General features: G+C 39.5%; 1 protein-coding gene and 1 pseudogene across 3 annotated transcripts; one reads left to right on the top strand and one right to left on the bottom strand.

The window, feature by feature from the left end:
• Positions 1-10,188: 10,188 nt before the first annotated feature.
• LOC141961837 (NADH-ubiquinone oxidoreductase chain 2-like) lies at positions 10,189-11,171 on the top strand (annotated as a pseudogene).
• A 31,080-nt stretch (positions 11,172-42,251) lies between these two features.
• On the bottom strand, positions 42,252-58,732 carry DIO2 (iodothyronine deiodinase 2). Of its 3 annotated transcripts, none has more exons than XM_074910051.1 (2): positions 58,034-58,732; positions 42,252-47,490 (listed from the first exon to the last, which is right to left on the bottom strand). In XM_074910051.1, the coding sequence occupies exons 1-2, from the start codon at positions 58,253-58,255 to the stop codon at positions 46,873-46,875; spliced, it is 840 nt and encodes a 279-aa protein (XP_074766152.1). In that variant the 5' UTR covers positions 58,256-58,732; the 3' UTR covers positions 42,252-46,872. The 3 variants fall into 3 exon arrangements, with proteins under 3 accessions (XP_074766152.1, XP_074766154.1, XP_074766155.1); XM_074910053.1 differs by having other exon boundaries at positions 46,918-47,490; XM_074910054.1 differs by having other exon boundaries at positions 47,312-47,490; positions 58,111-58,732.
• Positions 58,733-72,089: the final 13,357 nt, after the last annotated feature.

The raw sequence follows: 72,089 nt of genomic DNA on the forward strand, positions 1-72,089 counted from the left end.
AAATTAATCTCAGTCTCCCACCTCTGAAGTGAGATGACAGCTCTTATGACTAAGTCACTGGATATAAGGATGTAGGGTAAAACATCTGGCTTGGCACAGGGATCCATCTGATTGATGTATTCTAGGAATATGCCTCACATGAGAGAGCAGATAAGTGAAGGAACAGCTACACTTCAGATCCCAGCACTATTGACCCTCAGTTCAATGCACTGTTAGGCATGACCAACAGGAGACATTAGCTTCCCAGAAAACTTCATTAATGAAAAAATAAGCACCTAAAGTAAGTGAACAGGAGTTGTAAAGATATGGGTGGTTTTGGATATCAGTGAACACCAAGTGATCCTGTAAGCACCCAGGCACATTGGCCATTTTTCTGAATGTAAGACCTTACTCCATGCTCCTTACAATAGGCAGCAGGAGGCCATGTAACATCTGTTATATAACATAGAATATCTGTTATGTACCCAGGGCCAACTGTATGAGGTTCAACAAGGCTCAGTGCCAGGTCCTGCACTTGGGTCACAACAACCCCAATGCAACACTACAGGCTTGGGGAAGAGTTGCTGGAAAGCTGCCTGGAGGAAAATGACCTGGGGGTCTTGGTTGATAGCCACCTGATTATGAGCCAGCAGTGTGCCCAGGTGGCCAAGAAGGCCAACAGCATCCTGGCTTTATCAGAAATAGTGTGGCCAGCAGGACTGGGGAAATGATTGTCCCCCTGTACGCGGCACTGATGAGGCTGCACCTCAAATACTGTGTTCAGTTTTGGGCCCTACGCTACAGGAAAGATGTTCAGGTTCTGGAGTGTGTCCAAAGAAGAGCAACAAAGCTGGTGAGGGGTCTAGAGCACAAGTCTTAGGAGGAGCAGCTGAGGGAACAGAGGTTATTTAGCCTGGAGCAAAGGAGGCACAGGGAAGACTATATTGCTCTCTATAACCACCTGAAAGTAGGTTGTGTCAAGATGGGTATCAGTCTCTTCTCCCAAGTAACAAGCTATAGGACAAGAGCAAATGACCTCAAGTTGCACCAGGGGAGGTTTAGACTGAGCACTAGGAAAAATTTCTTTACTGAAAGAGTTATCAAGCATTGGAATAGGCTGCCCAGGGAAGTGGTGGAGTCACCATACCTGGAGGTATTTAAATGACATGTAAATATTGCACTTAGGGAAACAGTGGACTTGTCAGTGTTAGGTTAACAGCTGAACTTGATGATCTTAAAGGTCCTTTCCAACCTAAATGATTCTATGATTCTATGTTGTCTATATATCTCAAAGTGATGTACACATTTTTATCCCCTGTTATGTCTTCTGAAGTAACCCAAGCCATCTTTCAAGCTACATCTTCTAAGGTGAAAAAGAAATGAAATAACCCTTTACATCATAAAACCCCAATGGGTTCATCTCTGTGTGTGCAGATTCTCTGCTACTGTGGTTGATATAAGATTAGAAAAGACTCCACTGCAAAAAAACATGTCCTTTGATCCTGTAGGATAATAGGCTGCAATGTTCCCAGGTTACTGTCAGAAAGCAATCTCCAAGAGGCCAGCTAGCTGGAGTAAAAAATAGGTTTCTATAATACTAAAGTTAGGGAGAAAGTTGGAGTCTTTTGAATTCAATCACTTTTCAAGGCATTCATCTCAAAGGCATCCAAATACAAAGGTGAGATGTGTGAAATAAAAAATAGAATAGAGCAGAATAGTTAGGCATTAGAAGGTCACAAAGGGAGTCAGATTTTTCTGGAACACATTAGCTTCAGTGATAAGTAAACCTTAAAAGTTCAAAAATCAATGCCAGATGGACAATCCAAAGTTCAGTTATTTCTCTAAACTTTTGGACTATACTGTTCCATGGAGTAAGACAACAAAGCATGTTCCACTATCATTTACATGGTATAAATTAGAGTAAGAGCATTACACAGTTGATTTCTTTGTCTCATCAGGTAGCACATCTCCTGAGACTTTCAACCAAAATATCCCTTTGGTTTAAAAACATAATAGAAGTATCTGTCACTGGAAAATATTACTAATTTTATTTCCAGCTCCAATCAGAACCAGAAAATTCACAGAAGGCAGTGAAAATTGAATTTATCAGAGATACATTTATTTACCCAGCTTTTTTCAAAACCTCACAGCTTGGGAAATGACACATGAAGGACCATACTTTCTCTAAAACACTTTACTTTCTCATTCAGCTGTGGTTTCCCCCAAACTCATATAGATCCCATCTCCCTTTTTTATTACTGTAACAGGAATATCAGGTTAGAAATGCAACCAAGCTGGAAGGAAAGAATATTACTAACACCTGAAGCTGACTGAGGGTCGGCTGAATGGGCTCTGATTTGATAGCCTCTACCTTCAAGAAAGCACTGAATCTCATCTTTGCAGCATCCTTAGACTGTAACATCGGGGCCTGTAGTGTTCAGGAGTGACCTCAAGGCTGTGGCTTAGAACAAAATCACTGGCTAGTCACACTGCAACATCCCACCTACAAGTCTCTAGCAAAGCTCTAGTGCATCCGTGCACTGCAGGAGCATGCGTGGACACAGTTAAATGGGCACTAGCTCTTCCTGCTCAGCTCACTACCTTCCGCACATTTCAGTCTTTCTTGCAGCAACCTCATGCAATTTACAGGTGAGCAGGACAAGCTCTGGACTGTTCTCTCAGGGCTCCAATGCTCTGCTATAAAGGCACATAGGTTTTGTGGCAGCTGATTATCATAGGTGTAACATGTGATCAAAGTTAAGCATAGGCTTAATTGCTTTCTTGAATCAAGAATCAATCAGTCCTTCCAACACTGGTTACAGCCCCAATCTTGCAGCACACACTGATTCATGGCTTTGGAGCTTATTGAAGAATCAGTGCTAATTTCCCACATTTTAGAAATGTTTAGGTAGATGAGTGTGGGAATCAATCAATGCGCTCCTTTTGCCATTATAAATCTTAGCTGCTATCAACACTGAGTGGCAAAAGATGTGAAATAAAATTTTTCACTCCCAAAACGAAATACAAATTCCTTTGAGAGGAGAGGTCGTGTGGTGGGGTGTATATTGTATGTGTACATACATAAATCATTGATAGCCAGATTACTTCCCTATATCGATCACATCATACTTTCCTAGCAGGTAGATTATCTAAGAAAATAATCACTAAATTAACTTGAAGACACCAGCCTCCCAGCAAGATTAATGATACGCAATTTACTTCATGAAAGAAGCAAGCATCCAATAAATTAGGAAATGCACACCACCATCAAAGCAAATTGTTAAGTACCTCCAGCAGTCACCTGAGTAGTTGACAAATGGTTTTCACATTCTTTTGATCAAATCAGAAGTGTTTTCTTGTCACCCACCTCACTGCATAAGGGAACGTCTGCTGACTTCCCATAAGTGTGCTATTTACACCAAATTCATTTCAGGGACAGAATCTTTACATTCACACATGTACAGGTGCATATGCAGTGAGAGATTTTAGAAGAACTAAGATTCTTTTTGTGGAACCGTCAGTTAAGACTTATTTGCATGTGTTTAGATTTTTTTTACCAAACTGAAAAATAAATAATCATTCAAGGGCAAGATATATCTTGAAATTAAAAATATGGCATCAGACCTTGACTAACAGTGTGCTGTTTGCACCTCCAGAAGCAGCCCTGATTCTGGGAGTAACAGTGTCCATTTCAGCTCCTTCCTACATCATCATTCTTGCACTGTCATCTTGTTAGGACTACTGGAGATGGACATTTATGAACTTTTTTCCTGAATTATTTTTCCTAGGTCTATATTTACTATTTAAATTCATGTAGTATATGGGTTTTCTACTAACGTCATCCAAAAAAACCCACCAAAACTAGATCACTTCCACCTCTTCTTAATGTTTTTAGCCTCTAGCATCCATCATAGTTATATTTTACCTTCTAAGGCTTGTTTATCTAGTTCTAGGTGATTGGTTGTTACTGATTACACTCCATGGTGATGTCACAAGAGGGAAGGAGTGAACAGAGGTTATAATTAGCACGGTTTCTGAAAGCATTACTCAAATACTAACCAGCCTTCACTACCTTCTCAAAAAGGGAAGGTCTGTGTTTCACATTTTGTGTGGGAAACTGAGGCACAGAGAATGGATGTTATTTGCCTGCAGTCAAAGAGAGTAATTTACTGAAGTGCAGAGTATCATGGTGATAATCTCATGGTGTCAGGCAACACAACTGACACTGAGGTCTGCAGTCTCATGGTGAAGAGACAGGGCTGGGCAATCACAGCTTGGCAGGCAAGAGAGGTAACAGAAACAGCACCCTCAGGACAGAGTACATAGAGGCATAATTCATATAAACTACTTACAAAAGCTCAATTTGGATGGTATTTCCATTGTCTGGCATATTTTGCAAAATGTGGCACAGTTCAGGCTAATTAATTCTTTGATACAGTTAGTTACAAAGTTGAGCTTTCTGAGCAAAGAAGATTTGAACAATATAGCTGATGGTTTCTGTTGAAGGTTCTGTCTGACCAGAAAGCCATCTAAGCAACTAAGCCTTATTGTTACATCTATAAAATTAAGAGATAATGCAACTCAGTAAGGGAGCACTTAAAGGAACTTAAAACCGAGAAGCAGAGTGGAAGACAAACTCCTCCCCAACGACAGCAACACATATCCAGCTCTGGACACTTTTGTTTGACATAAATAGGAAGAAGAAGGATTTCCACAAAAAAATATCAAAAGATCACTGTGAAATATAGGGAATTTGATACACATCATTGCTTTGCCATTGTGGAGATAACATAGAAGTAGAGTTCCACATTTGAGGAGGCAAAGAGCTTCGACATATTACCCAGCCTTATACAGGATACACATTTTCAAAAAAAAAGGCTTACTTCTGCTATTACAGCCCTCAATGTTATTTCTGAGTGCAACCATTATAGGTGGCATTTTCATTTGGCAAAGACCAGTTTCAAAGTCGTCAAAGAAGAAGGTACAGAAAAAGTCACACTGCAAAGGGAGAGAGAAAGGGAGGGAGGAAGGAAAAAAAATGAACCAGTTTTCATCATTATGGAGGAATACACAATGGGTGCTATTGCACATATTCATGCAGATTCAATCAACATGCTGCATACTTCCACAACCACTGTTCTGCTGACTTTTGCAGGGGAATAATATATTTTATTGCCTTCTTGCTTGGCTCTGTGTGCTGTTTCTCAAGATGCTTACCATTTCTGTGGACAACAGCTGTATCCACCTGCTTCTGCTAAGTCAAAGTCCCAGGGCCTAAAATTACTCTTCTTGGATGGTGATCCCCATGGCACAGTGGATTTCACTGTTGACATACAACATGCCCAAAACATCAGAAAAAAATGACAATGGAAAGAAACTCTGAAGATATGAAAAAAGGATATTCTCTTCCATTTAGCATGTAAGCTAGTGTGACAGGCACAACACTCAGATGGATTCTGAACAAGAATATCACATTGCAAATAGAAAGTCTTCTTTCATTGCACATACTTTTTCCCCCAAACAACCAATGAATAGGAGACACCAGGCAGTACAAAAATGGAAACTGGAGGTGCAGTGACATGCTAGCCACATAGTCTCATGCCCTGTATACCTTCTGAAGTGCAATAGGCAACAACAGAATGAAGTAAGGGCAGTCAAATCCAATTCTCACACACACTACTAAAGCAGAGCCATCTTCTGATACAGAAATTGCAGAAGAGACCAGCAGACACTGGAGCACAGCTGCCACTTTATGAAAGGGCTGGCAATGTCATACTCCAGGAGTGCAAAGCTCAAGGGACATTTGACGACACCAGAGTCAGAAAGGGCCACTTTGAGATACAACTGCTGAAAATACAGCTATGAAATATGCATTCAAATGGCTGCATACTGGCAGCCCACCCCGAAGTTCAGAACCAGCAGCTGGGCAGAGAAATGAAAATAAAAGGCTCACTACTGAGCCTTCTGACACATGTGCTTCACCAGTCACTTTTTACATAAGACAAAATAGGTCTCTTCATGATCCTAAATTGCATAGATGGAGATAATGGATCAAATCAGAGGGCGACATGTAGCCTAGGATCAGCATCCCTCCAGCTTCCCAGCAATACCCTTATCCACCTGTTGTTGGGGTTGAGGGGGAAACATTAATTTCTCACAGTAGTGGAAGGGTCTGCATAAGAGACAAGAGAAATAAGCCAGAAAGGCACATGATGACCTAAATGTGTTTCTGCTGAAAGCCTGTACAATTCCATTGCCTTCTGTGGGTGCTTTTGCTGATACATTGTTTAACACTGCATCACTTCTTTGAGACTGTAGATACAGATATAGTGGCTAAATCAAACATCCTTCTATGAAAATGCTAGTTTAAGGGGTTATGTCCTTTGGAGTCTTGGCCCAAAGAGGCCCAAAGCATATTGTATATCCACTGACTTCATGGCACCATTTGGCACCCCCCAGAATAGCTTCCATCTGTAAGCACCCACAGAGCCATGAAAAGAGTTACATGCCCACGCTTCTCCAAATCCAGCAGATTCAGATTGGGGAACTGCCGAGACCAAGCTTACTGCTGTCTGCCAGCTTTGTCTCATTACCTATCATGTATAATCTCTGCTGTGAGCTAGCAATAAGCGGTCTTCCTTATTACCATTGTAATGTTCACATAATTAAGTTGTTCTCAAATTGCAGGCTATAACAGCTTACAGACTTAGATGAAATTGTTGTGACAATTCAGAAATGCTTATTCTCTCTAACCAGTTTATAGGAAGAGACACCTCCCAATTGTAGAAAAAAATGTTCTAATTCATTAGAAGTCATGTTATAACTGAGTATCTTGACTGAAATGCTCATCAAAGTTAGAAGTCTTAGGAAAACTTTGGAACCGTATGTATCACCACTGAAAAAGGGGTTACCCAAAGAAATGCAGAGCTCTAGACAGAACTTCAGTTTTGGAAAGAAATTGAGCCCCATTGTTACAAGTTGTGACAATTACCCTTTTTCATCTGCCAAATGAACTTAACAGAGAAGACCTAAAGTCTCAGGTAAGGATGAAATTCGTATCTTCTTTTCATGTTTCACATCCAGTTGCTAATTTATTTTCTTTACATTTCCTTAGAATAAACTGGGTTTTTTACTGTGCCATTGAATTGTATCCAGTATTAAAGAGAAATTCAGGTTAGTGGGATAAATATGAGTATTGCATTTTCCCAGGGGGGCAGAAAACATACCAGTGTGCAAAAATGTCTGTTACATACATTACTCATGGAGTAAAATATACTTTACTCAGCTAGGGACAGACTGGAAGAGGTTCCTTCAACAAGTGTATGAATTTCAAGGTAGGCCACTGGCCCACTGAAGCCGTAAAAATGTCTTCTGTGATAAGTGGTTTTTCATGAGCAGCAAGACAAGACTTGCTGCTAGACTCAAGACAAGATCTGAAATTCAGTGCTTTACAAACTTGTGACACAAAATGCTTCCTATTCCTTTTCTCACCTTTTTACTTCTTTTCTCTTTGTTGTTTATACAATGAAAGGTTGGAGAGGGCAGGAGTAACATTATACAACAGCATCAGAAATAAGAGACTTCGGAGAAAGAATTAGTAGAAGGATAAGCTATGCCTCTGGGTGTTACACATAAAAATACAACATTAAATACAGTAAGGAGGGAAAACAGAAAAATTTCTGCATCTTCCAATTTTTGCAGACAAAGAAGCTCTCTAACACTGGGTTTTTAATGATTAATGAAGAGGATAGGATTCCCTTTCCAAAGTTTCTCCAAGTACTAAATCACAAATGACCTTTAATGCTTCCATCTGAGGGTGATTTATCTCATTTCACCATTATTGTCTATCATTGCTTTTTATAAAAATCAGGTCTATCTACTTCTACTAATACATGTTGTTCCCCTAGGGATGGTTCAAGACTCCCCCCTCAAGATTTCCCTTCTAAAGCAACAACAATCCGGCTGAGAGCATCTGCTCTGTGCACTCCAACCCTTGCTGTCTTTGCTAACACCCAGGAGGGAAGGAAGAATGAGGTCAGGTTTGCTAACCTTCCCCCAGCTCTCAACAGGACCAGAGACATCTAACTCCTCCTTGGATCTATCCTCAGCTTTAAAGCTGCAGATTCTTGGGGGATACATGTTTGAGATTTTATGGTATATTAAAATGCTACTTTTTTTTTTTTTTTTTTAATACCAAAGATACAGAAGTATAACAGAAAAGAGTAAGAAACTAATTTAATGTATAATACAAAACTAAAAGGACCAGGCTTTTTAAAAGAAGCTTTCTCAATCAGCTTTCCCTCATATAAGACCCTTTCTGTGTAATCTTTCAAATGCAATTCCTTGCATGCAAATCAAAGTGCCTTTTGGGATGAGGAAGTCAGGCCAAGCCAATACAAGATCCTCCTCTAGCTTTAGTACAGGATTAATTAAAAAAAGTTGGGATATAATATAAAAGAAAAAGATAACAGGATTCCACCCTGAGTTCTCTTGCCATCCACTTTCACCAGGCAACTAACACTCCCACACTTTCTTTGAGAAGGGTAATCATACAACCAGACGTTAAACAACACTGGAAATATGTATATGCTAAATATAAAAAAGAAGAAAGCAAACTTTAAAGGAATAGAGTCACAAGTAGGATTTTTGTCATAGTGTCTAACTTTTTTAAGCACTCTTTCATTTTGTGTCTTGAAAACAAATATTCTTACATAATGTGAAGATGGGGATGGGCTTTCCGAGAGAAAGAATGAAGTTTGCAATTTGGACTTTTGTCAGCATAATGAAGCTCAGATCACTTTGTATACTCTGAAATCTCTGATACAAAACTGAAGGAAATGAAAGATATGAAATACTTCTGATGTATGCCAGCAGTTATTATATAATCCAAGCCCTCAGCTGGTACTTGAAACACTCCTACCAACTTCGAAAATGAGCTTGCTTTCAACCTCCCTGACTCATTTGGCTTTTGTACTGCACAAAGAGATCTAGCTAGCATGTTGGAAAGTCCCCTTTTAGACCCCCACATTCACCGATGGCCCAACCCTCCACTCTCATCTACCTCACTATGTCCCTATCCTACATCGCCCCGATCTTAATCACTGTAGCCTTCCTCACCCTAGTAGAATGAAAAATCCTGAGCTACATACAAGCTCAAAAAGGTCCAAACATCGTAGGCCCATTTGGACTACTACAGCCTGTAGCAGACGGTATAAAACTATTCATCAAAGAACCCATCCGACTATTCACATCCTCCCCACTCCTATTCACTAACCTCCCATACTAGCCCTCCTCCTAGCCCTGACAATCTGAATCCCCCCTCCCCCTGCCACTCCACTTTGCCAGCCTAAATCTAGGCCTCCTCTTCCTCTTAGCCATATCAAGCCTCGCAGTATATTCCACCCTATGATCAGGATGGGCCTCAAACTCAAAATATGCCCTAATTGGGGCGCTGTGAGCCATAGCACAAACCATCTCCTACGAGGTCACACTAGCCATCATCCTCCTATCTGTAATCACATTAATCAGAAATTACTCCCTAAAGACCTTTGCCACCACATAAGAACCACCATACCTCCTCTTCTCCTCCTGACCTCTCACAATAATATGGTATATCTCCACCCTCACTGAAACAAACCACACCTCATTCGACCTCACAGAGGGAGAATCCGAACTTGTATCAGGGTTCAATGTAGAATATGCCACAGGCCCATTCACCCTGTTCTTCCTAGCTAAGTACGCAAACATCATACTAATAAACACACTAACTACTATCCTATTTCTAAACACCTCACTAAACCTCAGCTCACTAAACCTAACCGCCAAACTATTCCCAGGAGCCCTAGCTACAAAAGTCCTACTCCTACTTTCAGGCTTCCTATGAATCTGCGCCTCCTACCCATGATTCCACTATGACCAACTCATGCACCTTCTATGCCTCTGGCACACTAGCATACCAGTCTGCCATGCAGGCCTACCCCCTTGCCTAGGGAAATGTGCCCAATCGCAAAGGGTCACTGTGATAAAGTGAACATAGAGATATACCAGCCCTCTCATTTCCTTAGAGAAACTTAGAAAAGTGGGAATCAGATCTATACAGAAGAGATCAAAGCTCTCCATACTTCCTTTATATTATTTCCTAGTAGGGTCCTCTAACAAAGCTATCAGGCCCATACTCTGAAAATTATGGTTTAACCCCACCCCCTACTAATGAGCCCACATGCAAAACTACTCCTTTAGATTGCTTCTAGGAACAACCATTACAATTTCAAGCAGCAACTGAATAATAGCCTGAACCGGACTAGAAATCAGCGCCCTTGCAACCATCCCCCTCATTTCAAAATCTCACCATCCTCAAGCCTTTGAAGCTGCAATCAAACACTTCCTAGTCCAGGCAACTGCCTCAGTGTTACTCCTCTTCTCAAGCATGACTAATTCATGATCCTCAGGACAATGAGACATCACCCAAATAACCCACCCAACATCATGCCTCCTCATAACAGCAGCAATTGCAATAAAACTAGGACTAGTACCATACCATTCCACTTTTGATTTCCAGAAGTACTCCAAGGCACGTCCCTCATCACGGCACTCCTGCTCTCAATAGTAAAAAAACTCCCCCCAGTCATCATCCTCCTAACATCTCACTCACTCAACCCAACCTTGTAAACTATCATAGCCATGACCTCAACAGCCCTAGGGGGCTGAATGAGACTAAACCAAACACAAACCAAAAAAAATCCTGGCTTTCTCATCCATTTCGTACCTGGGCTGAATAGCCACCACCACCTTCTACAGCCCCAACCTCACCCTACTAGCCTTCTACCTATATACCCTAATAACTGCCACTGTGTTCCTCATCCTAAAGACAACTAAAAAGCTGCCATACACACACAACCCTCATATTAACCTTACTCTCCCTAGCAGGACTTCCCCCACTAATAAGCTTCCTGCCAAAGTGACTCATCATCCAAAAACTCACTAAACATGAAATAACCGCAACAGCCACAATCATTGCCATACTCTCACTACTAGGATTATTCTTCTACTTCCACCTCACATACTACTCAACAATCACCCCCCTACTAAACTCCACAATTCATATAAAACAGTGGCATACTAACAACCCAACAAATATCCGCATTGCCACCCTTACCTTATCAATCTCACTCTTACTTAGAAACTTAGGATAACCTAAAACTGAAGGCCTTCAAAGCCTTAAACAAGAGTTAAACCCTCTTAATTTCTGCTAAGACCCATAGGATACTAACCTGCATCTTCTGAATGCAACCCAGATAACTTGAATTAAGCTAGGATCTTACCTAGACAGATGGGCCTTGATCCCATAAAAATCTAGTTAACAGCTAGATGTCCTAACCTCGCAGGCTTCTGTCTACTAGACTCTGACAAACTTTTAATGCACATCAGTGAGCTTGCAACTCAATATGAATTTCACCGCAGAGCCGATAAGAAGAGGAATCAAACCACTGTAAAAAGAACTACAGTCTAGCACTTCAACACTCAGCCATCTTACCTGTGACATTCATTAATCAATTACTATTCTCAACCAATCGTAAAGACATTAGCATCCTCTACCTAATCTTCCGTGCATGAGCTGGCTTAGTTGGCACCACCCTCAGCTTACTCATCCATGCCTGGAACCCTCTTAGGAGATAACCAAATCTATAATGTAATTGTTACTGCTTATGCCTTTGTAATAATCTTCTTTAATCGACTTTAGGGATGAGGATGTCATGAGAGCAGGTGGGTAGAAGCATTCTTTCCACAAAAACACAAAATAACAGAGAGACCTGGACAGGCTGGAGCCATGGGCTGAGGCCAACTGGAGGAGTTTCAATAAGGCCAAATGCCGGGGGTGGCCCTTGGGCCACAACAACCCCCAGCAGCGCTACAGGCTTGGGGAGGAGTGGCTGGAGAGCTGCCAGTCAGAGAGGGACCTGGGGTGTTGATTGACAGACGGCTGAACAGGAGCCAGCAGTGTGCCCAGGGGGCCAAGAAGGCCAATGGCATCCTGGCTTGTGTCAGCAATAGCGTGGCCAGCAGGGACAGGGAAGGGATCTGACCCCTGTACTCGGCACTGGTGAGGCCGCACCTCGATTCCTGTGTTCAGTTTTGGGCCCCTCACTACAAAAAGGACATTGAATGACTCGAGCGTGTCCAGAGAAGGGCAACGAAGCTGGTGCAGGGTCTGGAGCACAGGTCGTACGGGGAGCAGCTGAGGGAACTGGGGGTGTTTAGTCTGGAGAAGAGGAGGCTGAGGGGAGACCTCATCGCCCTCTACAGCTCCCTGAAAGGAGGCTGCAGAGAGCTGGGGATGAGCCTCTTTAACCAAGTAACAAGCGATAGGACAAGAGGGAATGGCCTCAAATTGTGCCCAGGAAGGTTTAGACTGGATATTAGGAAATATTTCTTTACAGAAACTTGTTAGGTGTTGTAATGGGCTGCCTGGGGCAGTGGTGGAGTCCCCATCCCTGGAGGTGTTTAAGAGTCAGGTTGACATAGCACTGAGGGATATGGTGTAGTTGGGAACTGTCAGTGTTAGGGTTTTTCCAACCTAGATGATTCTGTGATTCATTGCACATAACGAAAATTAAAATATCATCAGTGAAGAAGAATAACATGATTATCAGTATTTTTTAGTTGTTAAGCTGCATTAAACTGAAAAAGTTTTATTTTAGAGCTGAAACGAAACAAACCCAAGGCAAAAAGTATCAGTTTATAAAAGTTAATATTCCTGGGCTTTATCTGCAATTTTGACTTTTCCAGTAGGGCTGCTTCTTTGATGAAATTTGTATTCGTGCAAATCTCATCTTCCTACACTGTCCTGGTGTTTATTGTGTCTGGCACAGATGTTGCTTTGTCCAGTTTCATACTAAAGATATATTTTTATAGCTTCAGTTAACTGTAGATTATCAAATATGATTATTTTCAGAGAAGGGTTGACTTTTGCATACCGTTAACATCATTTTTTTATTGTATTACTAATCTTTTTGCTTGTTTAGTACCTTATATTAAGACATAAGCCACATGTTACAGTTATAAAATAAGGCATACAGGAGAAAAAGAACAAGGATTTAACCCAGAGTAGAGCCTCATTTTGTGCAAAGTACCTTAAGTACAGTACTATTCTGCAAGAGTAAATTCCAAATTATTCATAATAAAAAAAATGCTGTAGCAAAGCTAGGAATAAAACTCATATTTCTTACTTTTCATGCAGGCTATTAACGTTTGCAATAACTTACATTTAGTGTAATTAAATCTTGTTATCTCCTGCAATTTCAACTCAGCAAGGTATCCAGCTATTTACAGTTTATTTGCACCTTTTCAAGAAAGAAAATAGTATCTCATATATATAATTAGCCACAATGGCCTTCACAGATGTCATCTGCAAGGCTGTGACTGAATCCCAGTCTTGGAAGTGTTGGCATCCTATAGTGGGGATTGCCACTTCATAGAAACCCATGAATTTCACACATAACTGGCTTCCACTTTTGCTTAGCTGCCCCTTTATTGCTACTCCTTATGGCATGGAATTTCTGTGCATTAGAGTGAATAAAGTGGGTGTGAAGAGAGGTCTGGGCACCAACATACATCCTCTCTGATAGTCTGTTACCCTAAAACATTTCACTGAGGTGCCATCATTTGTACCATCTAGAGATTAATCATTCACCTGCTTAATGTACTATCTTTTCATTAGCAATACACACTAATAGAAAGGGATGCAGTAAGAAATCTTTCTTGTAAGAAAGTACTGCGATACTCTGAACATAGAGATCACGGCATTCTATAAAGAATGATGTCTCCATATGAAGAAGATGAAATGTAATACTTTATATTCATGAAGTGTAAAACTAAAAGAGACCATTAAGACAGACTTTTCAGACTTCCTTCCACAAAAAAGACAGAATCTTACCCACTAAGCCCTGCATAGAGCAACATATCTTGTGACTGACTTAGGATGTATCATTCAACAGCACATTTTATCTTGTGCAAACAACTTTAAGAGATGGAAAATACATTATTTTAGAAAGGTTTGGCTAACCTACATCCAACTTTGGGAGAGTCTCACTTGGCAAGTACAGAGAAAGAGGTTCTTACCTTGTGTTCAGTAATAGCCAGTTAATCTCAGTTGGTTTGTATACTCAGTGAGACTAAGTCTGGACACTTCCCAGACATTTGTTCTAAGACATAAAACCACAAACACTCTAGCAATTATTTGTCTCCAGCAAACAAACACTGGTATATGCAAGTTCATTGTTCTCCACACCCTCTCCAATTCCTAGTCCTGCTGGCAATCTTTTCTTCTCTCTTCATTGCTATTAGGACATGTCTTATGCCTCAAACATTAACTTTCATGTATTTCTTCCTCTAGTGTTTTCTCCCTTTTTCCCTTTCCAGGCTTTGTTCACTTAGATCTTTCGTGGTACTCACATCCTTTAAAACAGCTGCTTCCTTCACACTGCTTTACCAGCCTATTCCTGAGGCCTCAAAACTGTACTCTCTACCACCTTATTTATAAATTTCCTTTCTCCAATACATTATCTGTTACTCCAACTCCAACCTCTCTCCCAGCAAGTACTCAAGAAAAAAGTCTCCTTGCTTTTAAAAATTCAGATCATGTTCTTCTTATCCCTCTCTGGGTTTCACTCTGGCTGGACATGAAAACAATTCTTCTGCAAGTATTTAATAATCTGTCTTTCTACCTAGATTAGCTTTCAACATGATGGACAGTTCCATTCTATTAAATTGCTCTTCAGCAGTGCCATCATCTCTACTTCCTTCCAGAATAATTTCTCTTTCCCTTACTCTTTCCCAGTCTCTCCCCCCTTCTGTCTGCTTTCCTCCATTTACACACTAATTCTTTCATTGATTCAAGTCCCTGCAGCCTTAGCAGTATTTCTGAATATTTATTATCAAATCACTCACCTGTTCTGTTTCTCATTTTTTTCCATTTTACCATTAAATTCCCAGAGGACTGTAATGTTGCTTGTGACCAGTTTTGGAACAGGAGTCCCTTGTTACTTATATCTGCTTTTATCTGGATGACTTGGTGAGTCATATTGGTCAGGGTAGCAAGCACTTTGGACACCTACCCAACTTAGAAGCATTGGTTTTGTACTTCTACCCAAAATGAGGGTTTACCTGTCTTTAGTCCTCTTTTCTCTAGGGCAATCTCTGTGAAACTTTTAATGCATTTTGCCACTATAAGGTTTTGCATTAAGCAGTAGACAAACATTCTTCTCCAAAGCAGCCTGCAACATTTCCAGCTATTCACTCTATTGTAATTGACAGGTTTCCATAGCTTATAAGGATCTTCATTAAACTTTTCTGGTCGTCTTCTGTCTATATAAAGCAGGCATTATCCATTGCATTACTACTCTTTGACCGCCTGTTCTCCACCCTCTGGGTATCTCTAATTACTTTCTCGTCTGTTCTCTCCATCTAACTCTGTGGCACTGACTTCACAGTTGTCTGGAAGACATTCATGGGCATCTGGACAAGCAGATCTTCACACTTCTCTTTGTTCTTCATGACACATATTCTACAGGTTTCTTTACTTCCATCACAATCTTGACATAAGGGTTGATTTTGAAGTTTTCTCCTGTTGCTGTGAATCTACCACTGCGGTATTCTCTGCATAGCACCCCATTGGTTTCTGATAATATTCTCTTTGATAACTTTGTGTCTTCTCATCTAAACTACTGAGACTTCTGGCTTCATCAAATCCCAATTCCCCACTGCTGTCTATGGATTTTCCTTCACACGAATTCTTCTTCAGAAGTTTTAATTCCTTTCTTTCTCATCTTGGAATCCAGTCCAGAGTTGGCAAGGAATCAGTTTGTAAATTGTTCCAGAAAAAAATTTTTCCACTGGAAAAAAACAATTAATAAAAAACAACTTCTCACTGCAGTAAGTTAATGCCACAGTGAAACTTCTATCAAGATAAGGTCTTGTAGATCCAGAACAGAGTTTCTATTCAAAACCAGGTGCACAGAGGACCCCACTGTGGCCAGTTATTCAATAGAAATAACTGTTCAAATCCCTGCACATTCTGATTTTTTTTAAACATTAAGTTTTGATGTATACATAAGAGATACTCCATACCCACATACCCATCCAGCTGAATTCACTTTTTTTTTTTTTTTCCTGTGAATATCCCTTTGAATTTTCTCTTTCCAATTTAGCAGATCAGTGGTCTCCCTTTTCCTCTGACACTAACCATCAGCAGTGGTGCGAGGGTATTCTGCTGCTCAGTGGCTTTCCAAATTTGTCTGCCTAATCATTCTTCACCTGAGCTCAGATCTTACTGAAATGCCTTTCACCTCCCTTGCTTATAGTTCTGTCTTTTTCAGTACCTTGTTACTTATTTCTTAACTCAGTGAAGAGTTTTGTGATTCTCTTTGTGTGACAGATGCAGTCCTAAACACAGGTTGATGGTATTCCCTTTCAGCAGGGCAATATTCCTATTAGAATAGCAACCAGCACACCGAGACAAATTTGAATTTTTTCTCTGCCTCACTGTAAATAGACTTTCACTACAGTAAATACAAGTTCCACTGCATGCAGACTGTAGGAAAATACACAACACAAATGAGTACTTCTAACTTTCAGGAAGATTCCAGCAGGGCTCTGGCAAGTGAAAGATTTCAGGCAGTACATCTTATTACATGGGTGGTCGAGTTATTGAACTTTATTGACAAAGGGCTGGATTTTCCAGCAAGATGGAGCTTCATTAAAATTCTGCAGAGACTGAAAATTCAATAATCTCTCTCACAAAGCACTGCATGAGTAGGGCTGATTAGGCAATTTCTCTCTCATTCCATTTCTTTTGCTAAAAGCGTTGTTACTTCTTGTTGGTACAAAAAGACAATCATTAAATGAGCATTTGCTATAGTTGATTAAGCAGAAAGTTTTAAAGGTGCATTGGCTCCCTTTCTCAAGGCTTAATTGAGGTCTTAAAAAGTTGCAATAACAACACCACCAGCACTCTATCATTCTACGTTGAATTATTTAAAATTTGGATCTGATGAATCCATTTGTGGCTCTTCTTTTTTAACTCTCTGCTCTCATGGCTACTGGTACATTTGCAGCCAGGTCTACCTGGTGCTGGAAAGGGTGTGTAAATTACTTTTTACTTAATTTCTTTTCCTGTAGATCACAACTTATTTGCTCTCATTGGGTTTCAGATTAAGAGACCCCATAAGAACAGAACTGTAGGATCAGATAGAAGATCCATCTAGCTGATGATCTCTTTTCTGGCAGTGGCTATAAGTAGTTAGGGAGAGGAGCAGCATAGCAAGCTTACTGTTATACTTCCCCTGGGAAAGCTATGGGCTTCAGCAATCCATAGCTTAGGGACTTCTTGACACAGAGGTTGTATCCTTGTACTTAACAACTGTTAGCAGATTTTTCTTCTGTGACTTTGCTTATTTGAGTGCCTCCACATTGTACAGCATGATGATGCCTTACTGCTTGCAGGAAGGTTTTCCGATAAGCAAAGCCAGTTTAGAGAATAGGAGACCCTACAAACCTGCTCTTAAGGATCTGTTCACAGCAATCACAGCAACAATTTCATGCCTTTTTTTGTGAACGGAGAGAGGAGGTTCCTAAGTATTTCATGTAAAGCAAGATGAAAAAGGCCCAAACCCTACAAGATGCACACCTAGAAAAAGAATTCCATTTGTATTCCTGACTATTCCTCTTATCTTCTCTGTCTGGTCTTGATTAGTCCTGTATTACCACTTGTTCTTTTTTTCAAATGCAGTTTAGCTGCATCCAGAATATAAGGATAGATAAGACCACAGAAAATGTTGGTATGTGTTTGCTCAGTAGTGTTAGTTATCTAACCTGGTCTGGATCCTAGAACCATTTGGTCTTCAAAAATAAGGTGAGGAATCTGCTGCTTATTCAATATCTTCTGCTAGAATATATTTGGAACGTAAATCAATCCACTTTGAATCCTGACTGTATTAGGAAAAAAGAAAAGGACCAAATACCACAGTCCTGATTCCAGTTGTACTTTTTCTCTGCTTAGCCGAACTCCCATTAACCTTAATGAAATTTTGTCTAAATTAGCAGTGAGAAAAACAAAACAAAAAGTCTTCTAAACATCATCCAGTATTGGTGCAGATACATAAAACTGCACATTGAGCTGTGAGTGCAAAACCTAGGTATTACCATGTCTCCCATCCTTTGACCACCATGCTGTTTCTGAAGAACTGTTTGGTATTTGTCCTGACAAGTTTTTTCAATTAAGCGCACTCAAAAAATGTTTAAAAGCTCCGTGTAGTAAGAGACATAGGCCAGGAATACAGAAGCCTAGCCTGAGACATCTGGATACAAGGTGAGTGGATAAGCAGCACCAGGTGGCAGTGGGGCCAGCGACATGCCATCAATCAGAGGCTGAACAGGGGTGGGAGACCTGTGCTGTGGAGAGAAGTGGTAAAGCAGAAAGGCTGAATTGGTCTTTCCACACTTAATTCCTTAAGATAACAGTCTTCAGATCAAACTTTTGGACACATTTCTCTTCAAATCTGTACATGACACATAAACTGAGATTTTTCACCAGATCTACCATCTTCAGAAGATTCTGTGTTCTACAGCCTGGGGAACCAAGTTTTCAAGAAGTAACCTCTCTTTTCTGATGGCTTGGGAGATTCTCCAGTCCAGTGCAAGAATAGATAGCTGCCTTCCCATGGCTATCAAAGAGATTCCGTTATAAAACACTACTCAACATAACTGCTATATCTCAGAGCTCTTCTGCTTGTTTATTCTATTTAGCTGTTTCTCCGGGCAGATTTTTGCAAAATTGCTGGCAGTGCTCACATGCCTGCACAAGGGGGCAGGAGAAGCTAATATTTTCGGCAGCAAAGGCTGCCTGTGACAAGAGAAGCACCCGACAAAAGTGACTTTTGTGCGGCTTGTCCTTCTGATTCTTTACCCGTCTCCTCTCCCTGAAGGCAGCCCTTGTCGCAAGGCTATTTTGTGATAGAGACTGGAAAATAAAATATAACTTGTAATAACACTGGTGTGAACAAAGGTCTGCAGATTGGACTCAAATGTACACAAGCAGCAGAGACTGTTACTAGTAAAAGGCCCTTTTTGCTGTCATTTCCATTCCTGTAATTACATTTTGAAATATATACCAGTAAGAACTGCAATTAAAAGACAAATCAGGACACTCCCTTTCCTTATGTCTTTTCTCTGACCATAATTAAGACAACATGCTTTAAAATCAGGAAACACAAACTACATGTCCTGGGAGATGTGAGGAATAGGCTTGCAGAAGAAATCAGTAGGATGCCACTTTACAGTTGCAAAGTAGTTCAGCAAAGTGGAGCACAGCTTGAGTGAGCCAAGCCATGATCACATGTAAATGACCACCATTCTCTCCATGTAGTAATACACAATTTACACCTAATAAAGTGGCTCACATTCTTCTGTGGGAAAAACAAACAAAAAAAAAGTGCTGAGAAGAAAAAAGTCTTGTTCATATGTTTACCAAATTCAACTATTTGCTACAATAATAACCACTAAAATTTGTTTTGGAGCACTATCCCTCAGTCTTCTCACCTCCCATAGTATTTTTTTAAATAAGTGTATGCACAACAACCATGAGAATGACTGATAAATCTGAAGCTGAACCCAGATACTTTTTCTGGAAAATAAATAATTTAGCCTTACAATACTTTCAGAAGGCAGAAAGCTATTGTCTTCCTTTAAAGTGAGGAAAACAGGGTCTCATGAAGTGACTTGACATGGGCTCTATAAGAAGGTATAGTAAATGAGGAGTTCCTTGTTTCTCAACATCTAATCAGGATCCATCACAAATGCTGCACTAACCACCTTCCTTCATCTGCACAACAATCCTCAGTGTCTCAGACCTCCTGCTGCACTGCCCTACCTAGGGAGGGATGACATTAACCAGGGTAGATCACTGAAAACACAGGTGGTGCTACTGGGGCAAGAGGTATGAAAAATGGTGACCTTGAAAGAAGTGTCTACACTTGTTGAATTGCTGGTGCAGAGAGAGTCCTTCCCAGCACCACAGCTGCAGACAGCTGCTGCTCTTTCCTTTGCACCCATTCTGATGCTTGTCTAACTTGTGAGCTGACGCAACTTGCTAAGCAAGCTAATAATAAAGCTAATAAAATACCAAGCTTATGTCTTGTAAAAAGGGATGAGATAGCAGGCCAATTTTGGTGTCCTACAAAACTTCACCCTGGTGTGCCTAGAAAGCACACCAAGTTCATGTAAACCAGATAGACTCTATTGGCAATGATGCTGTTACACCTTCTCCGATCAGGAGACCCATGAAGAAAGCATTAAGTGTGATGCCACCACAGACAACAGGGTAAGACATGATATAACAGGAGGAGGGAATTCAGGTCCAGTCTCCTATCAAATTTCTGCATCCATAGCAATAACTCAGGCAGAGGTTTGTTTTTCTAGTATTTAGTCCTGGGACTGCTGGTTCTCTTCAACTACTTCCTCTCTACCAATAGGCTTATTTCGGACAGTGACTATCTCTACATCAATCCTGTCAGCTATTCCCTACTTCAGAGCCATCTCTTTCTTACATTTCTCTGCCAAGTGTGTGCTTTATTTCAGCTCCTTCAACACAATGCCTCAGAGAGAAATGTGCCCTATCTTCATTTTCCAGTAATACAGTATTAGTTTGTAGTGGTAGTAACAAGGAGGATTGCTAGATGTGGGTATGACTATTATGACTGTGCATTTTTTAGGACTTGGGTCAGAACCTGCCTGATTTTAAGCACCCAGGTAGCCCCCCTAATTTATGCAGGCCCATAATCTGACTTAAAATTAAGAATTTTTTTTAAGGACCTTTCTAAATCAGACTTCACTGAGTGATACTGCCTGTAGGGGATACAACAATAAAAAAAATCCAGCTGTTAGCCCTAAGGAAGCCTTCTTCATGCTGGGTGGCCAAGGCCATATTTTCAAAGCAGGGAGGTAAAGGCTATAATTGAGGCTTCCCATGAGTGTTCAAATCAAGGCCTACACAAAATCTGTTAGAAGCAATGAGAAGTTTTGCATTGACTTGAAAGCATCTTGGATAAAACTGTTACATAGCGAAAATTGCAGATAAGGCCACCACAGATTGACACCCAGACATGGGAGGCAGATTGCAAATAAAATGAACAAACTTGGTCTAAACACACCATCACTGAGAAATAGTTCTGCCCCTTATTCTTGTCTCATCCTTAACATAGCCTGTAACAAAATCTTAAGTTTTTGTGCTGCATCTTAGGTACATCATTAGTACTTGACTTGAAGGTCTCTTCATATTTCACCAATTCAACCAAACAGAAGAATAAGTTTGCTTAGTGCAGAAATTAGTCATTGTATAAGTTCGTTGGTTTTATTATTTAAGTGAAGGGCTGTATTATGGCTACATTTCTCTACAGCAGAAGTTATAATCAATAGCAGTTACAAGACAGAACTGCTCACTGCTGAGGCAGAGGTGAAACAGCAATAGTTAAATGCTTCCCTCCTGTGATGGTATTAGCATGACTGCTAGGAAATATGTGCTTGAAAATGCCAGAGAAAGTGATTTGTCTGTGACAGAAGCTGTTTTAAGAAGAGAGAAAATGAAAACCACAACCACACTAAAATAAAGCCTCTTTTAATGAGCTTCGGATGCCTTCTGGAAAATTGAGAACAACTTTTAATGCATAAATGGTTCTTCTGGTATATCATTATTTTTTGGTGGGGGTTTTGTTGTTGTTTTTTGTTGGGTTTTTTTTTGTAATTACAAGTATATACTTTTATTTAACTGAGAACAGGACCTTTGTTGTTAGAAACAGAAAGCAGGAAGGACCAAATTGCTCCAGTCATCAGAAGAACCAGTGTGAGAGATGTTTACCTGAACCTAACCTAAATTCCTGAGGATACCCACCAGTATTTCCTGGAGGATGGTTTGGTAATCAGTTTAACTTTGTGTTGCCGAGTATGAGTCATTGGAAATCATAATGATCAAGTGTCTGTATTATCCCTCAGGTGAAAGTGAGAAGAGGGGATGGCATGGGAAAGAAATATGCCTCTGCAGTCCCTGTTTCTGGGCACAGAAAAAGGCCTGCAACACACTTAGAACAAAATTACATCTCTTGAGGGTGCAATGATTTTGAGTCTATTTGACTGTGCAACCCAGCTGTATGCCAGTCTACTGCTCTTCTGTTGAATTCTCCTTTGTCATATTGCCTGCTCATAAGAACAGACATAACTATGCCATTTTAATTTGTATGTTATCTGTTCCTTAATCTGTTTTAAGCCACTGGAGACTAGCTTGTTAGCTATTGGTATGCCAATATCTGATAGCTTCCCATCCATATTTTTGCATGAAGTTATATGAATGTATAGTCACTGCCTTCAAAATGAGTGGAACAAGTAAATCATTGAAAACTATGAACAATCTAGTGTTTCAAGGTGTAATCACTGTACTATTCAATCATACTGTATTCCTACTTGCCTTCCTGTGAATCTATGCACATTGTTCAAATTGACCCAGTCTCAAGTAATGCTGGAAGTTTTCCCATGTGAGAGTCATTTATGACATTATTGCAGGCAGAAGGTCTATACTCATCTTCAACACTTCCTGAATGAGTAATCTAGCCATGAAACAAAGGTGGTTGTCCCTCCTTCAAACAAGTTTTATGATAAAATATCGATGTTTACCCCCAAAAAACAGGCCAGGCACTTATCTGCCAGAAGCAGTTTCAGAAGCTGAATCTCCATTTCAGAAATGCCACCCCTGAGATCACTCTCTAAATCTAGGCAATACAGAGAGCATAAGATTCCCCAGTCTCATCAGCATTGCCAGTTGGCTGGATTAGACTTTCTCTCATCCCCTCCATTCGGTGTGACTGCTATTCTTAGACACCTAAATTCATTACATAATTATCAGAAGTCAGCCCTGTGCATTCCTGTGCTATAACCAAGCTTTTAAACTGAGGGGAAGGAGGAATTGCTGTACTGAATGTCACAATGTCTAAATACTGGTCTGGATCTGGTCCTGAGAAAGTAAGGCCTCAGATTCCCTTCTTAAAGAGGAGTTTGTCATGCTTGATCAGACTGTTGAGCTTGATATTTTCTGAACTCTGGCTGGCCATTAGCATGCAGGCTCTATGACAAACATTTATTCTTTATTTTCCTTAAGTCCAACTGCCTAGTTACACCTTGAGTTTCCCTTTGCTCATTCCCTCTGATTATTTCATGCTGTGGGTTTCCAGGGTAGGAGTGAGAAGGCAGTTCTGCTGCTGTCTGCTGCACAAACACCAGAGGACAGGAAGAGGACTCATAAAATCCAAGTAAAGAGAAACATCTTATTCACCTATGTAAAGGTTATGTCACTAGCTTTTCTTCCTTTTTTAAAAAAAAAAAAAAATCAATTTTTTAATCAACTGCCTCAGCAGAGCCACCGGAAAGCATTTTGCCTGGCAGAAGAGAGGCATTCACAGGCTGCATACAGGATTGGGTTTAAGTTTATCACTTCAGACTGTGACTGAAGTAATAAATAAATCTAATTTGTGGTGGGGGTCTCAAAGACAGCAGAGTCAATGTTCCCTTTACCTATTTATAGACTTCAGCTTCATCTTAGCAAGATGCCCTGTAGTGCATCTTCAGCAAAGACAGTTTTGATTCATGTCTCCTCTATTTTTAATGTCTTGTCTTGAAAGTATATTCAACCACCTGGAGGACCAATTCCATACAGGCTTTTAACTACATGTTGCACCAGCAACTCATGTAATTGAAACCCTCTGTAATTAAATGCTCTGTCTTTCTCTGAGCTTTGTCAGTGACAGAAGTGTCACTGAGATTCAGATCCTTCATTATTCACTACTTTCCCTACAGGCACTGAGGCCAATATCCATCCTCCAATCAGCAGTCCCATGTGAATCCCTCTCCATGGGAGAGAAGTGTCTTGAGGTTTCAAGCTGCCATTTTGTCCCACCACGTGTTCAGAGTTTGGCCTCCATTTAAGGCCGCACCTCGATTCCTGTGTTCAGTTTTGGTCCCCTCACTACAAAAAGGACATTGAATGACTCGAGTGTGTCCAGAGAAGGGCAACGAAGCTGGTGCAGGGTCTGGAGCACAGGTGGTACGGGGAGCGGCTGAGGGAACTGGGGGTGTTTAGTCTGGAGAAGAGGAGGCTGAGGGGAGACCTCATCGCCCTCTACAGCTCCCTGAAAGGAGGGTGCAGAGAGCTGGGGATGAGTCTCTTTAACCAAGTAACAAGCGACAGGACAAGAGGGAATGGCCTCAAGTTATGCCCAGGAAGGTTTAGACTGGATATTAGGAAGCATTTATTTACAGAACAGGTTGTTGGGCATTGGAATGGGCTGCCCAGGGAGGTGGTGGAGTCTCCATCCCTGGAGGTGTTTAAGAGTCAGGCTGACATAGTGCTTAGGGATATGGTGTAGTTGAGAACTATCAATGTTAAGTTAATGATTGGACTAGATGATCTTCAAGGTCTTTTCCAGTCTAGATGATTCTGTGATTGTAATTTGATTGCTAGCCATAAAAGGGCTGAATAGAAAGAGCAGGCTCACAAATGAAACTGGAAGAACTGGTTATTCAGTATCCAGCCCCATCTTTGTTGCTGTCTCCTACCTCCATCTCTTTCTGTCTTCTTTCCTTTTGTCACACACAGTTTGCCTAGCAATGAGGGAGGGTATCTGACAGATGGAGGCCTAGCTTGTATTCTCGCCTTCTCTTCTAGGTGCTACCACACTCTATTAATACATAACAGTGAAACAATTCTGCAGTTTCACAAGATCATCTCACCAAGGACTGAAGTCTAACTGTAAGTTAGTAGCTAAGTCATTAACTCCACTTGGCTGTTACTAAACTCTTCCTAGTGTCAATAAGAGCCAAGAAAAGTCATTGGGAAAAGAAAATGTCCAGTCATAATTACAATACAGGTGCCTAATCTTTCACATGGGAATCTGAGACAAAGTCTAAATGGCTGAACTCACTCCTGGAAAAATGAGACTCGAGTTTGCAAATTAACTACAAAATCTCTACTACAAAATTAACTACAGAATCAGTGGGCCATGATAAGAAACAGGAGCTGAAGAATAAATTCAAAGAAAAACACATTGCACTCCCCTCTGAGTTGCTTTTCCTTTTGCTTTAGAGCCTCTAAGAGTCAATTGTCTGCCTGCATCAGTTAATGACCATTCAACAGCTTATCCCTTCAGCTGCCAAGATCTCTCAAACCTAGAATCACTTTTTGCCTATAGCTGGCCAGCTGATCCCCAGAAGGGTGAAAATTGTTACAGATTTCAATCACATGCAACTTTAAACTGCCTGGGCAGGATACCACCGGTTGCTCATTCACCTGGCAGGGTTTTTCTCATCCATACTGAGTGCTAGGAATTGGAGAGGGGCAAGGGACCACAATGCTGTAAAGCACACAGGAAACAGTAAGACAGACTTCTGCCTTCCAGCCCGAAAGCAGACATATGTCAGTGATGGATCTAGTGGTCCTTACATACATAGCAACAAATCCGCCCTGCTACTGCAGCGAGTGCAAATAGCTGCACTTCCAAAGAGGGCTTTTATAAAGGTAAAAGTTGAGAAGGAAATCCCTTCACCACAGGGTTGTTGTGCACCATTGCTAGTTGCAAAGATGCATAGCAACTGTTAAATCTGTGCAGAGCCTGATGTACCAGCTGAGTCTGCATGCTGATCCTGGCCCAGTGCCCCAGCTTCTGTAGCATGTGGGTGCCAACACAGCACCCACACTGCTCACTCTCCATAGCTTCATCCCTACAAGGTCTAACAGAAGAGTTGCAAGAAGTTTACATCGCAGGTGTGTTATGTTTGCCTTATATAAAGAAAGCCACAGGGCTTTGGGGCTAAATGTTTTTGCATTTACACTCTGGTTCATCAACCTCAGTACTTAATTGCTTTCCCCAAATTAAAGCAGAAAAGAGAGAAAAGTTCAGTTAATGAATAAACTGTTCCCATTGTTAATTAATCAGCAGCAGAATAATGATTCAGGATCAGAGCTCCTCTGTTCCAGCTCTGCTCAAAAGGAGATCAGCTCACCTCCTCCCAAACACTTGAGAAAGCTTGCATTCAGAGGTTGCCTAGCAAGTTAGCCAACACAGGCTGTGATACAGAGTGTGCTGCCACAAACGTCGTCCTGACGCATTCCAACTCCAGCTCCCTCGTCACCAGCTCTGAGTGTGACACTGCAAACAACGAACATCTCCCAGGTAATCAGGGCCTTAAGCAGTTAGGACTAAGTTTTGGCCCTGAGTCCTGGCATGCCACCCAGATTGCAGAAAGCTGGTGTGCAGGGCTCCTGGTGTGACATACTTAAGCAAGTTGCCACCACCACTCACACTTGTTCCCCTCTCAAAATGGTCTCAAGGTTTAGTTTTATTTGTTAGAGCCATTAGTGTAGCCCCAGTATCCGTGCTGGATACATTCAGACTTTCTCTTTGAAGCTGTTGCACTGCGATTATTTTCTAGCAAAAATTAGCTGGAAACTTTTACCAAATCAAATTATATCAGACCTGAGACTATCTGGATAATAATAAATAGTGCAGAGCAGCCAGTCAAATTACCCAGCATGAGAGGAAAGCATGTCACAAGTGAGAAGGAACAGCTCACCTTCACCACAGACCAATTAAGATGGTATCTGCTGTAGGTCTGCCAAATGCTCGCATTTTCCCTGCCATGAGTTCACCTGTGGTGGCACAGGCAGGAGAGCTGGCTTTGCACATGGTCAGAACATTTTGCTTTGTTTGAATACTCGGCAGTCCATTGACCTGGGGTTTTACAACGAACTCCAAGCACATTTATCCAGAACAGTGCAAGACTGGGGACTGAAGGGCTATTCCAGGAGCTGAACTGACTGAAGTGGATGTCCTCATCATTTATGGCTTAATCAGTTTAATCATTGTGTCACCAGGACATTACAAAAATATCACCAGCTTCCAGGCTGATCGATACTTTTATAAGATTTTTGTACACTGACCTTTTAATACACAGCTGTGTAATCTGCCCTGTCTGAAGAAAATGGCATTTTATCACATTAAAAAAAAAGGCTTTTGACACTGTATTACCACACTCCATACAGAATAGTTAAACTAAAGAAAGGGAGGTCATAACAAGTGTGCTAATGTGAGGATGAAAGGAGCAAATATGAAGTCAAAGAAAAACAAGAAATCAAATTTCCAGGGAGATTTGCAAGGCTGTGGGTGTTTTCTGTCTGTAGTGAGACAGTGCAGTGCTGAAGCATCCACAAAAGAAAGAAGCTTCTTCCCATAGGCTACAACAGAAGATGGGGATGGTTCAAGTTTAGGTATTATGAGTAATGGCATGAGGGGAAACAGGGAAATTTGAGGGACAGAGGGAAACAAAATGGTTATTAAAGGAAAAGATGAGTGAAGGGAAACTTGACAGGTGCCCCAGTCAGTGGATGCTAAAGAAATTAAGGGCAGGGGTGATATAAGAGGACAAACTCATTTTGAAAACCTGTATTTTGGGGACACAGCACACAGCGATAGAGTTAAAGGCCCAGGATGCAAGCGGATTAGACAGTAGTTTCTGAAGTAGCAACAGCAGGAAGTTTACGTGGGAAATAAGTAGCAGACAACCTCTTCAGAGACAAATATCCTGTTTTCCTACAAACTTTCCTAGTTAAGAAAAAGAAAGAACCCAAATAAATCCCATATAACGAAGTCATCAGATTTTTATTTTTTTTTAAGTAAACAAAATGTTCTTTCAAGTTCTGTGAGAGGCATTAGTGGATTTTAAAATAAGAAAAATTAACACCACATTTCCCACAACTGAGCTTGCAGACCACAAGGGTTTTACTGCCCACTCTGGTTTCCTTTGTTTTGTTAGTTGTGCTCCACATCAGAAACAATGAAAACTTTTTTTTTGTTAAGAAACATCAAATTGAGCTGTAAACCACTCCTGATGTATGTGAGTGTGGATGTGTGGGAGTGTATGAGCAAGCTTGTTTGTGAGAGAGAGGAAGAGTGAATACATGTGTGGTAAGGGAAAAATGAGAGCTAAGAAAAAAGAAAAATCCAGTCTAGGGTGGAATTGAGCAGTGAAAAATGAGTTGTGAAATAGGATTATAATAAGATGAGGTTATTTTTGTGATTTTAGGCCAATTGGGGAAGTGGGAAACCTAGAAATGCTCTCAGTTAATAGCAAGGCAATTCAAAGTTCATTAAACACACTTGGTTGTTTGGCTGTTTGTTTTAAATCTCCCAGCAACAAGGGGAAGATGATTTACAAAAGCTATAGGAGGAAAAAGTTCTATGGGATAAAAAAAAAAAAAAGATAAAAACCTTTATCTATATGAATATCCATATGAATCTCTGTGCTGAGCTGCTTTTCACAAGCTTTGCTCATGTTACAAGTTTCTGTATTATAACAGCTGGGCTGCATTTCTTTTCACCATTCCTTCATAAGTGAAAATCCAGGCATATTACTGGGACCTGGTGCAGATTACAACAGCTCAGGGCAAGTAATCAACTGCTGCTGGGTCAGAAAGAAAAGATCCACTGCTGTGAAATGGCAGGAATTGTTTCCCTCTCTCAACTAAAGTAGTGCTGTGTACTGGCAGTTTCTGTTCTACAAGGTTTTCTTTTAAAATCATATTTACTTTTCCAGCAGTGATTTAGGCAGTTACTTAAAATCCTGCAGCTAAATCAAATATTTAATTTTCATCCAGTGTCAGTGAAAGATAACAGAGCTTGGTAGGTACTCAGCATGAACAAATTGAGATTTGGATTACTACAAATACTTCTGTGTTCTCCAGATAGCCATAGATATAGTCCATCCAGACAGTGACAAAGTTAGAAAGACATTCTTCCTAAGACCCATTTTGTCCCTGCTCCTTTCCCAAGGCTAACAATAGCGCTGGTGGTTACTTGCAATGCACACACCTGACCCCACTGGGCTGAATCCCACCACATGGCATGCAGCAGACATCTACACTTACTCATGAGGTAGCACAGAGCTCAAATACCTACAGGTTAAGCAGTCTGTATTCCATTTCCAGTCCTGTGAAGCCATCCAATTACTCACCATGTAATTACTTGGTAGTCAGTAAATAAAATTCACATGATCAGAAAAATACTACTTTGTTAGGGAAAGGAGAAATGGGATAAATAGAAAATTAGGGGGTTCTTTTCCAGTAGAGAAAACATTAGTTTCAAGCTTTGTATCCATATTTCTTCTCTAGTTCAAGGATGTTTGTCTGGATCCATTTCTAGATTTAAGCTGCAGAATGACTTACCATCTAAAAAAAGCCTCACATTTGGGCAATATGTCTCAAGTCCTTCTCAACTAATTCAGCCTGCAGCTTCCAGAATTTGGGCCACCTAGGATTTGCTCCATGTGCTGTTAGCAACTGGCAGCATGTAAAGGAATAGAAGTATTATATGAAATCCTCATAATGGCTAAATCCTGCCTGCCAGCTTTAATAACTAAAAAAAAATTTTAAAAGTTTTTCAAGTCTAGTAAATCTACTGGCAATCCAAAGCTGTAAGGGACCCAAATTCTGCCCTGTGTTTAAAGACACTATTTGAAGACAACTGAAATAACAAAAAAAAAAAAATTCAACAGCACACTGGTATTGAAGCGGACTTAAGTTCTATTGCCCCTACTAATTACAAAGCAGAAAAGCCAAACCCTCACCACTATAAAAGATACATCTGGTTTAGTAGACACATAGGAAAATCATGGGGGATGTTTAGCTACATAGTATAATGACCTAGGAGTGCTTCCTACATAGCAGAGGAAGAAGAGAGATGCCACTTTCACCCAGGTTCAGCTAGGTTTGTGGATCTAAAAATCTAGTTTAGGTTCAGATAGCTGTAAGCTTATGGGAAAACATTGTTTTAGCAGAGAGGGTTCAAGAAAGATTTTTATAAGGATTTGTTCCCAGGAAATCCTACCTATTTCCACAGGAATGTGCTTACAGTGATCTGCTAAAGAAAAAGGACTGCCCTCCTGAGATTGTGTTCAGAACAGGTACATAGGCCATACAGACCACTTCCCTGCCTCAGCAGGTTCCCCTCCAACTTCCTTTCTGCTACTGCAGTGAGAAGCGCTTTAAAAGGGAATGGAGAAAGAGGGGAGAAACACAGAAAGTGTAGGCAGATTCTCCAGATAGATTCTACAGATAGAACCTATAGATAATATAGTTACATTTCTCATGCATTTCTAATCTAATATTGAGTGTCCTAAAGACCTAGGATTATGCAACTATACTTGTAACTCAGATAAACACATTTTAATTCCATTTTTTTTTCTTACGATGTTCAATCTCAGTTTTCCTTTGCTTATATTTCCCCTGCCCCCTCTCTCCTTGATATTTATATCACAGTTTTTCAGACTGTTACATCTTTCTATTTCAGCACCCCTAAACTAAACCGGACCTAGAATCTTCTCTCATAAATCAAACCCAACGTGACAGAACTAACACATCTCTTAAAGGTGGGTCCTCTCACAGCATTAGATTTGAGAGGTTGTAAACCCCACTGCCTAGTACTTCTCACGTTAGGTGGAACAACTGTAATGAACAATGTCAGCTGTGAATTTCCTCCCTTTATTCCTCATGAAAACATGCATTAATAAACCAATGCTAAGAATCTCCAAAAAAGAAATATAGTCAGCTAAAGAAAAGATAAAAGCCTCAATTTGAACACAGAAATGTGAAAATGTTTTTACTCTTCCTTTACTGTTTTTGGACAACGGAGGGAAAAAATCCCTTCTCTATTACAGATGTGTGATACTATGAAAATTTGCTGCTCTGTGAGTGTGAAAACACTATGCCATAAGGGGAAGGCAGGAGATTTCTTTGCATGTTCTAACCTGCTATAGCATATTTATCACATAGAATCTTGGGGTTAAGAAGCTGGCATGTCTCAAACATATCCTACTTGTCTGAGTATCACAGCATTGGAAAGAGACATTCAGTGCTCCAGGCTTCTTCTGTACTACAATTAGTTGCAAACCATGCATGGATACCGATTACTTTGCCCCAGAGCTATTTGGCTCTCCAGGCAAAACAACCACTCGCTGCAACTACAGGAATCAAATACACAGCTGGCTCTTTGCAGGTCTTGACTCCAGGCTGGAAAACAGCATGTCCACCCTTGAGTTTTCAAGGCTGTCTGTGGGAAAATAGCGTGGAGGGATAAGGAAGCCATGGGAATAATTTTGCAAGTCATGATTCTCTAATTGCTCAGTAATTAAGAGTAAGATATAATTAATCATTACAACTAAATCACTGTTTAAACTTTTTCCTGTGCACATATTTGGAATATCAGTCAATGCAAAGCAAGAGTCACCCAGAGTTTTGACAGCCTTTCAAAGAACTCTGAAGCCAACAACCAGACTACCTCTCAGAGTATGCCACTTACAACTTATTAAGTAAGAGGTAGAGCAGTCATTTAACTGTAGCCACATTACTAGGTCTCCTCACATGACATGATTTCCAAATTTAAGTACCAGTTGCTAGGAAATAGTATCCCAGATCTGAGAGCCCTTTCCCATCATCTCATTGTCCCTGCACAGCACAGCACAACTGTTGAAATAACCCTGAGGACAAAGCCAGGCAGTTTGTGATACATCCCAGGCCCTGACCATCACAGCTTTATGCTGAATAATTTTGAGGGCAGTCAGTCTGGAGCACAGAGATGATAATTCACTATCATCTTTGTTGTGGGGTATTTGAGTCTTCTTATGCTTGAATGCCAAATGTTGTTTTAAAGACTGTTATTTTAGCTCCCTTTACAGTGCAGAAGGGATCACCAACACTGAAAATACCAAGATACTTAAGCCAGAAACTAAAAAAATGCATCTACTACAGAATGAAGTAGAAATATACTAAGGAACATGCATATGAAGAAAGGTAAAAACTCCTACACTCTTTAAATTTCTTGGTCCCAACCAGCACATTGGCATGTCTGGAATTGATCTGGTATAAGCAATAGGTTCTTTCAGAGTTTGGAAGAAATCATAAGCCTAAAAGATATTCACTGCTGCCCCCCCTGCCCCTAAAGGATAGCCCAAGCCTTTCCTAAGAACACATACCTTGCACTGTGTCCAGAACATTTATGTAATAAGGTATTAAAAAAGAAAACTTCTTCTTGTATACCTTTGTAAAGGCAACTCCATAGTCAAACCCTCACTCAGCTGCACCATGCAGGATCAGAGTCCTTTTGTGCTTGCAGTGTCAGGAGCAGTGTAAATTTACAGCTGTCTCAGGTTTCATTTAACAATTAGCAATTATTTGGTAAATTAAGGAAGGTGGGAAAGTTTCCTCTCTAATAAGGCTGTTATTAAACAAAAGAAAAACTGAGCTCTGGATGAACTGAGCATATTACTTTTGTCCTCACAGAGTGCTAAGCAGACTAGGGTAGGTTTGCAAAGTTTTAAGCTTTTGATTTACAAAGCAGTCTTAGTGCCTTCCATTTGCAGCTTTATTAACACTGTTGTTGATATTTTGCTGTGCAAATCCATATTCTTTCAAAATTTTTCTTCTATCTTGAAAAATCATAATGAGCCCAAACACCAGCAGTATTCAATGATCAAGTCTTTTTTCCTGCTTAAATACAAAGCTGGCTAGCAGCAAGAAGTGTGTGTCCATCCATGGTGAACTGCACAGCGCTGTCCAGTCTAACAAAAATAACCTAGTACCTGGGGATGTCTCATTTCTTCAAAGTAATGCATGCACATGTCTTTTACTTACCAAAACTGTCAAAAGACAGTCAGATCAGGTCCCAGTTAATATAAACAAGTATGTTTTGTTGGCTAGATGTAAGCTTCACCTTATCTCTTCGGTTAGAAGAAGAAAAAAAAAAAAAAAAACAGAAGCTTTTCTTCCCCAAAACAAGACAATCAGTTGTCATAGGAAGAGCTCAGAGGGAGGGGCATTCACTGAATAAAAACACCACAGGAAAGCAAGGATTTAACATGTCTGATGAGATTGCAGATTAGGACAAACCCAAAATAAACCTGGCAGTGCATAAACCAGAAAATGGACAAGTCCAGAGCCTGCTGCCATCCAAAGGCAAGCAAGCAACATTAGCCCAATTAAGGAAGACAAGGGAAAGTCTAAGGAGTTTGTTTTAATGCCCATCACCTAAACCCAAAGTTGTTCTTATCTGATTTCCAAATATTTTTTCTTGTGTCTTAGTGTCTGTTTGATGGAGAAATAAGCAAAGTTCTCAGATTTTGTATACCCAGAAATCCCCCAAAACTCTAGTGGCAGAATGTCAGTCCCATTTACTTTCACTTCACAAAATTCCGGGTCAGGCTTTTCTGGGAATCTGCTAATTTATGAAGTTACCTGTATGGAAGCAGAACTCTTTAGAAAGTCAGCCCCTTAACATATGAAGGGCATGAAATGTCTTTTGATGCATGGGTGTGCACGTGTTTGAGGTAAAGAGTAAATGAGTGTAATGTTTGAATATGTTGTGTCTAGGATTCAAAAAAAAAAAAAAAAAGAAAAAAGCAGCATTGTCAGGCATTTCACAAGAGCGAGTTAAAAATAACAAAATCTGTAGTTCTTACAAATAGAGGGCCCACAGGACAAACAGCAGTACTTCAGGCAGTATATGTGATCACAGGTCCTGGTAGTGCCATTTGTTTTTATGCCATGGACTACATACTTGGTAGGTCTTCTCTATGTTGGCGACACTTTTTGATGCGCTGTTTACCCAGGTTTGGGTCAGGGTTATGCCAATTCCACTTGCTCTGACCTTTTCTCCACATACAGTTCAGCAGTGAGCGTGACACCCAGGTAACATTCAGCACAGCATTATCAAACCAGCACTGAGAACCAGCTTATCAGCAGCTGTCTTCTAACCACTGGCTACAGAAATGCAGCAAGAGCTGGCCCATGCCCGAGCTTCACGTGAAGGCCCAGAGTGCTAGGACTGAACTTGTAATAAGCAGGACTGAATCCCCTGTCTGGTGAGAGCTGGTCAAATGCAAGGAAGGAAAACGGACTTGCGCAAACTAGTATTTTGAAAGAGAGTGGGGAAATAGCACTAGGCTTGTGCAAGCTTAACAGAAATTCAGTAGTGCCCAGGGTCATGGAGGCCTGCCCGGCAGCAGCATCCAGACTTGTGCTAGAGGGTCTCTAGTGCAATATCAATTCAGAGAGCACTGCTCTAACTGTTGGGCCACTGATGATATGACTTCCTGCAGCTGCCCAGGTTTTTTGAAAAAAAAAGCCTCCTAGAAAAATGCCCTAGAAAATAGCTGCTAAAACAACAAGGCCTACACGTGCCTGTTGCATGAAAGGTAGAGATCCCTAATGACATAAATGCATTATGGATTGTCCAGGAATAATGGCAGACCTTGAAGAAGTAGTACTGAAGCAGAAAGTATCTAGTGTTGCAAGAAATATTTATTTATTTTTAAATAACAAAGTCATCCAAAGGTGCAGATGTGTTTTCCTTGCTCCCCTGAGTAATATTAAAGCAGTGGTGGAAAGGAAAGTTTCTCATCTTTTATGGAAATAAGGCAGAAAAAAGGAATTCTCATTGTCAATGTTACCAGTATGAACTAGCACTCTGCAAGTAACTTCCAGAGCATAACAAGATGTTCAGCGAGTATTTACTGTACAATATTCTGTCTGAATTACCAGTTTCCTCCAAAAACCTACAGTGGCAACTTCAACACATCTTTTTTTTTTTCTTACTTTAAACAGAGGATAGGCTAGCACAAAGCATCTGCTTGTACGTATCCCAAGCAAAATCTGGATGAGCAAAACCTGGATTATATTTGCAAATGTCTCCTGGATTTACAAAAGACAAAGAGAGAATGTTGGCTATTGATTTTCATACCTGGAATTTTCAAAATCCTACGTCTACTCTAATTTATTTATAATAAGTGATGTTTTAAATAGATTTTGGACTAGGCAGTGTGGTCTAAGGTTTAAAGCAAAGGGCTGAGAAACAGGAAACTTGGGAGAATTGGGTTGGATGACAGCCTGGATAAATGCATGTGGTTTGTTTGCATGATTTTCAGTTAATAACAAGGGACATCGAGTGTCTCAAAAAATTCAGAATAGAGAAATAAAGCTTTATCCTGCCAGTTAGAAAAAAAAAAAAAAAAAAACAACAACCCACCCAAAACCTTCATATGAAGGTAACTGAACTTGTAAATAGTAATGGAAAGTAGTTAAGTGTCTTATCACTTAAAACTGAAAAGGAGAAAGCCCTAGATAATTTATTCCAAGTAACAATCCTGTGCCAGTTTGCAACAGGACATCTATTAGAGTTGAACCTCTGACTGCAGAAGTGTTGGCACACCAGGAACAAGAACCAACCAGTGATCAGCTGAGTGTTCCTGTCCTATCACTGACACCAATCAATGATTCAGAAAAAGCTGAACAAAATCCTTTTAATGTATTATGGAAACAATCAAAACCGTTCTTTGGCTGTTTTCCCAAACCTGCTCTTCCACGTGAGACAGGGCCTAAAGGCATATGAGGTCTAATATGTCTTCTAATAGTTATCCTACCCAGGGCAAGTTCAGATACTGTTTTGTGTGTGTGGGTGTGTGTGCAAAGGTCTGATCTTTTGAAGAAAGCTTGGAGAGCTGCCCAAGAGGTTAATTAAAGACAAAGGGTTTTTTTCGAAGGAGACATTCCAAAGACTCATAAATAAGTCTGCAGGAACAAGACATCCAATTATTTGAGGTGAAGAAAGGGCTAATTTGGTAGATATTCTACTATTTCACTGCTGATTCCAAGGCTGTCTCTTTTCTTTCATCTTCTCTGATGCTCACCCCCCTCCTAAACTGCAGATCAACACAAGCTCCAAGACGCTGTAGGCAAGAACAAGGCAAGTGAAGCTCTAACCTTGTGATGAGTGCTGCAGGTAGAGTACATCTGTTTGCTGCTTTTTTCTTACTTTTTTTTCTGAATAATAGTCCTGTGCTTACATTTTCATAATAACTTCCCACTTAAAAGAAACAAAAGACATTTTGTCAGTTTGCATAATTAAGCATGTAGAAGTGGGCCAGTCTTCAGCTATAGTTCTTATTTTCATTGAGACTGGACTACCAGATACTTACCTGGCTTTATTTACAACCTTAGCAATGAGGGCTTCAAGAAGTTGTTGCTCCTTGCTTGACAAACTTTTATTTTTAGTAAATAATCATAATTTTGTATCACAACAAAGCCTTTTTATCTGGGATCTATGAAGGTCAATCACACAACTTCACTATATGGGAAATATTATTGGGTCTACTTGGAATCTGCATAAACTATTACGGCACTGAGAAAATGATTTGCCAAACAGCCTTTAATTTTGGGTCCCTCATGGTTCAGGCTATACAGTCAGGGCTTGATCTTAGAAGTGAGATGCTAGCTCTGGACTCAAACTAGTGCCAGGTGCTTAACTTAAATCTGGTTCACCTAGAGCCTAAATTCCAGGTATTTTCAAATGGTGAATTCAAGCTCGTAAACTAAATGTAAAATATATATAAAAGTTCAACCAAACTTTTTGCAGCAAACCTTGACAATAACAATGATCGAGTTCTTTACATCACACTGAAATTCAACTGTTTAACACCAGCTTACTAATCAGACTTGTGAGTATTGTTGATTAATCACTAAAATATTGTTGCTTAGGTGTTATTGCTTAAACTTGAGACTTTCTTTTGAGATATCATTATCCTTATGAGAAGGGAATGTGAGATGAGCTTCTTCTCAAAATTCAACCTTTTACAGCTTACCTGTCTTAACTTTCTGTCATAATTATCTGAATTTTTTTCTTAAATAAAATATCAACATCCAGTGTCCTTGTTAAATATTACATTTCAAGTGTATAGAGTGTAAAAACAGTACAGCTACTTTGGGTAACAACATTTTTAGGCTGTAAGGTTACTGTACACCACTGCAGACAATGCTCATGGTTTCCCACCTTGAATCTTTCTCAATTCCTTGAAGGAAACCTTCAGTCATGGGATTTTCCTTTCTTCTGCTTGCTTTTTCATATCTAGCAACATTTCCATTTGTCTGACATTATTTTCTAAAGTTACATGAGTTGCAATTTTCTAACGCATAAGAAAGATCAACAGATGAAAACAGATAGTTTAGCAGCTTATATACTCATGTATATGTATGTGTTCAGGAATGGGGGTGGTGGGGGGGTGGTGGTCCTGAGAGTTCATTTGTCCCTTTGTTCAACAGCCCTGGAAACTCCTGGTTTTTGAGACCTGTTTTTCTTCCCATCCAATCCATTGAATGAGGGAGAAGATTTTATGTGGACTAAGAAATTTGTTTATTCTTTGGTGCCTTTGGATATTTGATCTGTATGCATGCTATGCCTTATTAATACTCAGTTTGTTATAGCCAATGCAAGCTGAGAAACAGCTAGGACGACATCTTGACACTGATGTGGAAGAAGAAAGAAAATGAAGCAAGTTATCCACATATTTCTGCAATAAATATTGACATGTGGCATTCTGGACAGAAAAGACCATATCCACACTGCAGCCCAGGTCTGTCTACTTACTTTCTGCATGTGCCCCAACAAGGACAACTGCTGGCACAGCCAGGACATGCTCTTCAGAGTAACCAGACCCTGTGTACACTGGGTGTGTTGGCATGTCCCCAGAAACACATGCACAGGCTTTCACACTAAACAGATTACCTGTAAAACAGCTGTGCAGAATAAGGTGGATAGGAAAGGAAGTTTATGTGTCTCCACAGGCTCATGAAAGAAGGTGCTTTTTCAGAGCAATGCAATTACATCTGCCTATTTAGAGATGCAGGGAGACCACAGAATAAAGAAAAAAAAAAAAGTTTCAGCAAGGCTCTACAGAAATAGCTAGATAGTCATAACGAGAGTTTGGCTGGCCAAGGGGTTGATTTTACCCATGGAAAGAAACATCTTCTGAAAATAGAGCACATATTTTCCAGCAGTATTCCTTCAACATGCCCTGGCTTCCTTTGGAAAACTTGCTTTAAAAATGTCATCCCGGCCTTCATCTTTATGATTAGAAAACTGATAAAGTCCTAGCCTGTGGCAAGTGCGGTTTGTGTTATGCAGTTGTCTTCCTCAGATAAATGCTCATCTGCAAATTTTCAACAGCTTACACGGGTATTATTTTTCTTGAAGATTCTTACTTAAGAGTTTTTATGTGTAACATATCAGGTGAAAAATGTCGGTCATGCTTGGTATGGTCATCTCCTTTTGTTGTGATCATGTTGTTTTGTGTTTGGTTTGTTGGGGTTTTTTTTCATGAGAAAAATATGTGTATCTGTGTGTCATTGTGTGGATGTATCTCTATTCTTTACCACATTCTGAAATAGCAATGTAAAATGTCTTGACATTTTCCACCAAAAAAACAAATGCAATAACAAAAAACCCAACAACTTTTGGATGAGTTCATGCCTGGAATGTTTCTGAAAAAAGAAGAAAAAAATCACAGAATATTATATTTCAAAAGAGAGTGATGAATAATGGAAAGTATGAACTGTGAAGTTCTATTATATCAGTTGTATTTAGGTTAACCACATTTAATTTTCTTAAGTTCATAAATCCTTGAGAAATGTTAATCACATGATAGACTTATTTGTAAATTTACATACTGCCCTGAAGGAGACGCTGATTGTTGCATTCTGTGGTGACTCATGAGCATCTCTGGTCCAGGCTGCCAGGACTGAGAAAGCAAACTCAGTAGTATGATCTTGTATGAGCTGTGATTGAATTTCCAGTAGAGTTATCCTCAGGACACTCCACAGCACTTTTTAACACACTAAGATATGAAAATTAAAAAGATGGTGCTATAAAGGAATCTTTACGTTTGAAACTTAGCAGTGTTTTCTTTCATTCTGCTAAACCTGAAAATTATGCAGTCTAAGCATTCATATATACTTAAACAGGAATATCTTATATTTTAATTGCCTACTATATTCAAAATAGTTATTCCCACAAAGGCACACAAAAACATCTCAAACACTCTGTGGAAATTCTTTTCATTAATAAAGATACTACTATTACTTAATAGTTTCACTTCCAAATTCAAGTATCACCAACTTTACACAACAGTTCTTGTTCTCTAAATATAAGTAAACCTGCATGCATGCAACATTTTAATAACGTATATATTTTTAAATTGAATTCTTTATTGCCTGTCAGTGAAAAAATAAGCCTACAGTAAACTCAAAGCCCTATCAAGTGATGGTGATGCCATCTGTTTTTTTCTTCCATTGACAAGACAAACACATTTAACATATATTTAATTAAAGTATTATCAGTGATTAAATATATATCATGAGTGACAACATATGGTAGTAGACACAATTAAGAAATAGTTACTTGGGTTCCTATTTATCTGTCAAGTGAACTGATTTATCTGCTGTCCATAAATGAACATCAGATGTAATCTAATAGTTTTTTAATAGAAAGAAGCTTGACAAAATACTGGCAGATGGTATTCTGGGTAATGATCCAGACTGCAATAATCTCAGTAATGACTTATTGTATCTATTTACCTGGCCTCAAACAAAAGGGGAGGAAAAGCTAAAATGATTCAACTAGCCTAGTCTGCTCTGGCACTGTAAATGTTTAAATCACTGAAGCAGCCTATTCGCTTCTGTAGTGGGAGAAAACATGAAATTGATTAAAACAGCATAAATGCAACAGGAAAATCCTCCTCCTCCACAGCCAGTTTGGGAATGGAAACTTACCTAGTTCTCATGGTCCTTTTTTTTTTTTTTTTTTTTTTTTTCCCTTTTCTGTTGTTGCTCTGAAGTAGTCAGTTCAGGGGAAATTCTGTCCTTTAAAGGAAAATATCTCATAGCACCTCTGGGCCACTCCAGCATGCCTCTTCTGAAGGAGTGGTGATCTGCTGCCAGAACAGGGGCAATGAGAGTAAGGAAGGCTTTAGGAGTCATGAAGGATTGTTGTGTGCCCTGAAAATCTTCCTTTTGCCTCAAATTGACACAGATCATGATACAGGGCTCACAATGACTGTTTTTCTGCTTCCCTCGACAACCCAAACCCAACTCCAAACAGATGTCAGAAAGCACAAGGAGTATCTCTTGACTTTGCCACTGTTAAACAGTTTCTGAAACCTGAAAAAATACTCGTGTCCTGTAAAATTCCATTTCAGATACTGAAAGTCCCATTGAAGGCAGTTTGATGATCTAAGTAAATACAAATGGAAGCCTCGTAGGGATTTTTATACATATCTAAACATGTAATGAGAAAACTCTTCAATTAACATTATATAGTCCCATTGGAACATAAAAGTTCTGTAAAGTTTCTCTCCTAGCCTCACCTACTGTGATACTTCCACTGCTGAAAACAGTCCTGGGAAACTTGTCTCAGTAATAAACAGGATGACCTGAACCTCACATCAGCTCAGCACCAGTGTCACAGAGTACAAATTAAGAGGTCATTGCAACCTGCTCAGGAGGAACGAAGTGTGATGCTGGACAGTTTGCTATGGTATTGGACAACAGAGAAGCAACATTATACTGAGGTACAGCGTTGTAGGTGACAGGTAAGAGAAATATCCTGAGAGAATAGCTATGATGTTTATATGCATCTCCAGTCAAGGCATCCAGCCTAGCTGTTGTCAAATTAGTCTATAGTAGAGATGTACTGGTGGTTTTCAAGTACTTTGAGATGCCCTGGAAGCACAAGTGGCAAAGTTGTGCTGTTTTCTATTAGATGTGTTCAGTCTTTAGGTGAACTACCATGGACAGTTTTAGAACTGTGAAATCCTGAGTCCCCCACAATGTCATTCAATACATCTGTAAAGATCTGCAAGAATCACTTATTAAGAGAGAACCTCTGCAGCTTGTAAAAATCTCCTTCCACAGCAACATCAGCTACAAGACTTCCTTTTCTCATGAAGCAAGTTCTTTTGATTTACAAGCATAGTCCACCAATTTCAGGTTTGAAAGGATTGGTCTAATTTCCTGTGGGTCTCTGAGAAAATCTCAGAAAAACTTGTCTCATAAGACATCTGGCCAGGTCTAATGTGTGGTATTCCCAGTTCTCAGACCCTCACCCTGAGTGAGGCTGGAGCATTGGCTTTAGGAGGTTTTACAAACTGCTGACAGACATGGGCAGATACAAATTCCGCAGGCTAGGGCTGAGATTAAAATCTGTATGTTTGCTCCCTTCCAGTCTGCAGGAAGCTAAATACTTGTTCATGCAGTTATAATCTGCCCAGAAGGTCAGTGTTTAGCAATACAGGCTGGCACATGGAAAATGATGTTTGAGAGCAAACCTGCATGCAGATGATCTGCACTGAGAATACACAAATAAACAGAACAAAATGCTGTATTCTCCCATATCTCACATGACCTTCTGACAACTGACATAGTTTTAAAAGTACTCTTACTTGAACTGAAGTCCTCAGCTAATCTGTAGCCTTAAGCAAAATCCACAAAAACGAAAGGCTGAGATGGGGAAATCATCAGCAAGGGTATTACAGGTAGGAAAGAGCAAGAGATGGGAAATCAGGTGCAGGAAGGATATAAGGGAAAAAGAACAGGGTTAAGGGACATCAGAGGCTGATTAATCCCTAAAGAAGATAAGGCTTTGAAGAAAACGTCTCCTCCTATTAACTGCACACCAAACCAACAGTTAAATCATAGTAGCTTCTGTATGGATAATACAAATATACATACCAAAATATGTGAAATACTGATTTATAAAGAGTAATTTTTCCTGCTTGCTACTTCTTTTTTGATTTTATCTAATAGTCACTATCTTAGAGAGAACTAAAACATTTGAAGTATTTATATGTTTTATATATATGACTTAAAATGGATGCTTCTTCTCTAGCCAAATGACATAGTGAGGCTCACAAACCTTTAAGGCTTTAAAGATTTGAACAGGATGCTAACTCAATGTCTTTCCACTTCACATTAACTCTATAAAACACATTTAAGCTGGTGGATTCATTAACATGAACATTAGAAGCACACAGGCTGAGTCAAGTAATGCATCAAACCATGGAAGCGATATTCACTTTAGCTAAAGTTGATTTGTCCGTAATCAAAGTCTTTAACCAACATTTAGGTCCTTTGTTTGAAGTTTATATCTGGGAAAGGCTTATTATGCCTCAGAAATTCTCTTCTTTGTCAGAAAGTAAGATCCCAAGCAGTAGTCAGTTTTAAGACTCCTTGGTCTAATGTCAAAATTCCACTGCGTATCAATAACCAATATAAGAATAAAGAGACACAGAAGAGGTATATTTTCCTTTATTGTTTATTATAATACAAGGAAAACAAATCTAAAAAGCACATTTCATGGAGCACCATATTGTAACAAAATTTTGCTGGCTCTCCTACAAAGTATATTTTTGACATTGAAACAATGACACACACATAGTCAGTACACACAGGCATCTACACCCCGGTGATCTTACTAACAGTCCCAAAGAGACCTCTCTTTCAAATACAGAAACACTAAGGTGCACAGAGGAATGGCAGTGTGAGGGCATCTGAACGCCAACGGAGTTAATTACTCTTTTGTTAGCGATCTTCATAAGCACACCAGCCTTCATTGTCTCACCCTAATCTCTCCTCTCTGAAGCCTCCAAATTGGGCCCAAAGATCACTGAATATGGATCCGGCACAGACATGGCGTAGAACAAAACTGGCCAGTATTCCCTAACCTGATACCTCTTATTGCTTTGGTTATAGTACTGAATGAAAGTCTTAAAAACTCTTAAACCTACACCCCACATCACAGAAAAGCCACTTTCACACATACAGAAACATAACCTCCTTCCCCACACACACCTGAACGCACAGCACTGATACCTTTTTGAGAAGCTTTATGGGTTTCCCCACCAACACCACCTTCATAAAAATGATTGCATTTTTTTCAAAGTGTTCAGACAGTTGTTCAACAATATATTTCATGATATATTTCTTTCTTTTTAATAGACAGGGCATGTTTTCCTGCTGCCTTAAATTTATGTCATTGTCTACACAAAGCAAGAGCAAAATGCTATCGTTTTCACCTGTACAAAATGTTTTACATTCATTTTATACAGTGCTAAATAATGATGCTAAGCACAGAACAACGTAGAATGATAGCCCAGAATAGCTTTTTACTTTGCTCAAAATGAAGAAGTACTGGAAGTTTCCCATACTAATGTTGAGACACAGTATTGGGGTCTCTATTATATACAGCAGCCTTCCAGAATACTTTCAGGCACCTATTTTGTGAGCTATTGCTCAATATGTATGTCACACTGAAGCACCTCAAGTAATATGATTTTGTGCCCTCAAACAGTGAGAATAAGAGACAAAAGCACATCCAGCCTCACAGCAGACTAGACCAATTGTGAAGTATGATGCTAGCAAGGTAGCAAATTTCTGCCTGGACTCAAAACAACCCACTGTTACAATAACTTTGAGTACCTGACATATGGCCACTTCTATCATTAACTGAGGACAATGTATGGAGTTTAGTTTAAAACCTTTTCTATAAAATGTTTTAATTTTGTCAACAAAAAAATGAGCTTGTATTTCTATCAGCAACTTACAAAAGATATTTTTTTCTTCTAAGCCTATTTCTCTTTGAAATACTTACTCTGCTTTCTGACCACAAATTTTCTGCGTAAATTTAAGGATTTACAAAATGTATTTCTATCTTTATAATCAGTGAGGCTGAACTATCTTTAAGGTTTGGGCAGGGTAATATATTCATATTGCCAAGAAAGTAATGAAGTTATTGTGTATTTTTTCTTGTGGAAAATCCTTGTGGATTTCCCGTTTACAGGAGCCAATTTTATAATTCCTCTATACTATGTGATGAACAGGCATCTATGAATAACAAGACAAAATAATGGAAATTCAAAAGGAGAAAATGGTCTTGAAAAATAACTGTAACTTTAGATATGCAAAGGGATATTAACGAACCGAATTAGTAACTCAGGCTCTCTCCTCTGAGCTAAAGGTATGTTTCAACAGCTGTGCTAAACATTTGGCTAGCATTTCCTGGATAAACACTTCAGACTTCAACTGTATGATGGGGGAAAGATGAGAGAAAGAAAAGACTTACTAGTTTAAGGTTTACAAAGGCTATGGAGTTGCTATGGATTAATAAAGTTTCAGAGGACTGAAGAATAGGATATAATAAGGAAAATATGTTGTGCTGGGTATATCAATACATATTTTCACCTGGAGTAATGTCTACAGCTTTACTCACCTGAGTAAAAGGACAGTGTAGCAAAAACAGAAGAGATTCAGAAACAAGCAAAGAATATGGAACTGTATAAGAATGTGTATTATTGTTTGTCTTAAGAAACAAACAAAAGGTATGTAAATTTCTATATAGAGTATATAATCACTGACATACAGAAGAAAAATTGGGATCACTGCTTATACTGTTTTAGCATACAAGAGCAAGAGATGAGAATGACATTGAAACGCAGCCAATTTAAATCTGAAAAAAAAAAAAAGATCTTGTTTTATTTGTTTTTCTTTGTTCTTGAACATGATGGGGTTTTATTTTAGTGTTCCCCGCCTCAAGACTTGTTTAGATCTCAAAACTCAGGATCAGCCTCTCATAGGGATGATGAGACATCAACAATCACATTAGACAAGACAAAAATGATAAGGGCTGAAACGAATGAAAATTCCAGAAGAAATTATTGCAACTTCCCCTGAAGCATCTGATACAGTCAGAGGTAGGACACTGGATTAAATAAACCATGTAGTTTGACTATGTTACTATGATTTCAGTTATATAGCCCCGTTAGTCATGAAAATGTGTCAGTCTTCCACACTGAGCAATGAGTTACAGTAACATTAATGAATGGGAGGACAGACAAATTATTATTATTGGTCTTAGACACCACTTCTGTGTGCATGTATATGTATACACATACATTAAAAAATATGATATATATGCATACATAAATGCATACAAACATATAGACACACACACACAGACACATGACTTCTGAGATGTGGGACCTTCCCAGAAGGTCTGAAGACCACTCTTTACATGCTTCTCTGATATACATTACCAAACTGTGTGTGTGTGTATGCATTTGTTTAACGGTGTGCAGAAGAAAATTTGAGAAGGAAGGGAAGCATGAACCTGATTGTAGGAGAAATCATTCATGTTACTGTCATTATTTCAGATCTGTGCTTGAAAACACATTTCCAAATGCCCTGTACATTGGCTAAGTTGACCAACAGCCAAGCAAGAAGAAATACACAATATTAAAGGGACATTGAAAATATTTATGTATATGTCTTCCGTTCTTTCCTGTGTTAGTATTAATATATCACATTTCTGACAACTGACAGGATGAGAAATTAAAAAAATTAATTTTATTTTTTCCACTTACCCTGTTTATCTGTTTCATGTTTCTGCCTAAGTTGAGAGAAAACTTGGACAGTCCATCTCTTTATGGGTTTTCATTTATCAGCTCTAACGGGTTAGCTCATTATAAACTTACCTTTTCATCAGGCTTGATCAAATCATTTTAGTTTTAGGAATACCTAAACTTAATGTATACTCTATAGTTGACAATATCTCTTTAAACATAACTAATAATTCCTCAGACCCATTTGTATGAAAATTCTGCCACCTTTTACACTTACATTAATTCACACTACTTTCCCTCCCTGTTTCTCTGGGAAGGCTTTCGAGAACACAAATGAAACAAACAGACTGTCACCTCATCTGGTAGTGGAACTACAGTAATCAATTCTGAGGCTGCAAATAACTTAACTACCAGCCAGACTAACATAGCTATAAACTAGTTGCAGGTAGCTAAGATAGCAAAAATCAGCATGACTACATTTAAAAGGGTAAATGACAAGATGGGTTTCCATTTCAATGAGGTAAAGTTGTGTATAAGTTCCCCCATCCCCAAAATACATCTGTAAGGACATTATCTCAAATAAAAATAAAAGAGAGAAATAAGTTACTTTTTAAAAAGCTAAAAATGAAATTACCTTTAAGCCTATTGCTAGACAGAAAGAAATCGAGCTGGATAAAGAAACAGAAGAGAACCGGACAATATTGATAAATGTGTGTTGTCAGCTCTGAGAACCGAGGATTGGTTGGCATCAGCTGAGTTTTGTCTCATGATGCACGCTCTAGATGGTTCTCGCTGTTTTGTTACAAATAGTCCAGGTATTTAGTTTTCAAATTGCAATGGGCTTATTCAATCACCTTTATCTTTTTGGTCCAACTCCATAGACTTTTTAGCCTCTTTCTCAGCAGGCACAGGCCTGCATACTGGATACAAACATATAGCTAGAATTACATAGTTAATATGCTGTGCAGAGGTGTCCATAGAGTACAAATACCAGCATACAATGTTTCATCTTGATCTGAGCAGCCAATCTGCATGCAAGATGCATTGCATGGTGGTTCCTGTAGTCTCTGAACAATAAAAATCTCTAAGAGAGAGGACGATTGCCACACTCGACTGCAAAGTAATTGCAAGCCTCCTGGCTCCTCCCAGTTCGCTTGCACTGGCCGCAGGAGGGTAAAGAAACGTTACTGATTGAATTCATGGATTGCCTTTCCATGGATGGTCTTCCAAGCAAGAACGCTTCTGGATCACCCCAGAGTAGACACTTCATGAGATGGGTTCCTGGCAGACCTCACCACTGTTCCTGCTTGCCAGCAGCACCTTTTCACAGAAGCATCTTCACCTCTTCTGTCCCGTAGCAAGCGCAGGAGTGGGATTTTTTTCATACAGTAATGTTTCTGTGGAGTTAGTTTTTTGCTTTATTTTCTTTTCCTAGTTAACGTTCATTTGACCTTAATCAAATGTGTTCTCCTGCAATCATCTGAAAGGCCTTATTCAAACCAACATATGTTTTCTTTTTTTCCCTTTTACATCACCTTAAAGGGACACATCTGTTGACATAGCTTCTGCAGAGAATGGATTTCATCTTTTGCTGAAGTTTTGTTCCAGCCAAAGCCGAACCTCCTGAAGATTGTAGAAAAAGGGGCCTTTACCTCCCAGGTAGGCGATTTTTTGTCTCTGCACAATGCATACTCGCTCAAATGAAACCCCATAGGCCACATTGGCATTGTTATCCATGCAGTCAGCCACCACTTGGCACTGGGGTGGCAATGAAAAGCGCTCTAGGAGCTGGTGAGCAGCTGCACATCGGTCTTCCTGGTTCCTGTGTTTCTTAACTTCAAATGAAGAGGGAGAGATTCCAGGGGCAGCCCAGCCATCTGACGGGTGAGCCTCATCAATGTAGACCAACAGAAAGTCAGCCACACCAGAGAACTCCTCCACCAGCTTGCTGAAGGCCGACAGCTGGCTTGTGAACGGTGGTCAGGTAGCTGAACCAAAGTTGACCACCAGTGGCCGCTCAGAGTTGGCAAAATCCAGAAGGTGGCATTTGGTTCCACACTTGCCACTGACACTCTTCCAGCTGCTACTGCTGCCATCACTACCCTTGGCTATGTGGATTACACTGGAGTTTGGGGCTTCTCCTCCCAGTTTGACCTGACGGCAAAACAAATTAAAACAGAGCAAGTTAGTGCGACTTGCTTGTTCACTATCCTTAAGACAACTCTCTTCAAATAGTCACCTGTTCAAAGAGTACACCTAACCACTTGCATGGGCACTAGCATGGGGATATGGCAAATCATCACAAGCAGCAGCTTCAAAAAGTCTGTCTAGTCCATCTCTATTCACAGTGCAGGGAAATGTGGCATTCCTGACAGTTGTATCACTTCATTATTATTAGATAATTTGATCAGAGACCTGTCTTGCCCTCCTGTCCACTACACACACAGTCCTGTTCACCCTTATGTATTTACAGACTCTTATTTGGTTTCAGACATACTAACCTCCACTTTCTTCTAACATTTCTCTGTGAGCGAAGTTTTCTAGACATGATTTTTTCACTGCCATACTCTGGCTTCTCTCCACTTGGTTCACACCTTCCCTGAAGAGCAGTGTTCAAAGAGTTTTTACTAATTCTCAGAATAATCAGACAATTACTTCTTGTATCTCACAGCCTACACCTGTTTATACATTCCAGATGTTTGCTTTTTACAAAACATTACTTTTTTTCGAAAAACGGTAGACTGTTGACTAGGGGTTGGCTAGTGAGAAGTTTTAATGCCTAGGTCCCTTTTTCTGCCTTTCTAGTTGCTCCCCATCACGGAATTTGGTAATTCATCATTCCAGCCTCAATTTGGTGCTTTACACTTGGCCCCACTGCACTGCATCCTATATTTCAAGCCATTTTTTCAATCCTCCAAAATCATTCTGCATTGCATTCCTGATTTTCACATCTGCATATGCAGTGCCTTTCAATTTTGAGAAGTTTTCAGATTTCATGTGTGTATATTCTCTTCAATCCTGCAATCCAAGAAGGAAAATACTCAAGAGTACCAAACACAAAAGATCTCTGCAGACACCCACTCAAGATATCATTCTGTTTTGTCAGTGGACCATCCAATATTGAGCTCTCCAAAGGGTTTTCTATCTACTTTGCATTAGTGATCGAGTGACACATTTCCTTCTACTGCAATGTTTCTCTGGAAGATGATTGGGAAAAAAGCAGCAGGAAAAGGGGAAAGTTTATATGATGGCTGAAGTGGGGTGAAGTGAAAAAGAACTGTTCTCAACTCTAACCCCAGATCTAACTCAGACCCAACAGGCAATTGTGGAAAAGTCATTTGGCCTGGCCATTTCTATTTCCCTGCCTATAGGAAAAAGACAAAACATAAGCATCTCACAGAAGGGACTGCCAGAACACGGTGAAGCCTGCAGAGGGCTCCAAGATCCTTAGCTGATAACTGTTATAGAACCACAAAATATTATTACATAAGACAGTAAGTTTTTAATGAGGTCTGCCACAGCAATTCCTATATATCTGCCTTTAACATCAAGCTCTAGTACAACTGTCTTCTGTCTATTTGATTATGTTCAGAACTGTTGCTTTGAAGGAAACATACAGGGCCAAATACTGAAGTCTTTTGTATTTTATTTCTTGCTGAAGCTACATTCCAACTGAAGTCAACAGAAGTTAATGCTGAATGAGAACTGTGTAAAAACTGAATAAATAACTTGATTTTTGGTGCACTGCTATTCTACATTACATTATAGGGTATCTTGGTAAGTCAGATACAGTAAGAAGTTAACAGCTGAATACTTAACTGATGCTATTGCTGCTGCACACAGATCCAGAGGCAAGTATATTGTAGATACTGGATCCTCCATTTCTTCCTGAGAAAACTGACTACCTTGAACAAATCTACAGTTATTAATGATTTGGCATTATTTAATCAGAATAGCAACAGAGGCAAGAGTTTCTAAGACACTGTCCTTAAAGCTGCCAGAATTCACAGCTACATGAGAAGATCTCACAGCATGTTGGTGCTTGATATAAACATCATTTTGACTATTTTCTGTGGGGCAAATTGAGACACAACTGTGTGGCCATTCACTTGGAGATCAACAAGGAAGAGAGACACAGAAAGAAAGGCTTCCTGAGCCCCACAGATCTCTCCAGGCCAAGCACATAGTGATCATGCCACTGGGAACAGGGGATGTGCAGCTGCAGGTGCACTGAAGGCAAGGGAAGCAAGTGATGCCCCAGGAAAGCACAATCCCTTGTGGCTCCCCTCTCCATAAACCTGCATCTGCAGCATTGCTATCTGCTAGAGACTCAGTAACAGTTAAAAAAAACCCCTGTGCTCATTTGCCTACAAAAGCTACTGAGGTTTGAAATAGCTGAGATTAGGACCTGCTCTGTGAGTGTGCTATCTGTTGAACTCAAGGAAAAGAGCTGTATCCCACTTTTTGAGAAGAAAGGATCTATCTGGAGAGAGGCAGGCTCAGAGACTGAGGCTGTAGCATTAAGCATCTTGCAGTGTTTAAGAAGTGTGGCTACAGGCCACCTACACCTTAGCAGGTAGTATGTATTCTTCTGTGCACCTGTTGAAGATCTCATTTCTCTCTGCCATTCTGTGCAGTAAGATAGGTAAAACAGGAGTAAGGTAAAGGGCCAGACCTGAGCAAAGAAATACACAGGTCAAGGTCATGTGGCAGCCATATAATCATTCTGAGGGCTGCATTCAATCCATAAATCAGCTAGACAACTCAGCGTTTTGTGGTAAGTTGGCAACTACCAAAAAAGGGCACAACTCAAGAAACACATCTCCACAAACACTAGATCCCTCTCTACCTAGAAAGCTTAACTGTTCTTGCAGTACCAAGCAAATGCTTTTTCAGAGCTAGCTTGCCCAAAATGTGCCTTTTGGGCAAAGCCTGACATGTAAGTATTTGTGCTGCACCCACTCCCTCGATGAATAATGGACCTCAGTATTTAGGAGTATGCTCTCATCTAGTCAAAGAAGTAATGACATGTGATTTATCTCATAAATCACAATTAAGCAATACACTTTGAATTTCTAATATTTGCTGGCACTCTTCAGAGAAGAAAAGTAAAGGAAAAAGGATGGGAGCAGCTAAAACTCAGCACTGAACAGAGCTGCTCAGGAGACAAGAAACATCTGAACATCTGTTTCCCCTCACTCTTCTGGTTTTATTTTAATAAAACTATTATGGCTGAAAATACTCTAACCAACACTCTTGAACTGGGAAACCACAGTCTGTTTCTTGATCATATTTAAGCAGAAAAAGAGGCCACATATTGTAAGCTCTTCATTACCAACTCTTCACTTAGGTCTACCAAACACATCTATTCCTAGGTAAGTTTGCAAACCCTGATGGAAAAAAACCAAAACATATCCCATCGAACACCAGCGTAAGAATGCCCTTCAAGTGCTATTTAACACTGATACCAAGGGTGGCAATGTATTTCAATGTTCTCCAGCTACGCAAGTTTGCATTATTATAATAATTTTGCATTATTATTATCATACTCCTTACTGACCAAAAAATAGATTGATTTAGGAAATAAAGTACAAATATGCCCTACATCACCTTATAGCAGTTTCTCTTAATTTCCCACAGCCACGGAGTAAGTCTCATTGGCCGCAGGTTACCTATCATCTTAATTTTTGTTTCTAGGAGGGCTTGTGTTGGTTTTTTCCCGCTTAATGAGACATCCTTGCCAAGCAGGCATTCATGAGGCATTTTCTGCTCTTGTATAGGAGTAATTAGGTCGGTGCCTTGTTCCATGCCAGTGTCGGACACTCCAAAAAGCAGCCCTGCCCAGTCGTTAATGCTTAAACATAAGCAGCAGCATCTCCACTAATTGGTCTTGATGAAGCGCTGACGTTCCCAAAGGGACTCTTTATTTCACCAGGCTCAGAACCGATTGACACAGGATGACAATATCATCCTTGCTGATCATCTGCATTGTAGGCTTTGGCTGTCTTCTTTGTTGTTATTGAAAGAAAAAATAGCTCTTGGAAAAGAAAATCAAGCAATGAGAAAACAAACAAAAACCCCCATGTATTCAGCCAAAATGCTTTTGAAATCTTACACAAAGGCAGGCAAAATATAAATTCTGAGAAACAAACTAGCAGAATTCCCCTCACACGCAATCCAGTATTTTTATAATCACGTACTTATGTACATGAATATTCGGGCATTCGGTGACAGTCTTCTGGATGAGGTGGAAACCAGGCAGCGCCCAGGCACCCCCTCCTATAAAGAATCCATGGGACACACAAGGTAGGCCAACAACAAGAGCAAGCACCAGCCCAACACCAAAGCAGTGACTTGCATCATTTGTGAAAATTTTGTGTTGACAGCCTTGGTACTGCATCTCCTTCTCCAAGTCTGCATGCAGAGTGAAAAGGGAACAAGGCTGCTGATGCTTTAGCACAAGATTGCAAAATGAAGGAGACTTAAGAGCAGGAAAGAAAGCCCTATTCATAAACTACAGGCTAGAAATAGCACATACTGCTAACTTTGTTGTACATTCTCCATGAGGACTAGGAAAAGCCCTATGGACAAAACATCACCTCCTCATTTACCTTTTCTTTTTTCTCATTTTGCTTTTACCAGCTTTAGCATAACCCTCCTGGGATCCTGTGCACTGGAATATGGCTTTCATTCCCTGTATGAGGGATTTTCAGACAGCTGGGCAGACTCATCAGGCTGTGTAACCCCCTAAAGAAAATAGGTGTTGCCAGACAATTAGCATTCTGTGATATTAGCCATTTAAATATGGACATGCTGTGTTTGGGACTGAAGTCCAGCAACTGGCAATGAACTGAATCCCCAGAGTTTTTGCTTTTTCAAATTCTCTGATTTGATTTGATCCGATTCAGCTAAATATAGCCTCTGAACAACCCAATATTTCTCAGTGTTTCATCCAAATCATAATCAGAGTCTGGCCAGAGAATTACACAAATTATTATTTTTTTATTTACATGACCCAGAGTTGTATGGTGGATAAAAACTACCGGAGGCCCTCGTCTGTAGTAGTATACATGAGTGGAAGCTCTTCATTTGTCATGGGGAGGTGGCAGCTTGCTTTAAGAGACCCAATTACTTGAATCGGAGAGCAGAGATTTGAATTGACTGGAATTCTCCCAGAATCCAGAGTCTTTTATTTAAGATCAGGTGTGTAAAGCTGAAGGAAGAAAGTAGGAGACAAAAGGGCACAGTCTGGATAAAAATAACTAGCCAAATGTTGCTCTCTTTATTTAAAAACTGCCAGTCCCACAAATGAGTATGTGTGGCAGAGGGAAAGCATAAGGGAGCCTTTTGCTTTGCACTCTTATAAAAGAAAATGGATAACTTTAGTTCCTCTGATCAGGGAGCCTACAACAAGCTTCTTAAGGGCTTATGTCTCCCTCAAGATGGGAGCATGGTCTGTGACATCATGGCCTCTGGGCCACTTGCTGCCCTTGTGGATTCATACCTAGAGGTGACAGAGGCCTTCACCAGTCTTTATTAGTCAGCACCTGGGGGACATTTGAAATTAATTTGTATATATAGGGTTTTTTCCACCTAGCTTTAACACTGTATGAATACACAGTGGTGGTTTTGTTGGAGAGGAAAAGCTGGGGCGCAAGGACTGGGTATGATCCTTTTCCTGGGTGGTGCCTGTTAGCTAATTTTCTGTGCCTACCACAGCAGAAGGGGGTTTTCACAAGGGTTTGACAGAAAAGCAAGCAGTCCTTTCAGTCAGTTTTTCACACAGAAAGGTGAAAATGAAAGACTGCCAAGAGGTGGTGTGGAAGAAGTGAAGTTAGATCTGTAAAATGAAACAGGTAGGATGAGACCCCATGTGGGACAGGAGTTGTCATATTTCTTTCCCTACCCCTTGTCTGTCTTCAGTGTTTGACCTGTAAGCTCCATGCAACAAACTGTCTGCTCCTCTTGTTTAGGACACTGCCTAATACAATGGATCCCTGGTCTGGGTTGGTCTTCAGACACTACTATAACAAACATGATTATATATTAATAATAATGACAATGTTTTAATAATAATGACAATGACAAACCCAAATCCTGTTGAATTTATGTTCCAAACACTGCAGGAAAGGTTTTAATTGTGGTTTTGTTTTGTTTTTCTCACTTCTTTCAAGACTGTTTTCATTTGAAAATGTCAATGAAAACAATTCTGCTAAGGCTGAACTTTGTAAAACCAATAAAATATTTTTAATACCACACAATGTCTAGCTCTAAACCCTGAAACTATACACCACACTCTTTCCCAAATTCCCTTTATCACTGTTAAATGCAGAAAGAGACACTTCCTTACCTTGCCAGAGAAAATAAATACAAGTAGTAAGTATAGAGGTTATGTCTTTGTTCTAACCTTTCGAAAATTTCCCCAGAAATCAGTTACTGGACAGCCAAAGAGCAGGTAAAGGATCATGCCATCATATTACTTTCACATACAGCTTTGTGATAATGCTGTTCAGCATGCACTTAACATGACCATTTCAGGCTGTCCTGCTTTGTGTACTGATTTATTTTAGGAATAAATGATGTACCTATAAGCCAGGCAGAAGTAGCCAAAAGTAATATAATTGTGCCTCCCTGAAATCTCAGGAAAATCCCACTGGGTGTTTACTGAACCAGTCCACTTGCTGCTACATCCAGAGCTGTGTCTATGCTGTGAAGTTGGGATCCTGTGCCAATCATTATATCCTTGCTGGATCTGTCACAGCAGAGCTTGCTGCTGGCCCATTCTAAAGAGAGTAAAAAGCTCTACAAGTACATACACACACCTATCACCGTCCATCACCTGAGATACCGGCAATCTTCTGAGGGCTGTAACATACATTTAGACACACATGCATGTTACGCCCATAGCTACGAGAGCATTCTTCATACCTATACATATGTGTACATATATTTATGTGTATACATATACAGAGAAATGAGAGGACTGACTCCTGAAAGAGCAATTACGTATGCCTATGTGTGTATTTCTGCACTTATACACATCTACGTATATGTATGTATTATACGTACAAATATACGCACATATATATCTATATACATACAAACACACATGAAAGTGTAGATATCTACACATACATGCATACATGATTTGCTTTTCAGGAGTCAATCCACTCATTTCTGTGGATAAACAGAGCACAGTAAATTAGAAAAATAGCATTTAAATAAAATAGTTGCACTCTTTCAATTACATAAAGTTAATGTAGCTTGACTACTAGCTCTATTTATCTCTGTTATGACAATTAAGCTGGTCCTAAAGACTCCCTTGTTGTAATGTAAGAGACGCTTGCCTCTCAGAAAAGGAGTATGTTCTATATATCACAAAGCCGGTGCAGTGTAGACAGTATCAACACTGTGTGACGGGTACTGAACTCAGAGCTAAGGAAGTAAAAAGAAATATATTAATCATTGATAAAGTTTACATAAGAAAATAAAAATAAACACAAGATCAATCATTTTGATTCCAGTGGGACTGTAAAATGTGGAGAAAACAAGTCATATAGAAAGCTCCAATAAACAAAAACACTGAATATACTCTGTATACAATACAACAAACTGCATTGCTTCCCCACTGAGGATGTTAAAATCCTCAACTGTTGCTAGGTAATAATGCTTATTAAATAATTGCCCTAACCAAAATGTCATGTACAATAGTACTTCATAACAACAAAAAGCAGAACAAAAATAAATTGAAATTTGAATAAGATATTCAAAAACTTTTCTAGAAGGGAAAATGCATCGGAATAGCTATTTTCAAATATACCCTACCTCTTCAAAGATCATCTCTTGTGCACAGTAGAATTGAAACAAAATCACTTAATTCTGGGACAGTCTGCATGCTTTTAAGGCAGAGTTCCTTTCTTGGAATAAATTTACTTTAATCCAGAACCTAGTATCTATGCACAGAGTTTTTCTGGAATGGCTTACACTAAATTTTTCTGTGAATAGAAACTTTACATCAAGTACTTTTGTGAAAAATGTTATGAAATGTACTCAGGAAGAGTTCTGTCTAAGTGACACAAAACATAGTAAAACCAAGTATAGTTACATCCATTCTTCTGCTAACTGGCAGTCTAGTTCTGTTTTTTTTCAGGTATCTGCAATTCTGCTATTCTAACTGATAAACTTATCTCATAAATACTCCTCAATGGAATGAACTTAAGCACCTGCTTAAGTACTTTGCTAATACCTGGCTTCAGCTGGCAAACTGGAGCAATAAGCAATCACGGTATCGACTATATCTTGACAATGTTGTTTAGAACCCTGTTTCCATAATATTTTCATTTCATACCCTCACTAATTGTCTAAGATTAAAATATCACAACTGGGCAGTCCTATTCGGGATTTAGAGAAAGATAATTTAAGGAAAAGGATGCTTTGTGAGACAGTCTTTAACATATTTTATTATTTCTCATGCTTTTTTAAACATGTCACAAAGCATGGTGTATTTTAAATTTTTTCAACTCTACCAGTGCAACTTTCTCTCCGAAACATTTTTTTCTTCTTCTTCCTTACAGAAGCAGCAGAAGATTCTCCTCTTTTGCGGAGGTGATGACTCTTCTAATATTGCTCCTCAGTTTGTTGTGTTCCCTCTATAATTTTGACTTTTATGTTTATCTACCTTTTTGTGACCATCAAGCGTTTCCAATGATCTTCTGTCATTATGGCCCATAATTCTATTACGGAAAACAGAGTCTTTCCATGAAGTGTTGGTCAATTAGTTTCGTCTTAAGGATAGCTGGTATGAATGTTTTTTTCCCTGTTATTGGAACAAGGTGATAAATTTATTTGTTTGTATGCATTTTTCTGCCGAGTTCATTGAAGCCCAGAATTCATTCTAGGGACCTTAAAGCCTGATCGGCCTGAACAACCTTGGTTATTTAATGATGATAAGGAGGAGTTTTTAATTACCAAAGTTCAAAGTATGAGTTTCATTGCTAACACCAAAAATAGCACAGTGTCATCTTCCCTGTAGCTTCTATGGCTGACACCAACAATACTGAAGAAAAGGCAAAGTATGACTTCAGAAAGTATGGAAAGGCACGTGACATCTTTATTTTAAATCATTTTGTGTTATTTAAGCAAAATGAGATTGACAATACCTCATGGATATAAGGTTTCTTACAGCTCCACAACTTCTCCAGACCCTGGATCACATACCAGTCTCAAATGTGAGAACTGGAAACTTGACTGTTTCAGAGCTTGTGTTACCAACCTCCACTGGAGACCTGACCAGGTCACATGTTAACTGTCCTGCCTTGCCTTGTCTTGTCTGTAAAATGGGAACAATTGTGTTCACCAGTCCATTTAACAAGGCCACTGTAAAATGTACTTACTTGATGTCTGTGAAGAGACTAAAACCAGAAACTAGAAGGTCTAGGAGAATAGTGAGCTTCATTCAGCATTACTTTATTTGGGTAGCCAGCTGGCTGATTCCTAGGGTGGCAGTACGAGGTTGACCTATTTGGTAAAAGCTAGTGTTATTTATATTTGTCTTACACTGAAAATTAATGTCCCCAGGGCTTGGTTTTAGGCTAAGTAGCATGTATTCTATATCACAAAGCCAGCAAACACCAACACCACCAGCTCTTCACATCTCTAGACAAGAGCAAATACAAAAGCCATTATGGGGGAGCTAAAGAAGACTGGGGGAAGGTGATACAAAAAGAAATATTTGAGAAGATACAGAGGTATCATTTGGATGACCTCATGACATCACATGGGGTATGTTAAATTAGATGGTCTAAATAAGACAACACATTAACAGACTAAGCACTGTTTTGGAAGCCACAGAGCTCTGAATCCAGTTCTCCTTACTAACTGGGTGGCCTGTGCAAGAAATTTCATCTTTTTGGGTCCACCTTTTCAATTTATAACGGTAACTACCTCATGAGACCTGGGCAGTACCACAGGGTAATGATTGTAGAAATCTTAAAAGGAAAAAAGAAGTTCATATTGCATAACTGCTATTGGTTTTAGTAACTTAAATCATCAGACAGCTGTCCCTCAACTAGTCAAGTTCATTTTTAATCTGACATGTCCCTCTGTCCCTGCTTACGCGAAGAAAAGTCTCACTGTTTCACTGTGTCTCAGTTTTACTATTACTTGGATTCTTCCTCCAATATAAAAATTAACATGAGTAATAGAAAATGCCAGTGTAATGACAAAGGTTCATTTCCATCTTTTAGTCTAATTAAAACACTTCTATGTGACATAGAATCACTATGTAACACTTCTGTGTTACATCTATCTACATAGAGCTCTATCTGAAGAGGTGGTCTTTGTATAATCTCTGAGGATCTCACATGGCGAACAATTAACCATCGAGAGCATTTTACAATTATACTTTATAAACATGAAGGGTATTATTTGTACTGGTGGGGAAACTAAGGCACAGCTAAACTAAGTGACATGGCCATGGTTGCACAGAGAGTTAGTGGCAGAGCAGAGACAGAGCAGCTCCCGAATCTTGTGAACCCTAGTGCTCCTTTCAGCTTATACCTCTCCCATCAAACTAAACGTCAAATAGTGGCTAGTCTGCACCGCACAGCACCATTCCCTTCCCTTCTCCGTTGGCAGCAGGGATGTTCCTCCCGGCTTACCCACCCCAGCGCGGCGGTGCCCAGCCCCGGGTACCCACCTGCTTGTAGGCGTCCAGAAGGAAGCTGTTCCACACGCAGCGCAGCCCCTCCGAGGTCAGCATCCTCCGCCACTCACCGCGCCCGGACTTAGACCGGCTCAGAAATAGCACCATGTGCTTCAGGAGGATCACAGAGTCATACAGTGCAAGGAAGAGGCAATTGGAAAAAAAGACCGGCAAGATCTGAAGCGTAATCAGCAAATCCACACTTAGCAGACCCATCTTCCTTTGCTGCTTCTCTTCAGCCGGATGCCTTCAGCTCCCTTTTTTGCTCTGTACTCTCATTTAAAAAAGTAAAGTAAAAAGCATTTCAAAAGCTCCGTTACCCCTCTCTCAGCTGCTCTCTTTAAAATGAGCAGAGATAGTTAAATATGAGCAGGCTGGTTAAACCCATTAACTGCATGATACTCATTCAACTCGGAGCTGCTTATTTTTCAGAAACTAAGATGTTAACAGAAATTCTTCCCTTAACCAGGAGACCTGATTTTGTTGAAGAGAGAGGCAGCTGTGTTTCCAGTTCCCTGCAGTTACAAAATTTAAGCTGAGACTGTTAATTGTTAACTTTCCTGCACTATCCCATTGTTTCTCAGCTATTTAAGCATTGAGCAGACCTCTCATTTCTGTGTCAGTAAAGCCAGCTACCAGGTGCAACAATAGTTTTTTTTAAAAAAGGTTTATGTACATAAACTTTCTGTTCCTTCCTCCCTCCCTCTTTCCCTCCCCCCGCCCCCCCCGCCCCGCCGCCTCCCTGTATTCCTGCCTTCCTCCTCTCGCCCTCTCCCTCGCTATCTGCCTATGGTGCAAAGTGCTTTCCCCTCTGGAGTCCTAGCTTGCTTCCCTGAAGCCTTTTATACATTCCCTAGCTAATTGCTGCAATAGAGAAATGAAACCCTAATCTTAGTAAAGATCTTGACGTCAATGTAAAAGAGGGCTTTACTTTGGCCAGGACTGCAGTGAATAGAAAAATGAAATTCTCAAAACTTTTTTTTTTTTTTTTTTTTTTTTAAGAGAGAGGAAAAAAAAGAGAGACAGACAGCAAGGGTGGAACTTTGCTTTGAAAAGGAAAAAGAAAAAAAACAATATGCTTCTGACTGCTCTTACGAAATGCTTTCAAATTTTGGAAGAGGTATTTTCATATGACATGGAAGGTGACAAAGAAACACAAGCATCTGTTTTTTTTTCTCATGGGTGGTTTTTTTTGTTTGCCCTTTTGTCTTTTCCAGGAAGGTGTGTGAGTTGAGGCATCCCAAGAAAGGGCATATTTCTGTACATTTTTCTCCCACCTCCATGAAGTACATCATGTATAATGTTTAAATATCTTTGGTCTTCTTGGTATTTAAGGAAACATAAGTAAATACCCAGCACTGACTTCACCTACTGATGTGTAAGAGAAGAAGATAAGAGATAAAAAAGTTTTTGAAAGACTTGGAGTTTTTAAGCTAAAGTTCCCTGCTTAAAAATAATATGATACAGCCTTAAATGTTGTTAATCAGCTGAACTTCAAGGACATTAATATTCCTCTATGATAACTATTCACATCTGCTAGTCTAATAAGGATAACTAACTTTTGGTTAAAAGCTTATTAAAAAAAAAAAGAACGAACTTTCCTCTGGCAGAGCCGTGTGTGCTTTAACAACCACAAGCATCCCCTGCAGCCTCATGCTGAAGGTTTGCTTTGTTCATTTACACTTCTTTTTGTTTCACCTTTTTAGTCTGATATTTAGTCCTCCTTCCATGATATTTTTTTTTAAAGTAGGCACATTTTGTTTGTTTTTATTTTAGCATGGTTTTATCTTCCTTAGGTAAATAGTTCATGTATTTCATGTTGCAGACATCCATAATTTTGGTTTTGAGTGGATGTCTTGCCTATGTGCTTACGTAGGCTCTACTCACCAGATACATTTCATTCCCAGACATGCCAGCATGATATCTAAAGTCTGTCAACTCACATCCTTGGTAAGTAGAACAAGCTTCCCTCATTAATGTATCTTAGCCTTCATCAGTCATCGCTATCCTTTCACTTCTAGCAACTACAGAACGTAAACACCATCAGTCTTCCCCACTCTGTTCTTTCATTTTCAGATATTGTAATATCACTTGGGCTGTCATTATACTAGGATGCATACCTCTAGAAAGGCCACCCCATGTCTTGTCTTGGGCTCACCAAAGACAAGTTTGTTTAGGTAGCATAATACCAGGCATTTGCAAAAGATATCACCCAGACGGGATATCTTCCAGCAAATGTTTACTCAAAGAAATAACTTTAAAAGGTTATGCACATTAAACCAGTGACCTGTGTTACTAGCATAAACAAAAAAAGGAACTGAGTTTCTTTTTCAAACTATAAGAATTTTGAAGTCAGAATGTTGGTGATGGCAGTGTTCTGTTGTCATAGAAAGGATTGCAACCCTACAGATCTGGCTTTATTACTAAAACCTGCAAAAACACAATATAAGCAGGCATTTATGTATCCCCACACATGGATGAGTCAGCGTGCTCATATCATGTGAGCACAACACAGGAACAAGGGTCCCCAGAGCTGCTAAACTAGCTTACTGTCTGACCTCAGGCAAGCATATGTAATCGCTTGATTACAAACACTCTTAAACTTAGATTACTCTTCTGTAGATCCACCACTACAACATACATGATTCTGTCTAGGAAGGTCCCCTTTATTTTGGGGAGGTTTGTTAAAAAGCAGGCCTGGGGATTGTTGATGACGATGCCAGATGAATCATCAGCCATTGTTTCTGAGAACAGTTTGCAAACAGCTCTGAGGACAGTCCAGCTCAGGCTCTTCCTGTTCCCCGGAGGTACAGTCAGGCAAGAACCTACTCTGGGAACACAATGTGTTCTGGGTTCCTGTGAAACAACTGCCCCTGCCCACAGCATGCTTCATGGGTGAAGAGGTTGTTTGCAAGACAGCTGGAGACCAGACGGCTATGGAGCTTTGAAGTGCATCGGAGGCTGAGCAGGAAGCCCATGGAGCACTAGTGTGAGGTGGTACTTCCTATTACTATGAAACCTTCCTCGCCTATAAGGCAGACTGCGTGTATCAAGTTAAAAAGAACTACCTCAGATTGTGTGTTTGAGACCTTCAGTCAAGAGATGCTGATAATTACCTAATCTAACTGTAAAGAGAAAAATCTTTTGACTAACGTAAAAAGACAGATGTTGGCATTGCTGTCTTCAGAAGCAGTCTGTCCCTGCAGGGCACAAGCACTGCTTGTCAGCTTGACAGTCACAGTACAGCAGCCCTCACTCAACAGAGAAGGAAAGCATAATCTCTGCTGCCTCTTACTGATACTGCTTCTCTCCTTCTTGGCTGAAACAAGTCCCTGTATTTATTTCTCTCAGACATTAAAAATACCAGGGAAACCACTGTTTTAATCTTTGGTGAAAGATGGGTACCTGCAGCATAATCTCAGTGCTGAAGCCAACACTCTCTTGTTATTTCCCTGCAGACCTTCATGAAGCAAGGAAGAAAGGCCAGATCTTTCCAACCTCATGGCATTAAGAGAGCCTTTACTCTCTTGAAGGAAAACTGTATGAATTTGATACATGAAGAATTAGGCAGGGTTGAAGATACACGTGAAATAACTGAGATAGGGTTCAGCTAAAGCTCATTTCAGTTACCTGCTCTGCTATACCTTCCTATATAATCTGGGCACAGCCCTACAATGTACCTCAGTTCTCCATCGGCAAAAGAAAATAAAAGTCCTCCCGTAATCTAAGGAGCAGTCAGGTCCAGTAATGGGAAATTAAACATATCATCCATAATTTGTCAAGGTGGAATGAGCAAAGCCAACAACATTAAAGCATTCACTGTTACTAGACCTTGTATGTGGCTAAAGTCAACAGTATCGTTATAGATGTTCATATTCTGTAATGTTTATAGAAATCAGTGCCATCAAAACCGATCCCATGCATAGCTTCATGTTTCTTCCCAGTTTCAACCACAGTAGCATGAAGATTAGGACACAGGCAACTATTAAGTTTGTTTACTGCAAATCTCTTGATAACTGTGCCTAGACACAGGAAATTTGAGGTGGAGTTACTACTGCTCAGGCCACTTTCTCTGATCTCATTTTATAGTGGCTCCATACTAGCTTTCTGGGTGTCAGTTAGTGCATTTTTACAATCTTCACTTGGTTGTGTAGGTCTTTACGTGTTTGTGGCTGAACTACCTGTGTAAGCTGCCACAACACTCAGTCTCACTGTATCTAGATACCTAAATGCAAGACCCTAGACCCCAAAACAAGCAGACTGACTGATATTTTGGTTGCTCAGCCTTATTTTCTCAGTCTAAGCAAGACCATTTTGAATACAATTACTCTTTGCAACACAGCTGGAAAAGGGTACCTCACAGTGACAGGCAAGCAATGCTGCTGCTCCGGTCCTAGCCCCAGAAGGTTCATGGGAGAGATCATCCCAAAGGATTCAGCACAACCTGTGTGCCTGCCTTGCTGCTTCTCACTGCTTTCACTGCCAAAAACAAAGAATGAAGCTTTTTGTTTGAGAGCTAGTTAGCGTGTCCATGAGCTTACCCCTGGAGAATTGCGCAGCTGCACAGTGATATGGCTGGAGATGGGGAGGAGAAAGTTTAGCTTAGCTTTGCCTCCCTGGCCCTGGGCAAAATTTGTTTATTATAGCCAAACAAGAATTTGTACCTCCATCAAACTGCATTTTTTTCTCTTTGCCAAAAGAGAAAAATCTCCCCCTTCTCTCAGCAACAATTCCCTCACTTAAAATGCCGTGGAGCATTGACTGTTTATTTCCACTTTTTGATTAGGATCACCAGCATATTTTCTTAAAGATATAATATCTTAGAGGAAAACTTTTTTTTAGGCAATTCTCAGTGATATGTGGATGGATTACCCATGACATGGATTCACCAGGCCCTGTCTTCCTCCGTCACTCCTGGCCGCAGCATCACGTCTGAATGGAGCAATGTTCATCCCCCTGGCACCCAGCCCCATTCTGCCTGCTTAAAGCTGCCTCTGTTCTCTACAGAAATCCGCTTACCAGCCTTTCAAAGGTGAGCGCACTAAATACATACTTACTGCCTAATTTATTTACCTGTTGTATCAGCCTTGGTTTTGTTTTATTTGCGTTATTCTGCCACTACCATTATGCTGCATAATTGCAAGTTGATTATTCTGTGAAACTGGCAGCTGTGAAACGTGCTGATTTAATAGCCCAGAAGACCTGATTCCTCAAGTTTATCTGTAGGGGGTCTGAGTACAGGTAGTGAGAATGCAAACTGCCCATGTGGTAATTTGAAGGGGAGTCCCTTGAGGTGGAAAAGGGAGCCAGCCCCCCTAAGATAAACCCCACTGCAATAAGAGGTTGTTTCATCCAACAGATGCCAAACTGAGATAGTATTCAAATGAACTAAGGAAGAAAAAGGCCACATAATTGGGACACTTCTGGGTAGGGAAAGAACACAATATCCTAAGAGATGGCAAGTTGTGCCTAGATTCTGGGTATAACTGAGGCTGTTTTATAGGCAAGACACAGTAGTTCGGGAAGATGGAAGTGTATGAAGAGAACTGGGACTGCTGATGTCTCTACAAAACCTGTTCTGTAGAATTCAAAGCTGTCAGTCTGGCACCTTCTAAGAGCCTGTATTATTGTATGACAGCAAAGTGGAATAATTGGCTTGTGGGTGTGGGTGTGTAATAGTGACAAAATTGAGGCTAGAAGAATTCCCCACATCCCTCAGCTAATGATCCTCAAATTTCTATGCAAAACAAAAATAATCTCCTTGTTTCAATAAACTACAGTGAACAAACCTGATGCTAAAACACACATGGCTGAGTCAGACTTAATTTTGGAACAAAACAACACCCTACCACCCTAAAAGATAAGGTAGTTTCTCTTAAGAAAAACAAGAAAGCTGATTTATGAATAAGGACAATCAGAAGACCATCATAAGAAGTATCAGTCAACCCAAATACTCTGAATATTGCACAAGAGGAGGAAAAAAATACTTAAATGTATTGAACATGAGAAGAGACAACATCTGCTTATAGATTCTGTAAATTACCTCCCAAACTCCCAAAAGAAGCTGTGACTAGAATTTAAATTCTTCCACTCATGTGACTATCTAGGTGAAGGACATGTATATGAGAGTCTTATATAGCTGTCAATAAATTATGATGTTGATGTATTCCTACCCATCTAAAACACCTGAGAGTTGTGGGAGCAGTAAAATTTTAGTAATATCTCTGTAAGTAAGTTGGCTCAAAGTTCTAGAAAAGCGCTCTAGCCCCAGCTTTCCCAGCTGAGAAGGGGCCATTTCTTTCTCCCCAGCTTTTGGAAAGCTCCTAATTCAGCATGTTTCATTGGAATTAAACGAGGTGTGTGTCCTTGTCATTTTTGTCCCATGTTCGTATATGAATTTCAGTTGTTGATGATAGCTACACACAATCCAAATTTTCGGTCTCCCTCCTTCACATCCTGACACATTTTAAAGTTCCACTTTCTGTGGGTAATTTTCTGTTCAGGAGTGGAGGCAGAAATGTTGAAATACCATAATAAAGATTCTTGTGAATATATTTCTAGTTAACTCAGAAACAGAAATTGCCAGGAAACCTGTTTCCTTGAACTTGAATCCTATTCTCTGACCTTTTCTTCCCAAACCAAGACAATGGGATGGTTCAGATCTTACGTAGATCAAGAATTGAAGTTTCCAGTCTTCATCAAAAGATATCCAGTCACAGTACATCCTTATAGAAGGTCTAATTAAAAAATTGGTGTGCTTTGCCCAAAATACTCAATTCTCTTCCCATCTGGAGCACTAGAATACAAAAAATTTATGTGTCTTATGGTGACAGTAAGATAGGCAGCAGTTTGCTGAGTAGAGGGCTTTTTCTCAAGAGGATCCTTAATAGATGCTTGAGATTGGAAACTATATGCTCTAGGTTTTAATCAAAGTCTAGGAACTGGTGGGTGCTAAAGTGGAAGCCATTAGAAATCTATTATTTTATCATCATCCTGCTCACATTTGATATTAAAGCAGTACTGCACTCCCCATCATTTTTTCATCTTAATGTACCAGTAACAGTTAAAAAAAAGGGTGTTTTAAAAACATATAAATAAGCTTTCTCATTCTCAGATTGACCTGGTCTATACTATAAGTGTAAGCAATAAACTTTTGTATACTCCTTAATGCCACTGACAATCTGAAGTCAATATCAGCAACCCTGTCTCCTAGGCTTTTTAATCTATAAATCAGATCCTTTAATCCTGTTACACATTTATTATCTTACAAAATGCCATCCTAGTGCCCTTACACACTACTCTGTTCAGTTCAACTCTATCTTGCCAGGCAAGAATGTAGTGAAATGATGATCCCAGGTGACAGCTATGAGCAGTTTCACCAGGGCTTTGTTCTCAGTGGTAGCTCACTAAATACCATTCATACACAGTCTCAGATCAGACAGTTTTGGTTTTTTTTTCCATAGGATTCAAATTTCCAACCTAACCTTCCCATAGTTTTGTCAGATACTCTATTATCATCATTTACATGTCATTTATAAACATTAATTTGCAACCAAAATATTAATATTTTCATCTTTGAAAACAAGGAAAATACCTAGGTCTTCTTGGCAGAGGCAGTAAAGAGCTCATGCGCAGTTTAACTTTTCTAAATAGGGGCAGGGAACTTACATCAAAGACTGAAAGCCAAGGCTTCTTTTTTCATTTGAATATTTTCAATATTCATGACAAAACCTACAATAGAGTTTCATCCAAAGATCTGTAATAGTCCAAAACTCCTTGTAAACAACTTGGTTTTATACATTTGCTTTCAACCCATTTAAAGTCTGGCACTTCTTTAATTAACTCCTTCCGTTTCCCAAATTCTTCATTAAAAAGTCTTAAACATACATGGGATACATGCGCAATACTGCTCAGTCTGTCTTAGCCCCAGGACCTTAGCTTTTTCCTGAACTGCCGAGAACATCAGCTCATGCTCTTTTTTTCTTTTACTACATTTCTTTCAGTTTTGAATTTCAGAAAAATTGTCCACACAGAACATTGCTTGCTACATTAGAAAAAGTTAATTCTATCATCCTAAAACAGTCTAAATGATAATGCAAGAAGTGTCCACTGTGCTTCCTATAGTGGAATGTTAAATATGCATAAATTTCTGTGCTTTTTTCCCCCATGAGGGTATTTTCCAGACCTCTGGCGACACAGGAAATGGAGGAAAATATTTGAAGTTAGTCACCTTTCCAAGAAAATACCCCCTCTTTTCAATTATCTTTCATTTTTACATGGAAAACAGCACTTCTCACATTTCTGAGCTGGATTTCCACAGATAATAGGGATGGGAGATAGGATACTAAACTCAATAATGTGAGCAGTAGAAAGTAGTCAAGAACCGTGTCCTGTAAGAAATAAGAATACTTTCTGTCTTCTATTTTGCTGGTGCTAACCTCAGGCTTATTTTGACTGTAGCTTTATTGAAACTTCTGGTTTGATTCTAGTGATATTTAACTTTTCCATTCCACTTTGGGATGCTATTTTAGTTCATTTTAATTCCATTACCCTGTTTTGTTTAGAAATTATTAAGACATAGGAAGCCTTGTAAAAATGCATTCTTTCAGTCTTCAGCTTCTAGGTGGTCAGAATTGTATAACACTTGTACAATCCCAGGACTTGTTCCATCCGTCTCCTACCACAGTTCCCCACATTAGGGTTGTGATTCATGCTCATTTCTTTACAGTCTGTGCATTACAGTAGTAAATATGATGTTTAGGTTAAATAATAAACTATGCTAAGCCTTGTATTAGTATATATTATAGACAATCCCTGCCTTGAAGGGCTTCAATTTAAATAGAAAAGATTGAAGGAAAGAAGTGGAGAAAGGGGTGGAGTCCCAGAGAAATTCAGCAGTTTGCACAGTCACAAGCCAGGACTTGAATTCCAGGGTCCTGTAATTCTTATATTTCAAGAAATATTTCTGCCCTTTTATCAAGGCAAATAATCATTTCAGGCAGAAATAAACAGAAAATAGCAGATTTGATTCTCAGGTCTTTATTCACTTGATGCTGCCACAACAAATGTTGGTCAATGACAGAGGGTAAAGAAGATCTTGATGATTTAATGTTAGAGTGCCCCAGAAAAGCAAATCTATAAAATGGGACAATTCAAGGAACATAACTCTTAAAAAAAGAAAAATAAATATTACTGTTTAAGACAAAGTTTTAAACAATTTAACACAGGAATAGGGTTTAGGTTTTTTGCTTTTTATTCCTTTACCATGTCCTTTGCTCTGAGTATGTTTTGCTGTTTATAGTTGCCTAAATATATGTTGTGGGGTCTGTTATGACACCTTCCTAACCTGAAGAAGAAAAAAATTTCCAAACAGCTAGCCTTCTCTTGGGAAAGGTAAAGGCATTATGGGTGGTGAAAACTGCTTGTTCCAAGGTTCAGCATGACAGACCATTTCAATAGCTGCAGTGAACATTAGTCTTCGTTTTCTCCTAATAGTATTTGAACAGGCATTTGAAAGGAAATGTAACGATTCAAAAAGATAAATATAATTCCCTTTAAAGCAGAAGAATCCTGGAAGCGGTGGAAATATATTTTAGATAGAAGGGTAGATTAAGAGTCAAAAAGCCTGACCCCTCCCCAGTCAGCAAGCAACTCACTCTGTGCATTTATTTTAAAAACTCCAAGAGCAAAAGTATTCTTCAGGTCCTTCTGTTGCAACCAAACCAAAACTAAGAGCTAGACAAGTATTTTTGTAGCCTACTAAATACTGTATAATTTACCTGAGACATATCCACAATATCATCTGATCCCACTTCTATTAATTCAAAACATTTGTTTATAGTGAAATTGGTTTTTTACATCAAAATATTGAGACAGTATGCAGATAAGGTACATATACACTCACAAAAAACTATAGCTTTATTGATATATTTAGTGATATACTTTAATATTTTTTACTGTATTTATTCAAGGGGAAACTTGGCAGAGCATCTGTTTTAGGACCCTAGCAAGGTTCTAATTTCACAAGAAAGAAGTTGAAGTCGTACTTGTCCCAACAAAATCAGATCATTTTCCTAAAAAACCCTCAAAACGTCTTCCAAAATACTGAAGCATACACACATCTAACTTTAAACGAGAATTATTCAGTCCAGCATAGAATCTTCAAAAGCATGGATTTCAAATGCATCTGGTATCTTGTAGAGAAACTAATCTCTTATGACAGCATTAGATAAAGTGTCTCATCTTTGAAACATGTATGCACAGGCATAATGAAAGTGCCTTGTAGGAAGGACCTTCCACTTTTGACTTTCCACTGCCCTGTACCTCTTGTGATCACTGACACCAGTACAAGTTAGGCGTTTAGTTATCATTTCCCAAGGGTATATTCATTTACATCCATGTTGCGCATGAATGTTGCTGACTGTGACAAATCATTTTTATGTGTTTATGCTTCCAAATAGAAGCATCACGATCAAATTCAGCATGACAACTCATAAGTACACAGTTTCTTAAAGAAGTGTAACTACAATTGGTATCTGCATAGGTTCAGTCAGTGCTCATACAGTAACATCTTTGTTGTAATCGGCAGCAGTAATAATTTGCCATGTTTAAAAAAAAAATAGTCAAAGCATTTTCTAGTGTTCATTTTCCTTGAGAACTAAGGAGCTTAACACCAGCTAAGTCATAGCTAGTTTTACGGGAAACATAAAACATAATGAGTCGAATAATAATAATAGCACTTACGTAGGTCTGTGTACTTTCAAAGTGCTGTACAAATACTAAATAATTCATTTTAATTAAAAAGGCCTTCAAAACATTAAAAGACCCTCAAAATAATTGAGAAGTGTTGTTCATTACCTCAAGGAGAGAGAGATCTGGTCTCAAATAGCTTTAAGTTTGAAAATTATTAAGAAACTAACAATACAACCTAATCTTAGGGAAAAATAATGCTTAACCACATGGAATAAGGCTTTGGAAATCAGTGAAGCTGCTTGCACACATAAAAGCTGTAAGATCAAACCCTAAATTGTACATCACAGCTTTTTACTTGTTTTTCTCTTTTTCTTCCAGAGATTTCAGCTTTTCAGCATACCAGGCAAAAAGTCCCACAGACTTCACCAGGAGCAATTTTTATGTGCTTTCTAAGAAGGTGTTTGTCTTTCCTGAACTGTTCTCTTTCACATCAGCTGTGGTGCTCATATCTATGAAACAACGATGCTTTTTTTTTTTTTGTGCAAAACTACACCTTTCTGTTTCTAAGAACAGGATTTGTTCTCGGCACTCCTGACACCTGACATCAAGAGAAACGCTGCACTTCCTATCAGAGACCTCCCTCTTGTTCCTTGTGAGAAGGAAGTTACCAGTAAAAGGTCAGCACGCTGCACCAACTGACTTTCACAGCCTAATTTTACTTGGTTTTTTACACTTTGCTAGGAGTTGCTCCCCTAGAGTGACAGTTGCATTACCTGCCTTTCTCCCCACCATACTGGCCAAGATGTCAGGGCTGCATGCAGCAAACAAGCAAGCAAGCATACACTTCACTACTCACAACTAAAGGCCGTAGCACCTGATGTACAAATTTTCAGTTTCTTTCCCTATACAGCTTTCCATCCTCCCTCTTCTGACTCACTTTTCATAACAGATCTTCATGGAATTATGGTATATCTCTCAATCTTGTTTTCATTTTCAAGCATACTAAATTTTAATCCATACTTCATTAAACTCTCAGAGGCAATTTTTTTAATGCAAAACAAATTTTGTACCTAACTGATAGATGTAGTGCTACTATATGCCCAGACAGTTACTGCTATCTCTATGGAGAAGCAGGGAAGATCTCTCTGGCTATTGAATTCCATCAGTCTTCCCAACCATTTTCAGCAATCTGTTCCAAAGATATTTTAACTAAATTTATATAAAACATCTTTTCTGGTTTTCAGAGGTAATTTAGTTTCTTCATATTGTGCTCTGAGGTCACGGGTGGAACACAGATCCCTGGGAGCATACCATATCTACAGCAGGCATTCTGTAAGTGTGGAAGAGCAGGGAAGTCCTGATTTCCAGTCAGCAGATTTTATGAGAATGAACAAGGAATTGCTGGTTGCATCTAAGACCTTATAAACCTGTCTATTGAAAAGGTAAGGAAGTGTACCATTTCAACATACTATGTTCTCCTTTGGAGGAAGTGGTACAGGAGAAAACAGCAGAGTATAAATTAGAGATGGCAGCACATATAAACCTAGAGGAATAGTATACCAAAAATAATAATCAATTCTGGATTACTTTGGAAGCCAGATTACTTCTGGAAGCCAATATATGGTGCTTGTAAAGTTGGGCAAAATTGGGTGAAAGTATTTGATGGAATAGCTTGTCTACATACATTTAAGAGTAGCATTCATGAGAACGCAGCCTGAATAAGAAATTACTATTCAGGGTTTCAGTTCTGCCTATTCCAGCACATGCAAAATGCCAGGGCTCTGGGCTTGAGCATTAACTCAGTATTTGTAGAGGACTTAAGCTCTAGAATACAAATTTTAAACCAGCCAAATACTTTTACAATTGAATGGGAATGAGAAAGGGACAAAATGGGAGATGTTCTTATACTTTGTCCTCCTAATGGGAAACATGAATCCCCTTTTTCCAGTCTATGATCTGCAGTGGATTCACTGACTTCCAAGAAGCCTTTATGCTTCACCATCCCCATTTTGCAGTGTGAGCAATGACTGACTCACATCAGAGCTAAATTAAAAGTATTGCATTTTTTTTTTTATCATGAAGTGGAGAAAAAGACTCAAAACTGTTATGCAGATTTGATAAGAGATGACATGTATTAGGCAACTATGTTTAACATTTTTCACCAGATAATGTAAATTTTATCTGTACAAGCTTCCTCTTAAACAACCTCCAATTGAAGGTCAGGTACATTGCAAGTTTAGCATTTCTCCTGCAGTCATCTTGTGGTTAAAGACAGCTGGCATCTGGCTACGGATCCCCTCTGAGCCAGAGCAGGCCTTCGGGCAATTATTCCTTGTACAGAGGATCAGCTCACAACCATCAGATTCAAGTCCACTTCTGCTTTGTCTCTTGTGATTTTGCCCTTTGGACCTTAGTGATATTTAATACATTGACATTTCTAAGACTTGTGTATTATAGCATTTCAGACTGTAAATTCAGAAAGATCTGGTGGGGTCACAAGCAAATTAGAGCTGTCTCTTCAAGATGTATGAAGTTCAGCCATAGTTCACAGTGACTGTATTTTCCAAAGCATCCTGTGCAATGTGATAACATGAGCTTCTATCAGCCAGCAACAAGGAATAACAAGATGTCACTGTGGGTTTTATTTCTGAGAGGCAATGATAATTCAATAGAATTTGCGCAGATTACTGAGAACCAGTGTGCAGGAAAGTTGATTCCACTCATTTGTATTAATAGGTGTATTAGGGTATTGTATCTTATCACCTTAATTAGAGTGAATTGAGTTAAGGAGTTGAGTAGCAACTAATTAAAAATTAACGAGGGGCCATGCAGTAAAAGGTAACTCTTTATCGTGCAGCAGGTAAGCAGAAATACTCCTTTGCTGCTAAAATCAGATGCTTTTTGCTTTTTCCCCTGCAACAGCTGAGTGAAGTTGCACGGTATGCTGGGAAGGCGTTGCTGCCCAGCTTTCTCTAAAAGCTTTAGGCATATTTGAAGGTACGAACAGCAACAAAACATCCAATTTCAGGTCCTCCAGATGGGCAAAAAATGTAAGGAAATGGATAAGCATTCCAGGCACCTGGAAGAACACAGCTAGACTAGCAAACCTGACTTCACATATTCTGCTTTCCTATGGCCTACTTGCATTACCCAGATAAATCCCTCAAATGATCTAGAATATAGGAGGGCCATCTTAAACTGTTCTGGGTAACCACAGTACAAAACAAGTCACCTACCCTTGATGATTTTTTTTTTAATACATCTAAACTGCAGTTTTGACTCACTGTCATATACAAGTACATCCATATAGCACAAATAATATACTGCTTTAGTAACATGTGTCCCTTTGTGTTGCAAT

Source organism: Athene noctua, chromosome 6, assembly GCF_965140245.1.
Source record: "Athene noctua chromosome 6, bAthNoc1.hap1.1, whole genome shotgun sequence".
Lineage (NCBI taxonomy): Eukaryota > Metazoa > Chordata > Aves > Strigiformes > Strigidae > Athene > Athene noctua.

Excerpts from the sequence above, each read along its gene's own strand:
- DIO2 (XM_074910054.1), bottom strand. The coding sequence starts at position 58,255 with ATGGGTCTGCTAAGTGTGGATTTGCTGATTACGCTTCAGATCTTGCCG. Across the intron at positions 47,491-58,110 it reads CCGGTCTAAGTCCGGGCGCG|GTCAAACTGGGAGGAGAAGC; the intron begins GTGAGTGGCGGA and ends TTTTGCCGTCAG.